The sequence below is a fragment of the Pseudoliparis swirei genome, chromosome 15 (assembly GCF_029220125.1).
Source record: "Pseudoliparis swirei isolate HS2019 ecotype Mariana Trench chromosome 15, NWPU_hadal_v1, whole genome shotgun sequence".
Taxonomy (NCBI): Eukaryota; Metazoa; Chordata; class Actinopteri; order Perciformes; family Liparidae; genus Pseudoliparis; species Pseudoliparis swirei.
Genome location: NC_079402.1, coordinates 20,551,845 through 20,606,321, shown reverse-complemented (window position 1 = coordinate 20,606,321; position 54,477 = coordinate 20,551,845). Strand labels below are relative to the sequence as shown.

General features: G+C 40.4%; 1 protein-coding gene across 3 annotated transcripts; it reads left to right on the top strand.

The window, feature by feature from the left end:
* The first annotated feature begins 8,758 nt into the window (after positions 1-8,758).
* On the top strand, positions 8,759-46,433 carry ccbe1 (collagen and calcium binding EGF domains 1). Of its 3 annotated transcripts, none has more exons than XM_056433103.1 (12): positions 8,759-8,852; positions 9,123-9,243; positions 9,329-9,409; positions 33,731-33,783; positions 33,972-34,106; positions 34,997-35,134; positions 36,947-37,053; positions 38,563-38,671; positions 39,733-39,872; positions 41,651-41,686; positions 44,789-44,824; positions 45,919-46,433. In XM_056433103.1, the coding sequence occupies exons 2-12, from the start codon at positions 9,140-9,142 to the stop codon at positions 46,189-46,191; spliced, it is 1,212 nt and encodes a 403-aa protein (XP_056289078.1). In that variant the 5' UTR covers positions 8,759-8,852; positions 9,123-9,139; the 3' UTR covers positions 46,192-46,433. The 3 variants fall into 3 exon arrangements, with proteins under 3 accessions (XP_056289078.1, XP_056289077.1, XP_056289079.1); XM_056433102.1 differs by having other exon boundaries at positions 36,944-37,053; XM_056433104.1 differs by lacking the exon at positions 34,997-35,134 and having other exon boundaries at positions 36,944-37,053.
* Positions 46,434-54,477: the final 8,044 nt, after the last annotated feature.

Genomic DNA, 54,477 nt, shown 5'->3' with positions numbered 1-54,477 from the left:
TACTACAGGAATAAAGGTAGTAGTATAAATCCTTCATAGAGATGAAAGTTGATGGAAGGATAAAAGCTCAAAGACGCTCAGACAACAAAAGTAAACGCAAGTAAGTAAGAACAAGATCAAGTGAAGCTGAGATGAAATTGTGGCCAAAGGGGAGAGAGCCAAGAGGACGGAGTAACAAAAGGATGAATGCAGTTAAGGCAACATCATGATCAACACATCCACATGGATATTAAAATCTCACAAATATAAACATCGGTTTTATGGACCAAACAGAATTCAGTGTTGAACATTCAATATAAACCTGGAATAGAGACCTGAAACTCGGTACAGAATCAAATCGAATTGGCTGTGTGGTGTTTTCAGGGTTATGTGAAATGGCTCCTTGTCACTTTTTAAAATGAGGGGTGAGGTGTAAGGATTATGATATAGAATGAGTCCTTCCTTAATTGCTACCACTAAGCTCCTAGATGTTGGAGGAGGAGTGGAGTGTGGTATTAATAGAAGTGGGAGAGTCATTTCAGAGTGGGAAAGTGATTTCATCAGCAGCTATGTTTCCAATATAAATATAAATCAATGTTATTATCTGATATTAAATTATTGATAACACATTTAGATGACACAGAGAGACCATTTTGTAGACATATTTGAGAGTAATTGTTTTTGTTGCACTGATATAATTGTTATGTTAAGAACCAATCTTAATACTTTTGCTTTATTTTGATTGATTTATTTGGGACTTGGGGTGATGGCCCTGAGTGAGTCTCTAAAGTCAAGACAGTAGGAGTTCTAAAGAAAAAACGAATTGGAGAAACTCGTTTCAGTTCAGACCTGCTCCTACAACCTTCCTGAGATTAAGTCTGTGGATAATTGATCTCGAGGTCATAGATTAAGTCGTCAGACTTCGGGACGGTCACGTCCCGTCCAAGAAATCTCAGATCAGGTTCATCAGATCAGGTCAGAAATCAGTCCAGGCCTTCCCAGTTTCATTCCCACATTATTCGCGAGTCACAGTTGAGGGTTGAAGCGAACAATGAAAGTACACATTCGCCATCAACAAATTCTGTCTGCAAATTTGGAGAAGGGTAAATAAAATTAGGGGTGTCCAGCAACTTCACCGTTTCACAGCACACATTACATTTATTGATTTGTGCTCCGCGCCATTACCTCCGCGTCAATCTGGGCGCGCTATCTGACAATCAAATCCTTATCCTTATCCAGCTATTTCCGCTATCTCAAGTGCCTGCGCCGCGGCCCACACACCCTTCGCCCCCACGACTTCTGTCCGTCACACGATCGACTATAGCTCTCTGCTCTCGATAACCCCGTGTGTAGGGTGCGGTGTGTCGCTGAGCAGGCAGGGAAACTGGTGTGTGAAGTGAGCAGCGAGGCGGCTTCTTGTCAGACTACTACTATTAGTTACGCGATGAACCATCCGATTTGCACGTTACCACCTGCAGCAGCTAGCTGCTGACTGTAGCCCGCTACCGTCACGGGAGAGGGCGGCTAACCAGCATAGTAGTCTGAGCCAGGATAGAGGCAGCCGTGCATCTAACCCACTTAGATGGGGCCTGGTACCACACACACACAATGTTGAAGTACATCCCATGTTCAAAACAAGAGTGAACTATAGGAGTATTTACATGCATGCATACAATGTTTTTCTTCTTGAACAGGTGTCTCCCTTTTGTGTGTTTTACAGGTTTTATTTATTTGTTTATTCACACAATACACACGAAGCTTCCTGAATTTAATCTTGAAGTAATGACTGCCGGAGTGGAAAACCGATGATGACTGTCACTGCTGCCAACCGTGTCACTGTCCTGTGACAGACCGGGAAAGGCAACAAATGGGTATGCTAATGACTTCCCGAGCTGAACAGATATGGCTCGGTGTACTGGTGCATGTTGCCACAACCAGGCCATAAATACGCTCATACCCGGGACCAATTCTGCATAATGCTTCAGAACTAATTTAAATGACGATGGGCCGTATTACCAGACCTGCGCTAGTCCTGATCACCACACGGCCGAGGAGCTGTTATCTTAAGAGAGGAAAAAGACGCCCACGAGAGAAGAGTGGAAGAGGTAAAGAAAGGGTGTACGTCCAGAGGATATGAGGAAGGAAGATTATTGGTTACCATCTTAAGTAAATGTTTTGCCCGGGGAACTGAAACTTTGCTGAGAAATACTCTATTTTTATTTATTTGGCTAAAATGCTAATGCATATTTTAGATCTATGAAATGCCCCCACAGCCTTTTAAAGATAAATAATCCCTCTTTTCTGCATGGGTCCAACTATCTTCTTCCTGGCTGTATATATATATATATATATGTGTGTGCATCCAGATCAAGAAATCTCCCTGGCTGTATATATATATATATATATATATATATGATATGATATGATATACCTTTATTCGTGCCACAGTGGGGAAATTTAAAATATATATATATATATATGTGTGAATCCAGATCAAGAAATGTGCAGCAGTCTCCACGTGTAAATAAATACATAAATCATTCGACAGTCTTGTCACGCAATTCAATCAGCAATTTCCACTTCACTCTTAACTCGTTTTATAACTTGTTTTTTTCTGCAGACACACACACACACACCTACACACACACACTTTGTCAAAGAGGGCGGTGGAAACAGACCCATGCATTCCGTTATCAATAAGTGTCTGGATCTGGGAGGAAGGATGACTTCAAGAAGGGACCGAGTGGGCTGCACGTGTGGGTGCGGGTGTATGTGTGTGTGTGTGTGTGTGTGTGTGTGCATATCAGGGCAGTAAAAATGAGCAAGAGATCCAAAGGAGGGGGAGAGACATAATGGCAGGGAGGGGCGGTGGAATGTGGCCGTCCCAAGGACACGGCACTGAGGTTGATTTATTGATCGCAGCATCGTGAGGGAACACATGCAGTGGCATGTACTGTCGGAGAAGTACATTACACTCTCACCATTAATGTTACAGTTTTCTTGTGTAATAATCAACATGGGGGAGGGGAGTCCTTTCAATCGGCTTTGTCCAAGCTTTTGATCGTTTCCACAGGGAATCTGTAGGGTTGAACTTTTAGCATTATAAGAAAAATAAAGAAATAAAACGCTATTTTGCTGTGCAACCACCCAGTTATTGAAGATGCTCTTTTGGCTAAAGTACAGTCATTTTTATTATACTCTTCCTTATATCCATGTATCTTTTCCCTCAGCGCTTGGTACGTGGGCATGTGTACAGCAGCTGAGGAAAGCAAGACTTCCTGACACATCACATTGCACCTTATGTGAGTCACCAGCAAGCCTTTGAGCAGCTGGTGCATGTGAAGAGAGGGATAGAGACACGGGGACGTGGTGGGGGAGCGCGCTCGCACTGAGATGACAGGAAGAAAACTCTGTTTTAACCTGCTGCCACAACAGTGGAGGAGTGGGAGCCACGGAGATGATGACTGTGCTCCACTTGCTCTGCTTTGCATTCCTGATTTGTTGCTTATATGGATGTGTATTGGAAACCCCCCAAAATAGACTCCAACGAGAACGGGCACTCGGTAGAGCGCATACCTTCGCATATCACAAGATTGGGCATTGAATTATGAACATGTTGGCATTAGTTGCATGCCAATTGGATACAAATTGACCGCGCTTTGGTAAAAAGAAGATGTTGACCTTTTCATGACCTTGACCTTTGACCCGATCGATTCAAAAATCTAATCAAATGGTCCCCGGATAATAACCAATCATCCCACAAAATGTCATGCGATTCAAGAAAATTTTGACCTTTTCATGACCTTGACCTTTGACCCGATCGATCCCAAAATCTAATCAAATGGTCCCCGGATAATAACCAATCATCCCACAAAATGTCATGCGATTCAAGAACATTTTGACCTTTTCATGACCTTGACCTTTGACCCGATCAATCCCAAAATCTAATCAAATGGTCCCCGGATAATAACCAATCATCCCACCAAATTTCATGCGATTCGGTTTAATACTTCTTGAGTTATGCGAGTAACACGCATACAAATAAATAAATACACGGCGTTCAAAACATTACCTTCCGCATTTTCAATGCGAAGGTAATAATGGACTCAAACAGCTTTTAATTTGGGCTTAATTGTAAATGGAAGTATCCTCCATCTTATTTTGAAATTGCATTGGAAGTATACCTCTTCATGGTCAGGATGGAGAGGAGGAACACGAACAGCAACCAACAACGTTCTTTGAGCTCGTGAATGTTGCTTTAGGATTGAAATATGCAAACGTACCCTTTAAGACCATAAGCAGACTTTATCTCCTTTGTTTGATGCCGCAAAAGAATCTTAAAAAGATTGATATTCCCTTGATTGTCCTGCACGAGCAACACATCCACACATCTCCTTTATTTATATGTTTCACCTTTTCACCATTTGAGCTCCTTCACTGTAATTTATTCCGCTCTTCACACATTTATGAAGTCTTTTGGTGAGTTGTGAATCACACCTTTGTATCCTGATTGCATCATTGGTCTATTTCTGAGTGAACAATGTTCTATTGCCATGCAAGAGAGGCAGAATAGAGTCTGACAAAGTTACTAAGCTACACGGTTTGAAAAGTGGCAATATTTATTCTTTTATAATTACTAATGGTTTAATGTACCTTGCTGCGGCTTTATTATAACTGGGGTGGACAAATTGTTTAAAAAATTATATATATATATATATATATATAATGGTTCAGTAGATACTTAGCAAAGATAGTTTGGAACTATAAAGATAGTTAAACAAAATAATTGGAGTAAAAATGAATTAATGTAAAGAACCAAACAGACATTATAAAGAGCTAGTGTGAGACTCATAAAGCTGCAGTGACTATCTAACAGTTTGCATAAAAAGCTTGTGGGAGGCAGAGTGACCTTGAGACAAAACACATCCATATAAAGAGAAAGTCGCAGGTTTGATTCTCGTGACGGCTAAACGTGTCCCTGTCGATGCCGATTAGCCTTTCAAAGTGTTGAGGGATTGCTTTACAGTCAAATGAGACTTGTGTTCACGATGCAAACCCAGCTTGCGGGTGAACGGGAACGTGTCTGTGATGCTGCCTGTTCATATTTCTCGTGAGCTCAAACTTGCTGTGGCTCTCTCCCAGTCTGGGCATGTGCAGAGAGGCACTGCAGTGCTGCACCGAGCAAAGAGAGAAAGCCCGAGAGGGGAGTTCTGACGGCGGGTCGGTCGCGCCCTGCAATATTGTCATCGCCATCCCATGTGTTGGGAGCATTTAGAGGATAAAACGTGTGTGTGTGTCGTCTGCTGATGAAGCATCCGTGAAGCATGAGCGCTTTAATGTGAATGTCAGTCAGTGCGTTTACATGATGGTATAATTCGAATCTTCCTTTAGTCGGACTCTGCTATCTTTTGGGGGATCTGCTATTATTCCAATATACATGGCAGTGAGTCATTCGAATCATTGGCCTTTGAAAGCATGTCATATCCGATACGATAAGTGGCGCTGTTTTCATTACAACTCGTGGTGATACAGCCATTTCCACTTGACCCCTTCACCACCACCAACAACAACCAACAACAACAACAACAACATTTGGAGAAAGATGGCGAACAGAGATCAAGGCCAAGCTACATCCCTCTACTATTCTTGCATGATGTTAATAGTGACATTAGCGTCTCTTTCGACTCTTTCGACTTCCGGGTCACGACATGGGAGGGAAGGGGGAGGAGGGCGGCGGGATCTCAAGCATGCGCAAAGAGGCAAAGTCCAGTTCCTAATCCAATGCACCGTTACATGCCGCGATAGTCGAATTATCAACCGGATCGGATGGAGTTATCCAGGGGTGTTAATCGGATCGTAGTCGGACCGCACATAGTCGAACAAAGGTGTTTACAGGAAACGGATAATTCGATTTCAGTCCGACTAAGCCAGTTATTCGAATGCATGTAAACACGGTCACTGTCAGTCATTTACAAGGCACTGAAGAGGTTTTCCCGGCACATCCTCTCATTGGACAGCTCCTCGGTGCACTGTAACTTCTTTCTTTTCCGATTGCGTCTTGCCAGGCAACCAAACCGAGTCCGTCTGGTGCTATGCGACCCTGAAACCATCACATTGGATTAGCAGTGTAGTTCTGCTCCACCTTCCTCCGGTTCAACTCAGGCCAAATCTCAAGGTCAGCTCCTTAATCAAGAGGAACAAGTCTCACCAAGGACACTTTCAGGTCCTTCCTGGCTTTTGTTTGGACCCACATCAACTTTTATAACTGTGTCCTTTCTCCCTGGATCACTTTTCTCGGCTCTGATTTAATTTCCGGTCCATTTGTTCTCTTTCTGATTTGGATTATTTTCCTGTTGAGGCAATAAGGCTAGAATAAGAGTTGTATCTATGTGGCACTGTTAAGTGGTGAAAAGAAAACAGTCCCAACAGTGCTCTAAATAATCCTTCCTGGTCAGGAGAATCCAGCTCGGACTAACACCAATGATGGTGTTTGGGTAAACAGTGAGAACAGGACATATACAGTATAGTGAGCTGATCTCAAAATGTAAGTTTGGAAAGTGACAACTAGAGGGCTGATTAAAGCCAGTCATACCAACAGACCAGCTTTAACTAAACTCAGAAAACAAGAGCACAAAATAAAAGTCATTTATTCTAAAGAGACAATAAAGGACATCAACAGACTGGGAGGGTAGAAAGGCTTCCTCTGTTGTCCTCTGGAAATTGATAACAGGGCAAAGGAATCACAGATAAGTATTTCATGTCTCTGAGGCAGAGGATGTTGCCAAACATTATAGTGAGGTTATTAGCCCCGTAGCTTTGATAAAGTATCAGGCTGCAACATGATGTGGCTACTCGTGATCGTTCTCTGCCTCTCGGGCTGCTGAGGCATCAAAACAGGTGGAACATAAATGGCACAGCGTGTGCACCTCAGAGTCGTGACGCACCCTGGTGTTTCTAAAAAAGCTGTCATCCATTTTGTGGGCAATGATGACGATAGTGGCGAAAGAGAGGTGGGGGTGGGATCTCTTGGTTGAAAGGGCCATCAAGTGGGCGAACGTTGAACTGCACCGTCAGGCGCTCGGTAAGCAGCCACAGACAGAGTCTGCTCTGGTGCAATGAAGCAGGTGGACCTTTGCTTTCCCTTCAACTAAAGTGGTTATATATGCTTGAGCGGGCCCTTTGAAGCAGGCTAGAGGTGCTATTACCTGCTCAATATTACTGGGAGACGATTCCCTTTCAATTGAACCAAACGAAACCCAATTGTAATGTGAAGTGTTGTATTATCTTCCACCTGAACATGTCATATTCTGAATAAAGTTAATTCATATCTGACTGACCTCACTGATTGAAAAGCTATTTTAGGGCATCAAGTGACACCGTTTCCTCTAGTTTCACTGGGATATATCTGGATTAAAACACAGATTTGCACTTCAGTGGCACTTAAATGGCTCTTATTATGGTACTTTTGTAGTTTGACTATGTTGAGGAAATGTTACTTTCTGTATTCTTGTTGTTCTGAGTTTGTACTCTAGGTTGATGCACTTATTGTAAGTCGCTGTGGATAAAAGCGTCTGCTAAATGACGTGTGATGTCATGTAATGGATATCCGTTACAGGCTCCTCAGTAGCCCCGCTATACAACTCCCCGTAACGCCACACTGCATTCCTGAGAAACGGAAGACCTCCTGGCTTCTTCAGATGCCAGTGAACAGGGCCAGCTGGTAGAGGTCACGCAGAGGTCAAGGTCGTTAGGAATGAAAGTGCCAGCGTATTAGTGTCATCAACTCCCTTTGAATCACCTGACCCAATGAATGAAGATATAGTGAGGGGTGCATGAAAGGTTGGTTGCTGCTGATGTCCATGGACATGCTTCATGTTACATAAGAGTGCTGATTGGAATCCAGTGGTGGACAGTATTGAGTAAATGCTTAAGCGCAATACTGAAGTGCTGTTACTTTACTTCCCTTTCGTATTTGAATTGCTTCTTCATGCTCAATTAATTCACAAACTCTCTTTCAACGAGCTGCTTTGTGATGATAGCTGATAATTTGCCATTTATGACGTGTTTGTTTAGCTGAGAAAAAAAGCATAGTATTGGTTTTTTTGCACATCACAAGCAAAAAACCTCATTAGTTGCTTTTAAAACTATATATTTTAAGTATTTAGTATTTAAAATGCATAATTCCAGTACATCTCAATACAATTACTAATGGGATGCTCCAGCATTGGGCATCGCACTCGCATGAAGTGTGCCGAACTTTTTAAATCGGTAACAACAGAGGCTCAGCTGTCCTGACTTCAACTCCTCACAAAGTTCCAGAAACATGTATTAGTCCTAAACATTTCATGAAGGATGATGACATAATCAGGGTTATCTTTTAAACTTCAGAAAGCTCCTTTCGGTGGCCACAGTAGAAATAAAACAACGTTTGCATTCTGTATTCCGCTGAATTTCAAGTGTGGCATGCCCCTTTTAATATTTTTATAACATTGTGTTCTCTCAATTAATGAATAATGTATGCTTACAAATATAGGTACAATAAATGAATTACTTGAAATATATGTGTGCTGATGTCTCTCATGCATTTTAAAGTGTTGGTTCTATCAGCATTCAATCAAGTGTTGAATTGAATATCATTATATCTAATTGATGTTCGACTTATTATTCCTTCTTGAGCAGTTATTTCACCAACAGCCACGCGGTGGTAGCAAAGGCGCAGACGTCATGACGCACGAGCGCGCTCCTGAAACGTACGCGTGCGTGTGTATGTGCGCGCGTCCTCAGGTGTTCATGCGCTCGCGCCTGTTTTCGGGGTGAGCGTTAAGAGCTCTGTGCATGTCAACTTACGCCGGAGAGAAACGGTTCAACAAAAGGTACGTGGCACGTGTGAAATAACTCCTTATAGCTTAAAGAAAATATATGTAATGTTGAAATAGTAAAAAAAAAAAAAAATTATAATAAATATTCCGGTTTCTTGACCTGTCAAAAGTAAGGGGAAGTTACCGTTGACCGTGCACTCCGCGAGCTTCCTAGCCACGGGGGGAGTGGGAGGGTCTGCCGTCGGGCTCCACCGCGGTAGTCCCAGTAGTTGTAGCAGGGAGGTGGAGGTAACCATTACGAGTGAGTATTACTGTCACCTGCAGGCGACTGGACCGATGCAATGATACTCACGCGCAGCAGGAGTCCTCTTCTGCTCGCCGTCACCTGCATGTACTTCTCGGGAGGTTTGCTTTGGTCCTACCAGGAGGAGGATGCCACTCTCGGGTAACCGCGGGACGTGTGTTCCAGCCACTTGCACGAGATGAAGGGGGAAATATTTGCTCAACTTTTCACGTGTTTCGTTTCGCAGAGAAGAGTGCTCCGAGAATAAGATCTCTACGACGAAGTACCCCTGCGTGAAGTCGAGCGGAGAAGTCGCGACGTGTTACAGGTAGGAGTGATTCACGTGGTTAGAGTTCACTTTATAATGGTGTGGAATTATCACGCTGCAGCCCCTTGGAAGGGAGTGCAACATGTAGCTCTAACTGATGTAAAATGTTCCTTTTTATTCATATTATTCACAGCAATAAGGTTGTTTAACCCTCCTGTTACCTTCGCATTTACTGACATATTTTACCCTCGGGGTCAATTTGACCCCAGCAATTAAAACCTCCAGAAGATTATTAGAATTAACATTGTTTCCCAAGTTTAAGTGTGAGGTACTTTATGTTTGTTTGTTGACTACCTAAATAGCCCTTTAAATATATAAAAAAGTTGATATTTCTTATATGTTTGACACAGTGAAAAACAGCCTGGGGTCAAATTGACCCCAAAGAACACCGACATTAAACATTGAATGGGGTCAAATTGACCCTAAAGGTAACAGGAGGGTTAAATAGGTGGAAACTCTGGACACAGTTGTGCCTTGAGAAGCATGGAAAGATAACACAAAACCACTCGAATGTGTTGCCTGAGGCATGTGATTTATTTATTTTCAATTAATCTAAATGTTTATATGAGTTGTAAAATGTCTGAATCCTGCAGTAAAACTTCATGAACCTTCAGATATTATATCATCATGTATCTGGAAATCAAGGAGAGACATGGGTAGATTTCTGTTGTCATCATCCTTTTGTGAATTTAAGGGAGCATATCAATCTGAGAATCCACAGGCCTCCATATTGGATTATTATAGTCTTGACACTGGTTTAAATTATTGCATTTCACAGACACTGTGGACACAGCGTCGCAGCGAGACTCCTCTCAGGCTACGGATTAAGTTGTTAGAACCTAATCTGTCTTCATTGCGAGGGGCCACCTCACAGGCATCATGAAAAAAACGGGGAAATGTTTTTGGTCAAAATTTAATTTAAATATTCCCTACGTTCTTCCCGAAGGCCAATTTAATAATTTAGGTATAGAATAGTTTACAGCAGAAAAGTTTGACAGACGTTTGTAATCTTTTTTGATTTATACAAGCTGAAAGTTGAATCATATATTAAAGGAGTTAAACTTGATATATGCTACTTTCCCATACCCCCCATGCGGCTTGCAGAGCTCCTTTGAGATGTATTTATTAAATGATTGACAAGCTGTTGAGATGGGTGTACTGTTAATTATTAAGGAAACGAAATTAAACAATTTATTTCGGAACTCATTTTCAAACATTTTGTCAATAATCTTGATTCATGGCAAATAAATTTAAAAATGTCTGTACGGCCTTATCTGGGAAAATGAATCGAGAACTAAAGTAATGTCAGATTGTTGAATATCTCCTTCAGAAAATCTTTCCAAATGCAGACTGTGAAAGGATATATATATATACACACTATATATATATATATATAATTGTTATATGTGTATATATATGTATATAATTATAATATATATAATTGTTATATGTGTATATAATTATTATATATATATATAATTGTTATATATATATATAATTATAATATATATATATAATTGTTATATGTATATAATTATAATATATATATTGCATCACCTGACAATCTGCTGGCCGTGGTACACGCACTCCGTGACATCCTGTTTGATCCTCAAATCCCAAACACATTCTGTACATAACTATGTTGGTTTATGGTTATTGGCTGGTGCCACAGTTGTTTCCCACAATGATATTGTAAGCAAAGAAAAATGTTCCAGCTCCGAGCCAAGACGATGTAACCCAGAGGGACATTTCAGTTCACCTGCCCGGTGTGAGTTGATGACTGGCCATCAGCCCTCCCATGGTTAGTAGAGAAGTCTTATTGTAGTGCCAAAGATTAAGATTAATGATCTTAGTTTGATAAGATGAATGTGGATGTTGCGTCATTTACCAGTACAATTGCGCCTTGGCATGACTGAGATGCAGTTCAAGGGGAAACAAGCGTGACTTAAATTGGCAAGACTGTTAAATTGGCAAGAAAATATGGCATTCATTAGGCTCTCTTGAGTATCGAGTGTGTCGGCACATCCCGGAACATTTAGTTACTGTTTATATATATTTTTTAAACTGTCATAACAATGTAAACGTGGTGGCTTGTACACACAGGTGGGCTATAGGTGCTTGATGGCCGAAAGGCCAAGGGACCAACAATGTTTTTGGGGGGTTTTGGGGGTTCAGTTTTTGTTTAATTTTGGTCTGTAGAACAGCAGATGTCAGATTAGCGTCAGTTTGCATACTACTGAAGCTTAATGGGGCAAATATTGAGGTTGGTTAGCTTCTAGAAAGGATGTTTAAATTATCACTAAACAGTTTATTGACTGATTTAGATTTAGCTTTGGTGAATTTGACCATGCAAATTTCACTAATTTGCAAAATAAATATAAATACTGTACAGTGTTACGGTGAATGCCAATCCCTCATCTATATGGAGTAGTTGCCAGGCTACCAGCAAAGACTCCATGAAGTCACTGTTTTCTGCCAAGAAATACACGTGACCCTCTGAAACAAGAATAATGTTGAACTTTGTATTTCATACACAAATTTACCATAATGAGTGAAAGAGCTGTTGTTTTAATAGTAGTGCAGTGGGGGGAAAACGACAACAACAATGCACAATACTGCCCAAATACAGCAACACAAACAACTTCAGGTCAGAATAAAAAAAATAAAAAGTTCTCATTTGGGGATAAATGTGAAGTAATCCTCTCTCCATAGGCAAATAAAGTCCCCCACATTTCTTCAGTCATTTTTGAAGAGCCTTTAAATGCAGAGCAGATCGTTAAAAGATCGAAGACAATTTAGTTTTTCACATTTAGTTTTTGGGACAAAATAAACAAACTAGATGTAAGCCGTCCACCCGTCAGCTTTAGAGATGGACTGTGTGGCTAGCTAGTTTCAAGTGTTCATGCTAAACTAAGATAATCAGAGGAGAAGACCGATGCCACTCTCAAATGTGTCTGTTCAATATACCGGCAGCTCACTCTCGGCAAGAAAGTGATCAAACGTATTCTAAAAATATCAAACATGTCAGAGGCATTGAAATCCAAGTCTTCTGTATAGGTCTAGTGGCGAGCTCAGGACCACATGAAGGACTTTTTAAACGGTCCTCCTCTGACGACGGCATTCCACTGTGTGCACAGTTAAACATTCATCCTCAGAGCATTCGTCTTATTGTGAAACGGCTTCATCGGAGACGGCGGAGACCCAGAGAGTATGTGTCCCAGAGAAGTACCAGGACCTCGGCTGACGTATGTCTCTGACAGTGCAGGCACATTTTCCTTCTCGCCGCCTTTCTGGGATGTTTTTTGTGGAGACTCTCGCATGTGGGTTCTGTTGAAGGATTCAGCATTTCCGGTCTTAAAAATAAATGCGTACATCTGTAGTTTTACAGGGTAAACTAGAACGGGCACTCGATAGAGTGCATACCTTCGCATATCACAAGATTGGGCATTGGATTATGAACATGTTGGCATTAGTTGCATGCCAATTGGATAACAATTGACCGCGCGATGGTAAAAAGAAGAGTTTGACCTTTTCATGACCTTGCCCTTGACCTTTGACCCGATCAATCCCAAAATCAAATCAAATGGTCCCCACATAATAACCAAACATCCCACCAAATTTCATGCGATTCGGTTTAATACTTTTTGAGTTATGCGAGTAACACGCATACAAATAAATAAATACACGGCGATCAAAACATAACCTTCTGCATTTTCAATGCAAAGGTAAATATAGGGTTCAATATGCTGGACTCAAAATAAGATGTGAGAGGTTGTGCAGAGTTTTTGTTCCAGAAATTGAACTTGAATTATGACTGCCTTTGATTGCACACAAATGTTCTCCTGAAAAGCCAAGTAAGTGTTAGATTGAAATGATTAGGTGTGTGCTGTTGGTTCCAATTTGGCAACAACTTTAGTGTTAAGCGCCGGTCATTCCTGTTGTTTGTTTTTAATGTACCTTTTAGAGATCCATTTCTCAACAGCATTGACGGTAGTAGTATTCAAATCTTTATTACGTTGTTATTTTTTTTTCCTGACATTGATATTATCATTGTTCATGTAAATCATTCTTTTTATCCTCAGTGTATTTTTTCACAACGGTTGCTGCTGTTGAAAACATAAAACGTTCACTTTCGGTTCCACACCGAGCAAGATTATTGACTTAGCTGGGAAAATGCACTGAATGTATCCCAGAGGAGGTTTTTTATTTGAATCCATGTTGCAGATTTGAGAGCCTTCCAGGTTTTACTCAGCAGTTATCCAGCTAACTTCATAATCCTGCTTTGTGAAAATAGCAACTTGTTCAGCTTTCACAAGCTCCTTTTTTAAGCTAAATCACTTTACCGCAGATAATTATTATATTTCTGAACGGTTACGTACTAAAGCTTGGTTGTTTTCATGCGGTTCAACTGAACACAGTGCATGTAGTGTAGCTCACTCTGAATGTCCACGTTGTTTCTGTTGCGGAGATAAAGTATCATCTGACGTCTCGAGATGAGAGCCAGATCCAGTGTGTTAACTATCAAAGGTTAGAGGCACATTAATACTCTTTGTTTATAACTTCTGTTGGGTGACAAGAGGGTACATGAAACGGGGATTACGTTGGCTTGATTTGTTACTTTAGCATTGAAAATGCGGAAGGTTATGTTTTGATCGCCGTGTATTTATTTATTTATTTGTTGCCGTGTTATTCGCATAACAAAAAAAGTTTTAAACCGAATCGCATGAAATTTAGTGGGATGATTGGTTATTATCTGGGGACCATTTGATTCGATTTTGGGATCAATCGGGCCAAAGGGCAAGGTCATGGAAAGGTCAAAATCTTCTTTTTACCATAGCACGGTCAATTTGTATCCAATTGGCATGCAACTCATGCCAAAATGTTCATAATTCAATGCCCAATCTTGTGATATGCGAAGGTATGCGCTCTACCGAGTGCCCGTTCTAGTTGTGTATGTGATGTCGGCCTTACCTGCCCTGTAAAGGAAATGCTTCTCTGGGAAATAAGCAGAAGGCAGTGAGAGTGAGTCTTTCCGCTCTGCAGCTGCAACAGTTATTTGAATTGATGTGTGGCATTTGTAATTGTGGCTTTTGTTGTTTTTCCAAATAATTTTGATGGAACTCAAGCATTTTGCTGCGTTCTCTCCCCCTTTGTCCTCGGCTCCCGTTTTCCGCTGCTCTGGAATTCTGGTTTACTGCGGATAACATTTCTTCAGCCCCCTTGTGAGACGTGATCGTCCCGATACTCCTGATGCACGGGTCCAAACGGCTTTGTTTGTGTGTGGGGAAATGGCCCCGTCAATTCATTCCAATGAAATGCATGGGAATGCGTTCAGAGGAAATTGTTGTATCTCTCAATTGTATTTACTCCAGTTCTGCATTGTATTATCCTGAATCCAGTGGCCCAGATGTTGGTAAAAAAAAAAAGTCTATATATATATATAAATGGGCCTTTTTGATATATTTATTCTCAGTAAATCTGATTGTTCAACTTGGCTACAAAAGCTAAAAGTATTTCTTGTTTCCTCAGTTTTCAAATCTGGTTCTCGCATCAAATTTACAATGTATTCTAAACCTTGGAGTAATCTTCTTCGTTGGACTTGTGTTCCTTCTCCCGATCCAAATAGCTTTCAACGCGAGATCAAGACGAGTGACTTTTCTGTTGCCATATTGACATCCCTCCAGTGACCGGAGCTAAAGGAGTTCAGCAGGCCCAGTCAGCCATGTTTCCTCCTTGTGGACTGCTACGTTTCTTATGCCACTATCATTAAAAAGTAGAATGAGTCTCGATTGTGTCGACACGATACACATATTGTGGCATATTTCAGAGAACATGTAACTCAGTTTAGCCCCAAATGTCATCTTACGAAATGATTGTCAACCTAGCCATGGGCACACATCCACTATTTTAATGAAGTTATTTGATAGTTTGGAGTCCCTTGCTCACATTGAGGTTCCTGATATAATTACACATAAGCTGATGCAGTGTGATTTAGTTACGAAGCACAAAGAATATTTCAGAATGAAAACCCTCATCTGGAAATCTGATGAGTGCACATGAGGGAGGCGGAAAATGTCCAGTAATTTAAAAATGACTCTTTTGCTCTCATTTCCAGGATTTAGATGTTTTTTTTTCTTTTTTCCTACAAATCCAATTATCAGCCGCCTTGTGCGCTGCTGGGTCTGCGTCTCAGAACCAGTTTCTCGACGTGATAAGTATACTTGTCTTGTTTGTACGGGAAAAAAAGAGCAGCAGTTAATGTCAAAAGATGTTGTCAGATAACTGTAAAGCAAAAGCGCGAGCCGATGACACAATTTCTGTTGTTCTGTTGTCAACGATGTTTTGGGGGTTTCTATTCGAGGGCTTCCAAACACACACAGGCTACGTGCTGAAGCAGGAATAGTTTTGGATTTATTGAAACCCCATCTGGAATAACTAACAAAACATTTGACTGAGGATTGTAGCTCAGTGGGGTAAGAGGGCCGTCCTGCAACCCCAAGGTTGTAGGTTCGATCCCCGCTCTCCCCATTAGTTGCAAGTCGAAGTGTCCTTGAGCAAGGCACTGAACCCCCAGTTTCTTCCCGGGCGCATCACTGCAGCCCACTGCTCCTTAATAACTAAGGATGGGTTAAATGCAGAGAACTAATTTCCCCTTGGGGATTAATAAAAGTGTATATTATTAATGTTAGGAATGACAACATGATAAACTATTGCCGTTTTGAAGACAAAAATGCATCATGAAAATGTAAATAAGGTTTCCGAGGAAGGAGCATGGAATAAGTCCAATCTGTTTCTCAACAGTTTACTGGAATTAAACTCGGTAGATGCCGAGTGAGATAAGGCCGATGAGATCATGCCAATCACAAATGCCTGAAATGATATTCAGCACCTGGCGCTGGTCCCCAGCATGTTGATACTCTCGCGTAATCAGAGAAAAGGTGAGTGCAAACTGTATGAATTCCATAATTATATTACACCATATAGTATACGATCTCTTGCTGGTCACAAATCTCGCTGAATCGTTGTGCTCTAAAACCGACACGACCATAAGATATGACTGATGTATCCCAAATCCCTGAAATGATACGTAATATCCTGTCAAAGAAAATACATCGACATCTGTTTTCTATCGATATTCAGAAATAGAACGTGTAGCCTGTCAACTGCAGGCTGCTGTGTTACAGACGGAGGCTGCACTGCGGATCCAAAGAGCTGACGTAAGCATTCATTACTGCTCTTTGGCTCCTGCACAGTGGATTGTTAAAATAAATCTAAATGGCACACGGGAGAAGGTCAACTGTCAGATTAGGCGGATGAGCCCAGTCCGTCTGCTGTGGAATACAAAAACGCATGCATTAAATACTTTGAATTTGAATTCTTATTAAGGTGCGTTCACACCAAAAGCGAAACTATTTTTTCGCTATTTTTTTTAAATATATATATATGATATTAATGTCATGAACCCAAACACGAGGGCGTTAGTGTGTGGGACGTCCACAACAAGTATAAAGCAGAACTAGTGGGTAGTTATTCCGTGGTGGATGAAGGAGATGATAACGGTCTTTACGCAGACGAGACACAGAGTTAAGCCCCGCCCCTCGCGGAGCGTCTCGACGCTTATGGTGAGAACACAGTGAACAGTCGAGCGAGTAAACTCGTTTTGGGCGACGCGAAAAATCGCTAGATATATCACTGACTTTACCGTGACTATAAATTGGAATAAATTGAGTTGAGAGTCCGTGGGGAAAATGTTGACTTCAACAGGTCCCCAAAATTAACTTTTAAAAACCTGATGCTGCTAGGTTGGGTTTGGTAGAAATGAACACGACTTGATTGGCGTTGGAGCAACAGCATGGTTTAGTTAAAATGTCTACATTGTTAAGTTTGGGGCCAGTCGTCAAAGTCAAGGAATGGCCATTGTTGTTGTTGTTAAAAACGAATGACATTTACTGTCTGTAGGAAATGGGAAACGAACTGTGGTCTCCTGGAGCAACGTGTTTTGTTGGGCACGACTCGTAACCGATACTCTTTCGGTTTTGGGACAACTTCTGAAATAACTGAAACTGTGGTCTTTCTTAAGAAGACGGTGTCCCCTTTTCCAGCGTGTTACTTTCTCAGTAGGTCAGAAACCAGAATACAAGAACGAGTGGATGATCCTGTGAGTTTAGATCTGTCTTTTTACTAAAGCCCTTTAGTTGGAGCACCGAAGGCCCAAGTTCAGAGTTTATGTGCTTATAAAACGTCTTTAAAAGCCACTAGTTATGTTTTCAATTATTTTAATTATCATGCTCCACACAGGAAATAACTTTAATTTTTCCAGTTGTTACCTCAAGGGGACATCGTAACAACAGGGTATTTGAGTCCATTACTTGATTATTTAGTTATTATTTCTTATTCACACTTGATGTATTATGTGCCTGTGTGTGCATGTCCCACTTTACCCTGCACAGGTGATATTTTTTGTGCATTTCTGAGCAGAAAGACCTCATTTTAAACTCGTCGTTACTCAGATACACGCCTTGCTTTTTTTATTATTGTTCTCCTTCTTTAAACCGAAAAACATGGTGCAGTTCAAATGTTGTTCTGACATCATCACACGAGTATCTGTCATGCGTCAAAGAGAAACCCCCCCAAGGTAATTTACAATGAAAAATAAAAACGCAACGCCTCAAAACATCGTTCTTTCCTAAATATACCAGAAAAACATTTGAAATGTTCTTCTTTCAACAGAAGTGGAAAGTATTGTTTTTGTCCTTCAACTTTATTTACGAGTATCACTTGTTTTTTCCAAATGCTTTAACCCGATAACCTTTCCCATAGAAACATTATTGCTGTTGATAATGATAATTCACAGCACATACACCTTGGAGCCAGACATCACCGTCCGTCACTTTATGGTGTCGCACTTTGCACCTTATTATGAACAATATTGTTGAGTAATCTGTCTTTAATATACGAGTGTGCTGCTGGAGGTTGAACTGTGTTGTGAGGGGGAGGCAGGTTTCTTCAAGACGGATATACAGCCGTCATTCATCGTTGCTCCCGTAGGGGGTGATGTTTTGCAAAACATTAAAAGCATATCTTTACCGTTTTATTTGACATGAGATGTGAAAGTGCAGTTTTAAGTGGCGATATTCCCTATAAGGGAAAGGACGAATTCGTAACGGCACTCGGGGAAGATGCAGCAGAGGGTCAGTTATCACCGTGAGAGCCGGGGAGGACATGTTAGTGTTGAGGAGAATTCCTGAGTGACGCATGAACAGCACAAGCAGCAGCAAACATCCTCTCTCCTCTCTTATGCCTCTGCTGCATTGCACTTAATGAAGTAAAGTGATGTGATATACATATTCATTAGGTATTCATTAATCTGTTATAAAATCACCAGGACAACCAATATAATCCCACATCATTCAATTTCCCATTTACAAAAAACTAATGTCTTTGCCTTTCTTTTTTCATATCTTTGTGTAATTTTTCTTTCTTTGATTAATTAGAAACGCACTTTTATTTTCCAATTCTAATCAAACGCATCATTTAAACATTTTCAGTATTCGTGACGGTCATTTTATTTGGTTCCTTTGCACTTTGCCATCTCTTTTCCCTTTTTGAAAGAAGAACCGAATATGAAACATGCGTTTACTGGAAAGACCATGACTTTGAGAGTTCTTTCTTCATAATGTCTCCTAACGAGTTGTTTAATTCGAGTAGTTTGACAACTGTGCTTTAGACGATTTTGATCTGTTGCCCAGAGTGCACATTCTCCAGCACTGAACAGTAGTGAGCCAGCATTGAGGAGGACAGGCTGCAAATGGAGATGGATGATCTCCCTCTGTCTTCAAGGGCATGTTCAGGGTGTGGGATGAGCTGAAAACCTACGGTCAAAGGAAATGAGGACTTTAAATGGGAAAATAAATCAATTTCAAATGTAGAACTACCGGGCATTCATCTGGCCTCCTTGCACCTAATAGTGTATTCATAAGTCATTCAAATCACATTTCATTTGGCAACAGTAAAAACCAAAAGATATGTATGAAATTAGCATCTGTGTTTTATGAATGACTGCTGGTGTTTACGAAACCAAATTAATTACAAGATCGTAGTGGTTGAGCTTTGAGTCCGTGTGTGTGTGGTCCGTTTCGCGTTTAAACTTAACATTTTCAGATCGCATACATTTTTTTTCTCCCCTCTTTAACCCGTGTATCGACTATTTTGTTCAGATATTTCGGTTTCTTAAAATCACACTCTTGTTTCCTTTGGCCGTTGCTCGTGCTCCCATCTGTTTCTTTCCATGGAGGACTGTAGTGTGGTCACGCTGTGGCTTTGCAACAGTGAAGAGATGTGGTGATATGTAAGACACAGGCTGTGCTTCTCCGCCTCCAACTCTCCAGACTCGAGACCGCTCTAGTTGTATTCAAGATGTTATTACATTCAACCCAGACAAATGTATATTCAAATAACATTATTGCGTCACCCTGCGTACAAACGGTATTTGTGTACCCCCTGCTGTGAAACGGGATCTTCTCGACAAGTTCATCAGCTAATTGAACGCAATTGGGTGTGTGGTGTAAACGTGATGTGCATTTTCTTTTTATTCAAGTTGTTGGGCCATTTGAAGCCTTAATTTATTCCCCCTTAAGTGAAAGTAATAAACTGCTAATTTATCAGCCCTGAAGGACAGCAGCTAGCCAAAGAAAATGTCCTCCGGCACCAGTGAACACATACCCCGTCCAGCCATGTGAAATTGTAAACAGCTGCACCATTCAATGTTAATAGAACATTTTGGGGAAAAGGCTTCATGTTTGGAGGCTTTTGGCCGTGCAGATGTGGCCCCTTCCCTTGAGCAGGTAGAGACATGCTGATTGAATTACACGGATATGTATCTTCCCTCTTGATGTGCCCTCCTCTTTACATTCGAGAGGCTGGATGGGTTTAATTCTAAAGGAAACATGGACATTGATAAATGTTGTTTTAAAATTGTTATCCGAGTTGGTTAATGCCGGCTAATTCAATCCCTCGACAGAATATTCAATTTCACGACATGCAAGTATTAAAATGACATGAATCAATAAAGCCTTAAGTGGGGTTACACAGGTTGCATACCACAAAACTTCATGTCATAAGTCCATATGGACCAGTGTAAAGGAGAAATATACTCGGTGATAAGCTCACATAATGATATAATAATCTCCAGCCATGACACGGCTACATGGAAAAAATACTGTTAACCAACTGAATTACTTCAAATTGAAACACTCAAATATTATTATTTTTTACATTTTTGCAGAATACAATTGCTTTTATAAAGTTTAGTTGACAAAAACTATTCTCATTTGAGTCCTTTTTTAAATTCATGTTTAAAAAGACCTTGTTCACTCTATAGGACTCTAAGGCTTATACGAAATATCCAACATTTAAATTTTCATGGAAATCCATCGAGGTACACTTCGAGTAAATCCGTAAGATATCTGTACAAAATGCTGTCCCAGTTCATTGAATATCTGTTGAGATATTTCTCAGGGAAAGGGGACGTGTCCACCTGCTGAGTGCACTAATAGAAAAGTCAGGAAGTGTCTCTTGGATCCATCCGACAAATGTCTGGACACGATTGCAATGCAACCCATCCAATAGATATTTCAGTCTAAGTGGTGGACCGACGGCAACGGTAAAAAAAAAAGTGGAGAAGAAACGGGAATCCAGCACACAATCGCTCAAACACACGTGACAGTAACTGTTAATGTGAGCTAGAGAGATCAACATTCATTGCATCTGGTCTTCTGGACAGCAAGCATAGCTTTCTAAAACTTAATGTAAGCTCTCAAGTGTGATTGTTGTTAAGCCTTTTCTAGGTCCAAGGTAAATAACTGTCAGGGTTCGTACGGTCATGGAAAACCTGGAAAAGTCATGGAATTTTTAAATGGTTATTTCCAAGCCTGGAAAAGTCATGGAAAAAACGTAAGTCATAACAGTTTTGGAAAAGTCATGGAAATGTGTTATATTCACATGTTCATTTACGCCGAGTTTGAAATAATTAATATGTTTTTTTTAAAGAAAGACGCTCAAAATATAAGCCGGCGTACGCTCTCGATACGCAACATGTTCTAAATTGTTCATGTTTATACCGAGATTTCAGTTTGGCCATGGACATTTGGTTTAAAGTCATGGAAATCCATCGGTCAAAATGTGTAAGAACCCTGACTGTATTGATTTATCTCTCCCGTATGTGGCTTAAATGGATTGTGTATTGATTGTTGTTTTTTTTTAGAGCTCTTTTGGAAATTGTACTATATTTCTTGTTAAATCATTAGGAGGAGGTGGTGACACAATAAACCAACTGCAACTACTTAAAGGTTTTAGCTGAGGGGGGAAAAAAGAACATCTGCTTTTTACATCTTAATCATTTTTAATACGGTTGGAGTGAACATTACATTTCTACATTGTGATGAAATATATGACTTTTTTTAAATGCCAAATAACCTCATAAAATACTGTTGATTTTAGTTCACCTTTCAGGAGGCCAGTACTTCAGGGATCAGTTTTCCTCAAGTCATTTGAACCATTTACATAGTGTCACCATTAATTTTGCGGCCAGTGCATCTTTTTTTAGCAGCTTTTTTTTTTTCCCACTCTGGAAATGTAAAGACCTGTTAAATCGGTTTATAATAACAAATGAATTACATGACGAATAATCCCGTCACGATTCTTTTGACATTTCCCTGAAGCGTAGGTTGCACGCTTTCACAGTAACATTATTTTCTGAAGGGGATTGGTGATATCTGGCTTGTTTCCAGAAGAATAGTTGAAGATAGAAACACATGGAAAGTCTGATGGCGGTTAACAGACACACATGCTATGTATAATTACCTTTGCATTGAAAATGTGGAAGGTTATGTTTTGATCGCCGTGTATTTATTTGTGTGCTTGTTATTCGCATAACTCAAAAAGTATTAAACCGAATCGCATGAAATTTGGTGGGATGATTGGTTATTATCCGGGGACCATTTGATTAGATTTTGGGATCGATCGGGTCAAAAGTCAAGGTTAAGATCATGAAACGTTTAAAATCTTATTTTTACCATAGCGCGGTCAATTTTTATCCAATTGGCATGCAACTAATGCCAAAATGTTCATGATTCAATGCCCAATCTTGTGATATGCGAAGGTATGCGCTCTACCAAGTGCCCGCTCTAGTTTCCTAAAGTGTCAATATCATTAACATCAGACACACCTGCAGCTTTTTCAGCAAAAGTTAATATCAATTAAATTCACATCAAAAACATGATAAAAGAAGCCCGATTTCATTCTGGATTACACTACGCCTTTTTATAGCGTGTGGTCCGAGTCAAATCTCTTTGCTTGAGCCTGGAACACCGCTGAGGAAACTCAGCAAAGAAAGGCAGTTGCCCGGGCTGCCAGCGTTCTCGCTGACTGGTTGTGTTTTGGATCCAGCTGTCCACCAAAGCCGAGCCAAGCTGAAGTGCTTTTGCAGTAAATCGCATTGGAGAAGAAAAAAACCCCGCCCGTTTTGTTGGATTATGTTGCAGATGCCGGCGCAGCAGGAGTGCAGCGCGTGGCCAGAGTGTCTGTTTACGGCAGATGGATTGCAGAGTTCACACGGAGAAAGGTCCCCGTTCCAAGCGACCCCTTTCTGCCACACAAAAAGTAACCGTGATTTAGTTGCCATGTATCATCACAATAATGCATTTCTGGCTGCATATTGGTCAGACGCTTTGTTTCCTGTTTTTGATTTGGGGCGTGCATGTGGGCTCACTGTGAGCCGCACATCCACGCCAAGCTGCCACAGCCGCTGTGGCTCTGTTTGCCAGAACACTGATTCATATGATTTACATTTGTTTTTAATGAATAGTCGTTTCTTTTTTGGGAAACACACTTTCTTTACTGCCAAGAGTAAGATGAGATTGATACCACTTTGATGAATATGACATATGAAGCTGGAGTAGCTTGTTGTTTATACACTTTGTAATTCCATTCGTGATGTTAATTACTCGTGAGCTTTCAGGGGGACAGGGAGACGTATTGTGTTACCGTTGACGGTTGTTTCCCTCTGTTTTCTATCTTTATGCTGAGCTAAGCTAACCGGCAGCTGTAGCTTCATATTAAACATACGGATATAAAAATGCATATTTTTGGAAATTTTCTCAATTTTAGGTTCCAAATGGGTAACATTCTGTGTTGTTTTAAAGGAAAATGTAAGTTGCACCTCGGTGTGCTTATGATACACTGCAGAGCGGTATTTTTTTTAACTTATGCAATCTCATCATTGAGAAAACAAACTTGTGTATTTCTCAAAATATGAACTATTCCTTTTTGATATACTGTAATGACATACTGTTCTATAACGAGCAGCAACAGTGACTTTATAGTGTCGCTACATGCTCTGACGACATGTTTTCCAACTTTAAAAAAAACTTTTACCAGGCCTTCCCATTTGTGTTGTGTCCCAAAAGAGAACAATTAAAATAAAAGGGCGAGAATTAAAAGCAGAGTTTTGAATTGGTGACATTAAATTGAGCAATCCTTTTGGACAATGTAACCAGACTGCTTGCTTGTTTTCCAATGAGGGGCCTTACTGAGGGGTATTGTACCGAAGCCATGGGCTGTGCACACTGAGTTCAAACAGTCATTAACCAATAGTTTATGTTAATGTACCATGTCAGTGATCAAATGGGGCGCCATTATTTCTCTGGGCAGACATATGCGCTCACCCGCTCTACACAGAAGAAACGGCAATTCATTTTAAATGTTGGGGGGGGGGGATTTTATTTAAGAAGATATTTGTCATGTGAAAGGCCAAATAAATTGTGGCACAATATATCACTTCTTCTGCAAAATGTAAACAATGTAGTCTATCTAGTTTTACATATATATTTTTTTATACCTCTTATCATGCCTCTGTAGCGTGGCTTCCTTATTATATTTAAATTATTGTGTTATTCGCATAAGTCAGAAAGTATTCAACCGAATCGCATGCAATTTAGTGGGATGATTGGTTATTATCCGGGGACCATTTGATTAGATTTTGGGATCGATCGGGTCAAAGGTCATGGTCAAGGTCATGAAAAAGTCAAAATCTTCTTTTTACCATAGCACGGTCAATTTTTATCCAATTGGCATGCAACTAATGCCAAAATGTTCATAATTCAATGCCCAATCTTGTGATATGCGAAAGTATGCGCTCTACTGAGTGCCCGTTCTAGTTAGTATATACATTTGCATTGGGATTACTTTTCGTGTGCTATCCTAACAATTGGATACATTTCTGTTGACTTAACATTATTTCATATGTAATACTTTGTTGGTGAGGACTGCAGCATAGTTGGACCATCCAGTCAGTATTCATGACGGGGTCCACACTCTTGTCATGTGTTTTGCATATAGTCGCTCTATTGAGTCATTTACTCTTTTAGCCTCATTAAACTCCCAGTTTGTGTTTTATGGATTCCAATCGGCTGATGCCGCTGTGTGCCTGCTGGATGTTGTTGAAGTCGGTTGTTTTCTAACATTAACCAGTTGTATAATGTAATAATAAGTCAGGCCTGTGTGTCTGGCAGCTTATTTTGGAGTTCTTCTGCCCATTATTATCTAGAAATGTCTTAATTAAACTTGTCAAATATATTGAATTAAGTTTTTTTCAAAGTGAATCCTCAAATAGCAACTGGTGGAAAAACTCGGTGCATGTGATTAGTTATACTATATGTATGTAGGTATAATATTCTCTGCAATAATCGCCTTTGCACAATTACCAGTGCTTATCACATTATATCTTGTGTTTTCTCAGTACAACACCAGATACTGTTGTATATTAAACTTGTTGAAGTATTGAGCCAGTAACAGCTGGCTCCATTTCATCCTCCTTATAAAGTTCAGAGTTTGCATGAAGCTCTTAAACAGCTGAGTTATTGTTGGACCCTTCAGTCTGTGAAATGTCCCTTTAGTCTTGACACTGAGTTCCACTGCAAAGTGCTCTGGGGTTATAACTCGACAGCCGGTGTCTGTAATGGCCTGCTTCCGAAAGACGGATATCGGCTTGTGGAAAAACATATTTCTCCAACATTGTTTACCTTTTATGGCATCTCCAAACAATTGGTCTGTAATTACATTATAATTACTGCTAATAATGGGACATAATATCTGAAGTAACGCATTTAAAAGAGGAATGTTGGTGCATTAAGAATCATGACAAAGTCTGCCCGATGTCGGATTCCTTCCTCTTCTGAGTATTATTTTTAGCCGAATGCATGACCTTTCCAAGAGACGTTTTTGGAAAACACAAAGGTATCCACGGAGCCTGAGAATGAACTCTCTGTCCTTTTTTGTTTTTTTATTGTGTCCATATAAACTTGTTCTCCGTGGGGGTCGTTCTTTTGGCTCCAGCACTGGCAGAATCTAACTGTCTCTCTTAATATACTGTGTTTGGTTTATTATGGAATTGCTAATGTGTTGCTTAACTTTATCTCTGTTGTCATGACCACCAGTGTGTGCTTACAGAAAAAGAACGCATTTTGACATGCTGGAGTTTTATTTCCAAATGACATAATGTAAATCGTGCGTGCGTGGAGAGGGTTCATGTACAAGTAACAGTTAAACTGGTTTATTCAAGATGACTTATTATTTGGTCATAGTGTCGTGTTTTTACTGCAGAGTGAGTTGTGATGAGTGTAAAGTGACGTATGTAGGTAGTTCTTGATAACGAGTGAGCCTGCTGTGTAGAGTCGAGTGAGTTGACCCGTCTAGTGGTCAGCACACAAGACTAAGTAGGCAGTATATCTGTAAAATACCTGAAAGATGAACAGCTGTCTTGTGCATTAATCAAGGTTCAAGGTTTTTTATTTGCCATCTGTGCCTAGACCAGCAGTCCAGACACATCGGGATTATTTTTGCAGGGTTCTCCGAGTCAGAGGTACAAAACAAACACACTATAATAATAATAGTAACCGTAATAATAAAATTAATATACACTCTAGAATGCCAGTGCTCAAGTTTGACGTGAAATTAGCAGCTAAAAAGAGAGGCAGAATCCCTTCTACCTCTGGATGAACTGGAGGCTGGAGGGAGCCACTGCTTTCTTTGAGTTATTGTTGATGAGGAAATGGCTGATATGGACACCCTTCCCCCCATATGTGGGGCTAGAGGCATAATTAGGGGATAATTAGAACATAGTTTTGAGCTAATATCATAATGCTGCAGAATGTTCACATATTGCGCTCCATCAGTGAGAAGTTTAAACCTTTCAACTGCATCATTTCAAAGAGATGATCATCCTAAAAGTGCTTCTTTTTTGTGGGGCAAAACTAAACTTTTTCAATTTTGCTGTGTGCCATCTTCATTTCCTTTGTAACCTGTAACATGTCGACTGATCACACGTGTGGCCTTTATTATCACACCAAATGTATTCAGTTAGCCCTTGTGGTTAAAGATAATCCCTTTTTAGTTTGGGTATGCCATTTTTGAGCTGAGGCCTAAAGATGCATTGTTACCTTCGCATTGAAAATGCGGAAGTTTATGTTTTGATCGCCATTTATTTATTTATTTATTTGTATGCGTGTTACTCTCATAACTCAAAAAGTATTAAACCGAATCGCATGAAATTTGGTGGGATGATTGGTTATTATCCGGGGACCATTTGATTAGATTTTGGGATCGATCAGGTCAAAGGTCAAGTTCAAGGTCATGAAAAGGTACCAAAAAAGTGTCTGCGGCGAAGGTATGCGCTCTACCGAGTGCCCGTTCTAGTTTCCAGACGGTTTTGTGCAAAAGGCTGATAAGGTTGTGATTTTTTTTTTCAATTTTGCAAAATGCTTGACTGTATAAACACGAGCCACCGTGTCCTGACGGCAAATCCTCAAATCTTTACAAAATAAGTGAATTATGAATTGATTTGCGTTTCCTTGATGTCGCTCTTAATCCACACGTTTTAGTGTCTGAGTTGTGTCCTCTCCACTCCGACAAACATCTCCTTTTGAGCGGAATGCAGACGTGTTATTGTATCTCACTGCTAGACAAATAAGCCTCCACTGAGCAGACTGCGCGTGTTGTCAAACAGCTGTGTGTATTTGTGTGCGATACCCTTTATTTTTTGTGATTGCTATCCCTGTAAGAAAGAAGAGCATGCTGGGATGTGACGAAGAGGGCCTCTCATGCGAAGGTGCGTGGACACTTCCTGTGGGGGCCACATAACTTTTCCCTTCTCTGATGGGGGCCGGGGTCAGTGTGTAACAGAAAAAGTGACGATCGCAGGGGTGCCTAAATGTAAACATGTATTCAGAAAAAGCCACATAACCAAATATTAATAACCTTTCCGGGATCTTCACACATTCTATTTGTCAGCGGCTAGTCTAGGATCTGCGTGGCCAGACTGGAAAAAAAATCATAATGCGTCTGGTGTTGTTCAGGGGGCCGGGCCAAATGTGGAGGCGGGCCTTAGTTTGGGGACCACTGGACTAGAGCGTTATCCTTGTGCGAGTTTTGCTTCTGCTATAGTTACTTCCACTTGAATCCACGTACGTCAGTGTGAATAAGTGTGTTTCATCACAAGACGAAGCCGGGTCGGTCCACCGTGTCGGTTCAGGGGAGGTCCGCTGTTCATAAGGTAATTAGAGTGCTTGTGGTTCAACCCGGGTAACTGAGGTCAGACTAATCTAGGTCTAGATTTCAGGGAGGCCCCCTGTAAAATGATATGCATCACTGGTCAAATCTAATAACCTTTTCTTTGGGCAAAAAAAAGGCACAGGTGGCAAAACAATCCGATTGTCTGTGATGTGTGTATTCTGAACAAGTGCAGGTCTCGGGCTTCTGAATGACATGTCAGTCAAAAAGCAGGAAGTGTGCGTGTGCGGGCACGTGACTCTGGAAGCTCATTGAAATTCTTGTCAAAGTGTCATGTGTGCTTTTTAGAAAGCTTCCACCCCCCTTGTTCCCTCACTCATGAATATGAATGAAATCCGCACGTGTTCTGAATTTGGTTGCCGATTTGAATAAAGTACACGAGCGCCTAACAAGCTTGCCCAGCGTTGTTTTCGGAGCCGTTGTGAGAAGTGCTGAGGCTCTGTGCATAATGACTCGGCGTGGGCTCGGCGTGCGCCGAATATTAAAAAGAGCTTCATCTCTAATTACCCGCGAGTAATCTTTTGGAGAGGATTGTTTCTGGTGGATGCCAAAACATCAAAGGCACATTAATCTCGTGCTCTTTGACTGTCCCCTAGTGTGTCACGGTGGACAGTGATTTTAGACGGGAGCTGTTTTTCCGCCGGTCGAACACGGTGAGACGAGCGGAGCCGGACTATTAGAGCCTTCTTGTTGAGAGGTGCATATTTACAGTAGATCTTGCATATCAGGTGTACGTATTGTACCTTTACTATACTACTACATCTCAGAGGTACATATAGACTTTTTACTATACTACTACATCTCAGAGGTACATAGACTTTTTACTATACTACTACATCTCAGAGGTACATATAGACTTTTTACGATACTACTACATCTCAGAGGTACATATTTACAGTAGATCTTACATATCAGGTGTACGTATTGTACTTTTACCGTACTACTACATCTCAGAGGTACATATTGTACCTTTACCGTACTACTATATCTCAGAGGTACATATTGCATTTTTACTGTACTGCATCTCAGAGGTACGTATCGACTTTTTACTATTACGACTACATCTCAGAGGTACATATTCAATTTAGCACTTATCACAGGTTCATGTTGTAGTTTTACCGTAGTACATATCAGGGTTACATAATGTACTTTTACTGTACCACACCTCAGAGGTACATACTGTACTTGTTATGCTATTAATTCTTAGGATATATATCCAATACTAGTCCCGCAGTGGGGACATTTAAAAGATTACAACAGTAAACCGGGTAAAATAAACACAAGAAACATAGTGAAAATAAAATGAGAAGTAATATAAACCATAATAATTCAATAAAAAATCAATGCCGGATATGGACTCAGCCAGTCGTGTCAATATAAACAAAGCTGTTTGGAGAAAACAATGTCCCTTTTGATTTAGTATTGCTGTAGCAAAGGTAAGAGTTAAATTCACTCTCTTCACAAAGACTACATGTATGTGTTTCTTCATAAAGAGTCAAGTTGGCTGTTATTATGGGGAAAGCGTTACAGTTTTACATCAAGCTACTGAAACACTTTTGTAAAGGTGTATTTGGACTGTGTACTAATTGCAGACTCGACCATTGACGCATCATTTTACTAAGAATTTCCCAAGTAGCCAACCGTTTAACTGAAGTGAGAATAACACCTAAACACAAATGTTAGGCCCATTTCAGCGCTGATAGCTATACGTCTGGTGTGTGATGATACAGTGAATTATATGTATCGTCAGTTTATCCGTGAGACCTGTCAGATTTTCTACCCCCAGACTATAAATCAAGTAGTTAGTTTGAGGTTATTTTATTGCTTTAGTGCATTGACCTTCAGCCTATATCTATCACCCAGTGTTTACTCGGCGTGTTGTTTTAACCTGCAGACGGGTCACATCATCACTATTTTGGTTTTGCGTGTCCGCCTCTCCCCTGGACTGCCTGTTCTCATGTCCAAGTGTCAAAACAGAAAAGGTTATCAAAGGGACAACATGCAAATCAAACTATTTTAAATGATTATTTCTGAAAGGACAATTCCAGATAATACTGTAATTTGGGTTTGAACCGCAAAGGAACCACATATCACTTGGATTCGTTTAGTTATTGACATGAGATAAACTAGATACGGTAGAGTATTGGTTTAAGCGAATGAGCATTTCCATGAATGATAATTTAATAAAGATACAGTTCAGTAGAAAATGAACTTTAACACTGATATGAACCCAGTGTCCATGGCACGCTGCCTTTCTCATGATAGTCTGGAGACGGCGTAGAAGTTTGTTTTCACATGATTGGACATGGTTGATTTGCTAATTTGTTTATTTGCTATAAATTCCTTCTGTCTTCATGGGGATGTTATTGGGACATGAAATATTGGGCCTCGCATCAAACCATCCTCGGATTAGTGCTCTCTCTCTCTCACATCCACAAACATCAAAACATCCCACAGTTTGACATGCACTGGCACATTTACGTACGTCCATGCCTAATGAACATCCTACGTGCATAAAACTAATTTAGGGCTTTCCGGTAACTCGCTTTAACAAACTACCAGACAGTTCATGATCGACAAACATACTAAAGACTCAAATGTAACTACACATTGGCAACCACTGCACGATATACAGGGTTCGTACGGTCATGGAAAACCTGGAAAAGTCCTGACATTTTTAAATGGTCATTTCCAGTCCTGGAAAAGTCATGGAAAAAACTGAAATCATAAAAGTTTTGGAAAAGTCCTGGAAATTTGTTATAATCCCATGTTCTTTTACGGCGAGTTTGAAATAATTAATATGTTTTTTAAAGAAAGACGCTCAAAATATAACCCGGCGTACTCTCAATACGCACAATTTTCAAAAATGTTCATGTTTATACCAAGATTTCAGTTTGATAATGGACATTTAGTTTAAAGTCATGGGAAAGTCCTGGAAAAGTCATGGAAATCCATTGGTCAAAATGGGTAAGAACCCTGTATATAGTATTAATATGAGGCCGTAAATCACCAACTGACGTCAATTTGATAATCTGATTAAATATCTCTTCAATTCAGGATTCCCTCATACCTCCCGTCCTGTGTAGAATCACAGAATTACCTCATAGAGGCCTCCATGAGTTACAAGTGTTACACTCTGGAAGTAGTAAATATTAAATTGTGAGTGAAATAAGTACTTGGCGGCTCTGTTTCCTGTACCCATGAACGTGACTGTAAAAGCACTCGACTGTAGACGCCATTGGATTGCAGAGCAGAGTCTGTGATTTACCTTCCCAGGGTTATTATTTCTGTTATATTATTACAAAAAGTATGACCTTTTTTCTTATTCATGCATCATTTGATTGCAGTCAGCAAATGGAAAATCAAACTTCAAAAAGATTTTTAAAAAGAAATTAAGAGATTCCGTGATTCACCCTCCTTCTGTTCCTTCGTCTCTAACGGGCCATTTTAGGACATCTCGTAAATCCAGTCAGTTTAACTGTCTTCACATAACACAATCTGCTTTTCTTACTCTCACAACATTCACATGTTTCCTCATGTATAATGTGGATTTCCTCAATAGCTCCTGTAGCGTTCCGCAGCAGGAATTTCAAGTTTCAAGGCGCATTAGCAGGGTGGCGTTGGGATGACGCTGTCTGTCGTCAGTCCCCCACTCTGGTGCAGACTGAAATATGAACAACCGTTGACTGGTTGATGCAGAGATTAATGGTCACCAGAGGGAATCCTACTCACTGCGTTGATCTCGTTATTTTTATTTTGACACTTGTGGATTTGAATGACATTTTCCGTCAACTTCAGGATATATTTTCACAAGCAAAATGAAACTTACGTACATTTGTGTTCTCCTCGGGATGAATCCATACATTTGGCGATCCTATAACTAAACCTTTCGCGCTATCATCAGGTCAAACATGTTGTCCAAAACTAAAGAATGAGATTCATTCAGCACTAACTAGAAAATGTTGGCACGCTCATGTGTTAGCATGCAGACAGCTGTAGGAGAGTTACTGTATGTTGTCCTCATTGAGCACAGAGTAAACATGTTATGTAAAGTAAATGTGACAATACACTTCATCAAATGTTTTGAAATGCTGGTGAGAAGCGGAGAAGGAAGAACATTTATTCTGGGAAATTACCAGACGGGTCCATAAGTATGCCCCATCATCCTAACAGCTGCTGAATGGAAGCAGTAAAGCATTAGTGTCATCATTTCTCAGTGCCGTTATCTAAGTGAGTGTGACTGCACTATCGCCATGACTTCATGGTGGAATTGGATTTTTTTTTAATTATCCCCTCCTGTTTGAAGGTAACACCTGCAGTACCTTTCCTTAGCGCTGCGTGTGATTCAGGGATGAGTATTACCTCATGAGGATGTGAATCGTGCTGAGAGAATAGTGCAACTATACGCTCTCATGGAGATGGTATTGTTATGACTTAACACAGATGAGGAGATGATGCAACATAAAAGACGTTAAAGAAAAGCTTATTGGGTTGTTGCTTCACCTTAAAAGTAGTTGTTTTTTCCCTTCAGACAAACTGTTTGGATAAAGAGTAATTCATCTCTTTATTCAACATGGCCTTTATGAAATTCCATTAATGCATCTTCAAGTAAAATTGAAGGGATGAGAGTAAATTCTGAAAATTATTCTAAAGAAGTACAAGTGAGCAAATGAGACGGAAACTGAGAATAGATGAAGAATGCAGTTCAGTATGTGTCAATAAGGGAAATAAGAAACGCCACCAAGTCTGCATAGTCACCCTGCAGATGTGAGTGTGTGTGGGGGTGTGCATTTGTGTCGGGGTTCGTACGGTCATGGAAAACCTGGAAAAGTCATGGAATTTTAAAATGGTCATTTCCAGGCCTGGAAAAGTCATGGAAAAAACTTAAATCACAAAAGTTTTGGAAAAGTCATGGAAATTTGTTATATTCACATGTTCATTTACGTCGAGTTTAAAATAATTCATATGTTTTTGAAAGGAAGACTCCAATTATAAGCCGGCATAGGCCAAGTCCAAACAGATTTGCACATGAAGGATAATAGTTTGATTAAAAGAATAAACATTTCTATAAGTGTTTCTAAGAATAAACATGTATAGTAATGTTTATTCTATTAAACTATTGTCTCATTCATTTGTTTCATTTAAGGTATATTGTACAGGACTGTCTCAGAAAATTAGAATATTGTGATAAAGTTCTTTATTTTTTATTCTTTAACTCTAAAATCCTATCTCATAAAATTTTCCTCAGACCAAAGATTTATAACAGCAGGAAACCCTTGCAGGTGTTATTTGTTTATATTCTAATATTTAGAGAAGCTGTAAGCCATAATCAGCAATAAGAGACAGTCCTGTATGCTTTCTAATTCTCATTGTTTGAATACAACATTTTCGAAAAGTTTTCATGTACACACCGAGATTTCAGTTTGGTCATGGAAATTTGGTTTAAAGTCCTGGAATTCCATTGGTCAACATGTACGAGCCCTGTTGTGTGTCCACATCATTTTGTAGGAAGATGTTTCCCACATGAACAAACAAACGTAAACAGACAATCCCTGGATCACCAGATATTTAGCAGATCTCTATTAATGTTACTTGTCCAACCTTATGCCCGTCATGTGGCAATGTGATCCCTGTTATGTGATTGGTTGAAGAATTTAGATTTGCTGCTGATATGCGTGTCCATTTGATGTTTTACAGGAGGAAATGTTGCAAGGGCTTCAAGTTCGTGTTGGGCCAGTGCATTCCTGAAGGTAGGGGACACATCTTGGTGTGATTTTTTTTTTTTAAAGTATCGAGTCCTGTAATGTTTGATGTTCACTTTACTTTTTCGCGATTTCTAACCTCATTGAATGTTTACCGACCCATGACGGGCAAATGAGAGATCCCCCTTGTGTGTGTGTGTGTGTGTGTGTTCTAAATTCCTCGTTTATTTCTGTAGACTATGACGTGTGTGCTGACGCCCCCTGTGAGCAACAGTGTACTGACCATTTTGGTCGAGTGGTGTGCACCTGTTACCCTGGATACCGCTACGACCGCGAGCGTCACCGCAACCGAGAGAAACCGTACTGTCTGGGTGAGCCCGAGTTCAGCACCTCATCATTAGGATTTCTCTTTAAAAACTAGAACGGGCACTCGGTAGAGCGCATACCTTCGCATATCACAAGATTGGGCATTGAATTATGAACATTTTGGCATTAGTTGCATGCCAATTGGATAAAAATTGACCGCTATGGTAAAAAGAAGATTTTGACCTTTTCATGATCTTAACCTTGATCTTTGACCCGATCGATCCCAAAATCTAATCAAATGATCCCCTGATAATAACCAATCATCCCACCAAATTTCATGCGATCCGGTTTAATACTTTTTGAGTTATGCGAGTAACACGCACACAAATAAATAAATAAATACACGGCGATTACAACATAACCTTCCGTATTTTCAATGCGAATGTAACGAGGACATGCCTTACATACTCATGTGTAACTAACATGAAGGTGCGTAGATGGCCTGTCAGTTAGCACAAACTTGCACAATTCTACACATATTTAATAGAAATCTTTAAGTACAAGAAGTCAAACTATCTCACACAATCTATAGATTGTGTTGTTCTGGTCAGTCCCAATTTCAACTGAGCTGGGCCACTTGTGTGAAAGACGACAGCAGAGTGTAACGCTGCATAACATGTTTTTGTTTGCTGGTTTTCAAATATGATTTAAGTGCTCCATTGACTATACAAACATAATTACATAATTACAATCTCTCCCCAATTAAATTGTGTTTGGTTTCATTTGGCTTTCAACCCACGATCACATGCAATTCATTACTGTTGAAATGTCATTTGTCTTCCATGAAGAATGGATACATTCGTCTGTACCATATTACACATGCTCAACGCGGTATGTAAAACATGCATGTTCTTTGTCTCTCTCCATTTTCTCCGTCGGTCACTAAAACATATAGACGTCAACGAATGTGCAGACGAAAACATGACCGTGTGCTCTCAGATCTGCGTCAATTCTGTGGGGACGTACAGGTGTGAGTGTGCGACGGGCTATTTCCTGGAAGGAGATGGGAAAACATGCACCAAGGGGGAGAGAGGTGAGAATGGTATTTTTACTCTGACGTTTTTATTCGACTGCGATGTGGAGCTGACCACACATTGTTATTTAGTGGGAGAAAATGAGATTGTGGAGGGGAGGGGGGGTGAGGGGGAGGGGTGCTCTGGTACTGCAAACATAGGCACCTGGTAATCATTACACATCCTGGCTCCATGTGCATGTCAGAACATTTCTGGCTCCCGAACATACCGCTGCCCCCGTGACTCCTGGTTTTCGGATTTGCGGGATGCCTTTTTAAGGAAAACATCGCAGAAGGTCAGGGCGGTAATAAAGTCTTATTTGCCCCACATTCAGTTGCAAATGAAGCGTTCAATGGCTGCAGATGTGCTACTTCCTCCCATGAGTTTATCTTCCATTACCTACTATAAAGTGGTAGACATAACACAGATGAGGAGATGATGCAACATAAAAGACGTTAAAGAAAAGCTTATTTGGGTTGTTGCTTCACCTTAAGAGTAGTTTTTTTTCTCTCGCCTTCAGACAAACCGTTTGGATAAAGAGTTATTCATCTCTTCATTCAACTTTATGAAATTCCATTAATGCATTTTCAAGTAAAATTGAAGGGATGAGAGTAAATTCTGAAAAGTATTCTAAAGAAAAGAAGTCCAAGTGAGCAAATGAGACGGAAACCGAGAATAGATGAAGAATGCAGTTCAGTATGTGTCGATAAGGGAAATAAGAAACGCCACCAAGTCTGCATAGTCCACCCTGCAGATGTGAGTGTGTGTGTGTGGGTGTTTCTGTCAGGGTTCGTACGGTCATGGAAAACCTGGAAAAGTCATGGAATTTTAAAATGGTCATTTCCAGGCCTGGAAAAGTCATGGAAAAAACTAAAATCACAAAAGTTTGGGAAAAGTCATATTCACATGTTCATTTACGCCGAGTTTAAAATAATTCATATGTTTTTGAAAGGAAGACTCAAATTATAAACTGGCATAGGCCAAGTCCACCAAGTCTGCATAGACCACCCTGCAGATGTGTGTGTGTGTGTGTGTGTGGGGGGTGTACTTACTCCCATGAGTTTATCTTCCATTACCTACTATAACGTTTAAGGAGAAGCTAAAGAGTAATAAACGGTGGCTCGTATCGTCTTGTTCCTGCTTCATAACGTAGTGTCCAGACATTTCCACTTTTCCATAGAATAGCAGCATTTGTAGAGATGAAGCCGTTTCCCTACCGGCCAGAGAAAACCACGCGACATATATTTCATTTTTCATTTCATTTATTTATTTATTTCTACAGGGACCGCACACATGAATCAACCCATGGGTAAATGTGTTGACGTTAGCTAAGGTTGTGGTCCCTGTGGCCCGATGTTACAGCCTTCCTAAAGGAGAAAGAGGTTAACACAGTAACATAGCTCCGTACATCCTATGTTGTCATTTTTTCCTACAGCATTGTGTTCTGAATGAAGAGTTCTTGCTTGTAGAACATTTTGTAAAATGTTAAAACAGGCAAACATGTCATTTTAATGCATCGTTTCCAGGAGTCAGACATTAGTTCAGCTCTCGTCTGCTAAGCGGCTCTGATGGATACACCCTCTTCCCGACGAGGACGAGGATCTTAAGGGAACCGCTTAGTGTTCCAGAGACCTGGTACTGTGTTGTGTTTGTGGTTCTTCTAATTGGATTGCTTTCACACAATTTAAAGACATACTTGCTCAAATCCGAGTATATTCTTCCATATATTTAGTCAACAAAGTGGTGTTTTTTCCTGATTTTCTGAAAGAATTATTTTCTGCCAACTTTTGTTTGTTTTATTTTATTTTGTTTATTTTATTTATTTCCAGCAGTGCATCTCTATGAGAAGTCTGACAACGTGATGAACGCTGGAACTTGCTCAGCCACGTGTGACGATTTCCTCCAGATCCGGATGTCTGTCTTCCAGCTTAAACAGAAGGTAAGAGTCGGAAAACAAATGGAAAAGTATCCATCCATCCATTATCCAAACCGCGTATACTTTTTTTAGGGGCGTGGGGCGCTGGAGCCGATCCCAGCTCACATTGGGCGAAATTGAAAAATATGCATCTTGCAAATATTCAATTTAGTCCATGCAGTTTACGAGTAATGCTTCACCCTTTTCATCCTAAATAAAACCCCAGTGAGCATCGAACTCGTCTTCTTTATTCAGCCGACTGTAAATATCTGTGGAGCTGCTCTGTTTCTTTATCACCACCTGAAGATCTGGCTTTCTTTCTAAAGACTACATATCTGCCAGTATTTCAGAAGCAGCACCAGGCAGATTTGTACAGCTCCCTTAAGATTTATTAGAGCACTTAAAAAGCAATCAATAAATGTCCTGACAAACCTTCCTCAATGTAGCTTGTAGATGTGTTCCTTAACCCTCCTGTTACCTTTAGGGTCAATTTGACCCCATTCAATGTTTAACCCTCCTGTTACCTTTATATTTACTGACATGTTTTACCCTCGGGGTCAATTTGACTCCAGCTATTAAAACCTCCAGAAAATTATTAGAATTAATATTGTTTCCCAAGTTTAAGTGTGAGGTACTTTATGTTTGTTAACTACCTAAATAGCCCTTTAAATATATAAAAAAGTTGATATTTCTTATATGTTTGACACAGTGAAAAGCAGCCTGGGGTCAAATTGACCCCAAAGAACACCGACATTAAACATTGAATGGGGTCAAATTGACCCTAAAGGTAACAGGATTGTTAAGTGTGACTTAGTGGGCGGTTTGGTGAACAGTGGGGTTGCATTTCTCTGTTCGTAAACAAGGCAGCTATATACAGTATATATGCCTCTTTTATTCTTCTTTATATTAATCCATTGAGAACTAAACTAAAACACTATATTATTGCACATGGGGAAGTGTATTGCCATTTACTCGTTTCATTGTAAGGTTAGAAGGTTAAAGAATGAATTCACAATCACACCGAGGTTCAACCCCCCGTGCCCAAGGTCACTGTGTGTGTGTGTGTGTGTGCACTTGCCACATAGCGAGGTCTTTCGAATGTGTCCCTGTGGGACTGCCATATCCACGTGATGTTACGCTGAGATCAAAGATGACTTTTCCCGAGGATGTCGCTTAGCATACAGAGCAGGAACTGAATAATGCAGCGGGGTTACCTGGCCCTGCGTCGGTCCGAGTTGCAGCGCGTAGCAGATGGAGGATCAGCTTTCATCTACGGCTGGCTGTCACTTTAATGTAATTTTACTTGACGTTGGCCCTTCAGTGTGTAATTTCCTTCCTGTTTGGACTTTGTAAAACATATTGAGAAATGACAACCGACTGAATGTTTCACATTTGGATGTTTGACATCGCGTTCAGATTACGGAAACAAAGACGTGAATATGTATTTTAGTTTATTTGATTTATCATTCATACAGTTGTTTGTAGTTGACTTGTCATTGACCTGTTCATTAAGTCATTGTTCTCGTATTCTAGATGGCCATGCTGTCGAACAGTGCCGACATCCGCGAGCAGATGACCAGCCACAAAATCCTGACGTCGCCCGTATTTCTACCGGGGCCTCCAGGTCTCCCGGGTCCTCCAGGTAAACCCATAAAGTTAAAAATAATAAAACTATGTCAGATGTGCGTAAGGAAACTGGCTTGAATCCAGCAGGGATAGTTCAGTCTGAAGCGAGACTCTGAGTCGACGGCCATGACGGGCACAGCTGGACTTTAAGAAATATGCTCACATCAGCATGCTGACAGTGACCACGCTTATATATATATGTATATATATATGTGTGTGTGTATGTATGCTAATAACAACTAAAAACAGACTATTAACTGGAGCAGATGGCAATGCCATTAATTTGTATTGGAGAGTTTGGTTATGAACTAAAGTACTGGACAAATGTAATGTGTGACCTGCTGATGGCGATCAAAGAACCGTGACTAACATTTATCACGAGGGGGATGGCGTATCTTTATCAAGTGTCACAGTAATCTATCCATTAATTGTGATTTCAATCGGAACCACAAATGTCAACCTCATGGTGGTCCTCGAGGAAAAGTCTTACAATCCCCTTTAGTATTCATAATCTGATGAGTGTCTGTCCCAAAGTGTGTGTCCATGTATCCAGTCGATATTTATTACCTTCGCATTGAAAATGCGGAAGGTAATGTTTTGATCGCCGTGTATTTATTTATTTATTTGTATGCGTGTTACTCAAGCATAACTCAAAAAGTATAAAACCGAATCGCATGAAATTTGGTGGGATGATTGGTTATTATCCGGGGACCATTTGATTTGATTTTGGGATCGATCGGGTCAAAGGTCATGGTCAAGGTCATGAAAAGGTCAAAATCTTCTTTTTACCATTTATCCAATTGGCATGCAACTAATGCCAAAATGTTCATAATTCAATGCCCAATCTTGTGATATGCGAAGGTATGCGCTCTACCGAGTGCCCATTCTAGTTGTAGATGTTTCACCAAATACATTCAAACCTAACCCTGGACGGCGGTGGCACTCGAGGAATAGACAATGGACAGACCACCTGACCATCCTTTCTAGAACCCTCGCCTGCCTCCAAAAATTGTTTTGATTGACCTTTTTTGTGTGTAGTTGTCTTTAGTTCACTAATATGAGTCTGCATTGTTTTAGGGGATTCTGGCTCAGAGGGCCCTCCAGGACTTGCAGGGCTGTTGGGGCCCCCTGGGTCTCCCGGTCCCAGAGGCTTGATGGGACCCATTGGACCCACACCAGACCTGTCTCATATCAAACGGGGTTCCAGAGGACCTGTGGTCAGTTACCAAACTTTTTTTTCTTATTTATTCTCAATAATTGTGTTTAACCAAACTCTACCACACATTGGATTATCCCCGATACACAATAGATGTTCAGTCTGAGTTGGTGTGTGACGGTGACCTTTCCTGACTCTTCCATTGTCCTTATGTTCTGTTGCTTCAGTTCCTCACTGCACAATTAAACTGGATGACAAGAATAAATGCAATAAAACCGTGAAACGCTTTTTTTTCTAATTAAATGTATGTTGCAGATCTAAATTCAATATAAAAATCATCCAGGTAATTTGTTCTTATTCTGCAACGTGATACACGCCTCAGGAGAGCTGATTGATTCGTCTTTTAAAAAGAGAGCATGAGTAGAGTGCAGTCAAGTATCTATTGTGTTTCAGCTGACGCATTTCAGGAAAGAGCCATCCCATTACTCTCACTCTTTATGAAACCTAAACTTCCACACGGGGAACAGGGATGAAACACTTAACGGCAGTAATAACAAAGAAGTCTGAATCCATTTACAGCTTTACTTGTTTTCTTTGGCTCGCTGTGTTCTTCTGCTCGGTCTTGCCTGAAAGTGTGAACCCCTCGGTGTTGAAGTGTGGGATCGAATTCAAGAATGTGCAGGAAGTGGCCATAAATACATTGTTCTACTTTTTAAAGCCCGAGTATATATGCTATCCCATTATTCATAAATCAGACCATCAACACTTGCAATTAGTTATATCACGAGCTGCATGAGGCCAAGTGTGTGTGTGTGTACATTGTATAGGGAGTGTGTGTGTGTACATTGTTTAGGGAGTGTGTGTGTGTACATTGTATAGGGAGTGTGTGTGTGTGTGTACATTGTATAGGGAGTGTGTGTGTGTGTACATTGTATAGGGAGTGTGTGTATAGGGTGTGTGTGTGTGTAAATTGTTTAGGGAGTGTGTGTACATTGTAGAGGGAGTGTGTGTGTGTGTGTACATTGTATAGGGAGTGTGTGTGTGTGTGTACATTGTATAGGGAGTGTGTGTACATTGTATAGGGAGTGTGTGTGTACATTGTATAGGGCGTGTGTGTGTACATTGTATAGGGAGTGTGTGTGTGTACATTGTATAGGGAGTGTGTGTGTACATTGTTTAGGGAGTGTGTACATTGTATAGGGAGTGTGTGTGTGTACATTGTATAGGGTGTGTGTGTACACATTGTATAGGGAGTGTGTGTGTGTAAAAGAAGTGTGAACACATTGTGTGTGTTCCGTGACACGCTAATCCATTTAATCGGTGCACATGCTGCTGAGGTCTGAATGAAATAGAGTTGTTCTTCTCTCCACAAAAAACCCACTAGATTCTGAACACCGTGGTTTGGACTCCAGCTCACACACGTCAGTGTTTTTAGAGATGATGATGGTGTGACTCACCGGCTTGGTACTCATCTGAATATTGTCTGTACTCCCTATACAATGTGTTCACACGTCTTTTAATGCTGAATATTTCAGGGAAGAGATCAAAGCGCTCTTCTATCGAGCTGAAGTCACTTAAAAATGGCCTGGAGGCGGGCTCAGAGCTAATCCTGGATAATCAACGTTGGTGGAGCACGACGAAGATGTCGGATTAGAATAAATTGGTTTTCTGTGGAAATATTGAAGTGAACATTAACACGTTTCCGAGTGCAAGGGTGGGAAACCCGATCAGATAGAGAGTCGCATGCAAATTCCCCTCACAAAATCCAGTTGTATGTCTTTGGAGAGTGAAAGGAAACCGATATGAAAAGCATTTTTTTTTCTTTCCTACATTTAACAGGGCCCTCCAGGAGCGGCGGGAAAAGACGGCCCAAAGGTGAGGTCAGATGATATGTTGTCAACTAATCTGTGTAACATGACTTTGCATAACTAATCTAGATGAGTCTCTTTTTGTTGTTGTTGTTGCACATTGGAGAACAGGAGTCTAGCGTGGTGCCGTTCAGGCAGAGGACTCATTCGTGTTGGCAGCAGAATTTTACTCTTGGCCCGTCTCAAAGAAAAGATGAGAGAGTTGCAAAAAGATTCCCAAATACCAACTTGATATATTTACCTCATCTGCCAATTTATCCGTCAAAAGATATTTCTCAATAGCCAAAACGTCTCTCAACATCCAAATGCGAAAGCAGAAGGCGAGTAGGTGCCAGGGTTCTCACAAATCATCAGCTCCGTGCTTCACAGGCGGCGCGCGTCCCTTAGAGGATAAGATCACTACAAGCTGCTACAGGAGGAGGAGGAGGAGGAGGAAATATTTTGCCTGACATGAGAGCTCCTTGGCCCAAACTTGTGGCTGATTTGCAGATGCCCAATCAGATCTGAGATTACAGATTATGTCAAAGCATTAATATTTGTTCGGAGCAGGAAAAAGACCGGGTCGAGACCCGCAGGTCGGCGTAGGAGATCTTTTTAGGGTCCGCTAATAAATGTGCAGAATTTCTACCCGTCTATTTTTTTTATTTTTTTTATTATGGTTTATTTAGTAAGGGACAGTGCACATTGATAAAAACATTTCAGTAAATGTGCCAGTTAGCCAAGAGGCTATTTTTCATCTGTATTTTTTATTTCAATTTTTTATTTGCAGCACACTTTTAAACCACGTGAAGGAGCCTCAATGTTGGTTTTTATTTGGATAATTGTTGCCTACTTGGCTTACATTCAGTTTGTTTCACTGATCAATGTAAAAGAATGAGATGTTAGCTCTGCCTGAAGGCTTTTATTTTGTCTTATTTATGAAGTATTTAACAAGTGTATATGTTTTCAATTACAAATCCATAAAAAAAAAGTTAGGATTTCTCAAACATACTGTTTATCTTTTTTCTTTTTTCAAAGCTGGTTTACCTGCCCAACATAATGAGGTGATGTCAGGAACATTCATTTACCCACAAATGTGCTCTGCGTGATTAATAGATGAAGCCTGTTTGAGTCACAATGGTTTGGTCATTTTTAAAAAGTGGCCCCCAGAGACAAAAAACAATGTTTTGCATACAAGTTCCTCAGTAAGAATTGATGAACAGGAAGTCTGTTCAAGTGGCAACCCGGAACTTCCTCCTGAGGCTATTGCGGTTGTCTGGAATATCACATGGATTTGGTGAACAGCTGAGAGAGGTAGTGAGCTCTCAAAAGGATAACTGGGATGTTTTTATTGTTGTTGTTGCTTCGCATCCCCACGAAGCCTCAGCAAAGTGTTTTTCAAAGGCTCCAGCAGATGGTTAAGCATTAGATTAAAGCGGCACGATGAAGTTTCCACCCTGGTTACGGTGAGATTTGTCTTTGCATTTTTCCCATTTAAATCTGATTTGCTTGTGCCTTCTTTCTCATGTTGTGATATTCCTCTGAAAGACGATCAACGAGCAGCTGCAGTCAGAAACACAAGATCGTGTTACAAAGTTGAAGTTAAAACGTCCTGTAAACCTGTGTTGGTGGATTGGTGGTGCAGTGACAGTGGTAGGGTCTCCCTCCGTGTCACGGGAAAGTTGACTAGAATGGGGAGATGGGTCTCTGTGACCCAGAGCAGCCAGTTGAGGTAGACCTCAGGCCGAAGAGTCATTATAGTCAGACAGGAATCTGGGTTTGACGCTATAAAAAAAACCAGAATTGAAATCATATTTCTTAGGCGAGTCATCCATGTCACTGAGCGAGGGAAGTACGAGGTATAAACGGGGTTCGTACGGTCATAGGAAACCTGGAAGTCATGGATTTTTAAAATGGTAAAGTCATGGAAAAAACTTAAATCATCAAAGTTTTGGAAAAGTCATGGAAATTTGTTATAATCACGTGTTCATTTATGCCGAGTTTGAAATAATTAATATATTTTTTAAAGAAAGACGCTCAAAATATAAGCTGGTGTACGCTTTCGATACGCAACATTTTCTAAATTGTTCATGTTTATACCGAGATTTCAGTTTGGTCATGGACATTTGTTTTAAAGTCATGGAAATGTCCTGGAAATCCATCGGTCACAATGTGTGAACCCTGTATAAAGGTGTTCCGGGTAGAACGAGATCCAAGAGGCGATGTTTGCTTGGCTTGGGGATCACGGATGGAACAACTTGGGTGCATCTGCTTTCTTGACTTAGTTCCTCTGTCTTCTCCCACCACAGCCGGGATGTTTGTGTGGATAGATTGGAGGTTGATAGTAATCTGTCTCTCTGAGGAACAAATCCAAACCATCTGCCAAAACACTGCCAGCCCCGGTGTGACCCTGAGCCCGGCTAACAACCACCGGGGTCCGGCCTGTGTGTGTGTGTGTGTGTGTGTGTGTGTGCGTGTGTGGGTCAACAGGCGGCCATGATACTTGTCGAGCCTCATGTATGTTTATGTCGTATGAACGGGGCCCAGTTTCAGGACAAGTTCTAGAATTTGGGAAATGCATTAACATTATTATGAGTTGGATAAGATGGATAAGGCACCACTCTGATGTCATAAAGCCATAAAGTAGGAATCCAATTAGCGTAGCTTCACTAATTAACATGTTTTGTTTGCGTTTGTTTAAGCTGTACACCAAATAATGGCCAAATGTGTTTTTACATGTCCGGTTGGTTCATGGATCAAATGAAGGAGATGTAATGCGTGAATTAGTGAGTTTTAGAGGTGACGGGTGCTGTCTGCGACTTTAGAGAGCCAGGCTACCTGCTCCCAGTCTTTATGCTAAGCTAACGTAATCACCTCCCAGGTCCAGTGCCATTCGTAACATACAGACATGAGTGTTGTCAATGGTGTTGTTGTTGTTGTGTCAAACCATTTCACAGTTATTGAATCATTAATGTCCTTAAAGGGACATGCGTGCTTATAGTTAGTCTCATCCTGATCTCACGTTTCCCTCCTTTCCTCTAGCTCTTAAAAACTAAACTATAGGAATTATTTGTGTGCTTCTCTCACAACTGTAATTCCTATAAGATGTATATTTGTTTTGTTTCCCCAGGGGGAGAGAGGAGCTTCTGGGCCTGTCGGACCACCAGTAAGATTCTAGTCATCTATTTTGATGCCACACTAATGAGATATAGATAGATGGATAGATGGAGATACTTTATTTATCCCGCAAGGGGACATTGTTGTACTTGTTACTATTATCCAGAACAATAGAGTTTGTAAAGTAGTTCTGAAACTGGGCACTTCGCAAATGATGGAAAACAGGCTTCCGGACGCGCATGGATTAAGTTATCAACATTTAATGGCAGGAAGTGTAAAACAAACATTCGAGGCTCACGACCGCGCTCTTCTTCGGCTCCTCCCCCTCCTTCCGGCGTCGAGGATACCTGTGGAAGAGACCCGATTTCTCTAATCCACGGAGTTTTATACTCAATGTCCCTGGCCCCGGTCAAAACGTCACTTCAGGTCAAGTCGCTAAACAAGTATTTTCACAATAAGAGTCCCGTCTTGTTATTGTCTGCATTAAAGTCACTTTCACAATAAAAGTCCCTTGTTATTGTAAGTCACTTGACGGAATTCAACCGGCCTCGTCAATCTATAATACGAACATACAGTCACTCTCATGCAACATACATTACTTCTTGCCATTTACATTTGCATAGAGTAAACATTACCCCTATGCTTCATAACACATTAATAACAATATCAATATTCTCCCTAATATTTTCTATTATAATATCTTTCTATATGTATTAATTTAAAACATAAGACCTCTGCAGATGTTATCAAAATAAACTATTACAACCTAACAAGTTCCTCTAAAGCTTGCATGAGAACCAGACCACTGGGGACTCTGGACACCAGACAACGCAGTTAATGAAAGTGTCCAACTCGAGCTAAATAGTGTGCAGCCCAGCGTAAGCATCGTCCTCTTGGATAAACACTGATGCTGCTCGTGTTTATCGAATCCTGAGAAACGTCGACCAGTCGCAGACGGTCCATTGATCAGCTGGATTTCTGTTGTGACAATCTGAGATTTATTAATACATATAGAGACGCAGAAGAAATGTAATCGTCCCGTGTAAAAAGTAGAGTAACTACATGATATCTCCAGAAAACATTTTTAAGATAATAAACTGGGTATTTAATGAATAATAACCGTGTGTTTCCCTCGACCGGCAGGGCCCTCCAGGCTCCTTCGACTTCCTGCTTCTGCTGATGGCCGACATCCGTAACGACATCGCCGACCTGCAGAGCAAGGTGTACGGGCGGCCCTCGCTCTCTCCGGGGGACCTCGCCGTGGAGCCCGACAGCTGGCGGGACAACCAGGACGGTCTGGATACGGGCTCAGGTGAGGACCATAAGGACCCTCCACCTCCACCAGGCCGAGCATCCAAGAGGAACAGGAAGAGGAAACCAGCGCGAGAGAGGACAGACTTTGACTGGAATATTTAAGGGGGTGGGTTTAAATACTTGGTGTCGGGTGTACATGTTGAAGGGGTTTGCATTTTTTATTTAAACATAATGAGCTGTATGCCTGTCGATCACAGATGTATATTTTTGTATGATATATGAGTTTGTGTGAATATTTTTTAACTAAATGAGTACTGTGCAAATGCATGTTTTTTTAATTATATATTTTCAGAAACGTATGGTTCATTAAACAAGTCTCTCATGAGAGCAGCTTTTAAACTCTACTTTATGACGGTGTATTATTCTGTTTCTCACGCATTGCATCAGAGAGGGAGCCCACCCGAAACCCAACGGATGAATCGATCACAAATAAATTCACAAGAGGGGTTAAAACGGCACAAATGTTGGACTGTGAATCAAATGCCATTATTCTTCATTTGTAAAACACCTCACTGTAGTTTTTAGTTGCTATGGCAGCAAAGTAAAAATAATTAGAAGATGGAAAAGAATACCTGCATTTATTTTTGTCGAAAGTTCATTTTAATATCAAAATCAGCTTTGTTGCCCATCTGTACCCATATAAGGAATTAGTTGTTTTTTTGTTGCTGTAAATGTACTTCCACAGAAATAGTATGCAAGACAAAAGGTAAACAAATAGGTAAACATAAACAGTGGACTCTTCTGTACATACTCGACTGTGGGTCATGGTTATCTGATAGTTCTCCACCAGAGGGCGACACTCTCAAAGCCCCTCAGTCGCTCAGGATAAAGACTTACGTCATAACTGGAGGTGTTTATGCAGCAGCCGAAATATCTGCGGTTTCTTTTGTCCAGGAACAAGTGCATCTCTGGTGTTTCTATTAAAAAGCTCACATGGTGTTTGACCTTAAAGTCCCCCGTTGTTGTATTTATGATCAGTATCACATTTAATTTAATAAGCGTATTTGTGTACTTAGAAAAGAATATACTATAGAAGTCTGAATTATTATTATTAATTGATGGATTTTAGAACACAATGTATTTATAAGCAAATATAAGGACGATTGTTTGGCAACAAACAATCTTTACTTACCTTTATAGATGTTCATGACTATTGACCTTTTGAAATATATTTAACTTTGAATATGTCAATATTTGACAACCCCAATAGGATTAGACGATGTAACTTTGCAGCTGGAACTTGTTGAGCCTCTGGAGTGAGAATGAGGTTTTAGAAGAAAGACGAGCATGTCCTGTAGCTCCAGACAACAAGGTGATGTCACGTATTACATGTTCAAAACACACTGCCTTGCTCAACAGCGCTGGTCTGAGGCTGTTATGGTGCTTGTTTTCCTTCATAAAAGATATCAAGTTATTTACTACATCTGTCAAGTGAGTATTTTATCCTTTTTATTTTACACATTTTTAAGATGAAACATGTTGACCTTTAAAGCTCATTCACTATTGATTATCATTGTTTTATGTAGGTGTTTTATACATCTTATCTCTGCATCATAATCATTTCTTCTTCTTTTTTGCATTGCCAACTTAACCACTACACTGCTGATACAACATTAACTTATGCAAGGAATGTAAACTTGATTTTTTTGAGGGGGTGAAAAATCTAAATACTTTTCTTCTCTTTTTCTACCACTAATAATATGTTTGGCTAAATATCAATAGAGCATCCAGTGTGGCATCCTCTGCTCCCGAGACTCTCGTGAGGAGGCTGTCCGGGTTTCCCAGGAAGCTTGAGGTATGTTGTCATTTTGAACCGTTTGAGCTCCACTCATTCTATCAATAGAGTTTGGGTTGTATCTGGTGGATATGCAACCTAAGTTTAGATATAAATGTACACCAGATGTTTCAATGGAAAATGACTCGTGTGTGACAGACAAAACATGCCTCAACAATATTAACAAGTTTTGGGCTTTTTCATTATTAATTCCCCATAAAATGTGATTCCGCCCAATCATCTTTTCATATAATCCCCTTTGCAGCATCTCATCCTTCAGTATGATGTCAGTGTGACGGGTTATGATCAAATGGATTGTTATTCCTGATGAATTGCTCATTAATAGTGAACTGGTGTATTACCTTTTGTGTAATTTAACTAAATTTACTAACATAATTAAGTACAATGTTGAGGTACCTTTCTTGAGAATATTTCTTCCTGATTTGTTTTGCTTTTACTCCCCATTTATAACAGCTACCAGATTAACATTTGGAAATTAAATGAAAAAAACACAAACGTATGATGATCTCATAAAATACAATTAATTGTTAGAGAAAAAACAGGCTTCAAATAACATGTAGGGGCCAAACTGCAAGAGTGCTTTTACTTTTGATACTTTTACAGAAGTAAATAATCTTCTTCCATCACTGCCCAGTACCCCTCTCCGTCCGCCAGGTGGCGGTCTTTTCTAAGTCATCCACAGTCCGGTCCCCTGTGTGATCGAGGCAGAGCACTCAGTGGTCAGAGCACTCATTCAACTGCAGTGGAGTTCACGGAGAAGCACAGAAAGCTAATCAAATCACAATTATGAATAAAGCTTTGTGGAGATGTTCACTGAGCATAAGTAATGTGGGTTGTCTTGTTTATTTTTGGACTCGAGGCCTGAAATTAGATGTTATGCAACACTATTTGACATCTTTCCTCTCATAGATTGACAACACTGTGGGCAGCCACGAGTGAAAACCTGGAAGAGACCAATTGGATCAACTTGGCCTGAGTAGTTGCCGTCACCATGTTGAGAAAACCTGTTGCATTGTGTTCCTGCAAGCAACGCATTACATTAGAAAGTGACCACCTTACAACATCACTGCCGTTTGTTGTCACCATAATTATTAATAGTATTCCAATCATCATCATGTCATCAATATCCCAAACAAAAACACATTTGTTAATTTCTCTCAGTGCAGGCTAAGGAATCCTTCCAAACATTCAGATACACCTTCATTAAAAGCTGCCTTATTGTTGACATGTGTATTTGTTTCGCAATAAGACTTTTTTTAAATTTTTATTGACTGTTCTTTTTTTTAGAACGGTACATCTCATGATTCAGATTTGATTAGAGGAGCCGAAAAGAACGTCCTGTGGGGGGGGGGGGGGGGACTTGGCAATATATTTGTCCAAAATCCCTTCTGGAAGTAATTAATCACCATCATACAAGGGCAGGCCTTAAAAAGATTTCAAATATTTGCTGAAGTGCCCTCTTGTTCCTAATTATATCTCCCTGCTCGTCCCCCCTCATTATTTAGAACTACCCACAAAAAGATTCAACACTGAATGGGAACACCCTCAGTCCCCTTTCCAAAGAAAATGTTCGATAACGAATGAATGAGTGAGTTACTGTGCTGCGATAAAGGCTTTAATGAGGTAATTTTATAAGCAGCGGCTGCCCAGAACTGTTCCAAACCAACAGAGGAAACAAACAGAGGGGCAGCATAGAGAAAATTAGTGCTACCCAATTCATTCAGTAATGCATTAGTGTGGGCAGCAAATTAACTGCCCCAAAAATCCCCCATTCAGTGAAGATTATGATGAGAAAAACACATTGTTGCCCTCCGACGTAATTACAAGACAGTGCAAATTCAATTCTAATGAGGTGAAAGGCACCCCCTTCACATCCCCTATGTCCCCCTGTAAAAGGGCTTGCTCTTGTTGGGGCCGAAGTTTAAGGAAGTATTGAGAGTGAAGGAGACAATAATGAGAGATCGGCCAGGCCTTAAGTGCTTTATGTGCTCCAGGCAGGGAGAGGATTGAATGGCTCTCCTTCTGGGACTCCTGGGGGGCCTGTCTTCCCAGCACAACAACACTTGGCCCAGAGAAAGGGGTCCGCTGAGGAGCCTGCAGAGTGAATGGACCTGTGCTGCAGCGGGTCAAACTGAATGGCCACAAGTTCTTCAATGATTACAAACTATGTTGTGCCGGCCCGGACTACACACACACGTGCACGAACACGCACAGAAACACACGTAGACGGCCCCCTCGCCCTTCCACCTCTCCCGCTCGTTGAGTTATCTCTACTCTGGCTTTGTCTCCCCTAATTGGAGCTGATGAGAGACTAATTGGTAGCTTTTTTTTTTTTTTTACAACACCCAGTACTCGAGCAACAGCCAGCCGAGGGAGGCGGCGTGAGCAGAGTTAATGAGAGGCTTTGCACAAATAAAAAGCTTTAAAATGGGCCCGTTTAACAGAATGGGAGAAAGGGAAAGTTGAGAATATCTTTTGTGTCCTCCACATCTTTCACGTCTGTGCAGGTATATCTGAAAAGAAGAGGGAGCGGTGGAGGGCACGCGGTGGTTTGCTGAAACGTTGAGCACTTGTGCGCATAAAGGGATCTGTCCGGGATTGTTTGGGGTCCATCGTTTAGTGTGTCTGTTAATAATGAGAAAGGGCTGCTCTTCAAATGAATGTGCTAAAGTCCTCAGTGGACAATGAGTGCCCTCTCTCGGCTGGACCACGCTGGACCGTGTTGAATCTGAAATATAAAGGTTCAGCCTGTCTGCATTGTCCGACTATGCGGTCTGTGTGCGCACAGAATTGAGCCAGCAAATAAAAACCGCGGAGAGCCGGTTCTGTGTTGCGAGTTAGTATCCTCATCGAACTCTGGTTTCATCTTTAATAAATGAGGCCTTGTGTCTCCTGTCTGACGCACACGTGCAACATGGATACGCCGAATGAAAATCAAACTCGAGCAGATGGTAATTCAAACGTAAACATCGTGATCTCCCGGTCCTCACGTATAGTCGGCTAAAGATTTGCAAAACCTTAGGAGCACAGCGGGTTCGACCGCGGGACGTTTCCTTAACACGCTGTCGTCTCAGCCGGCGTGTTGTCCGTGTGATAATTGGCTGCTTTGTGCTTTTCAGGTATGAATAAACACCATGAGGCAGCAGGCTTCATTGAACTAAGCTGTGGTGTCACTGCAGGAGGTGACGAGCCACTCTCCCTTTCCCCCTAATGTGACATGGGTAACACAAACATCTTCAGATCCTCCAGGAACAAGCAGCCCCATGAAGCACGACTGTTTATTTGTTTTATCTGATTAGGCCAGTTTCGGATGTCCTCATTATGACCCAACAAAACGATGGCTTAACATACACATAAGCAAGTGGAGGTAAGAACATGTTCGGACAAGGGAATATTTTATTAATCGTCACAGTAGCACCAATAATAAACGAATAAAATATAAAATATAAAAAACAGGGATGAAAGATATAGATGTATACAAAGTAAAATATAAAATACAAAATAAAATATATATGTATACAACATATATGCATACACAATACAAGACTAATGACTGCAGTGTAAAAATTAAATTAAATATAAAAATAAAAATATTAAATATAGACAGAGTGCAGAATGCAAAGTGTGTGTATGTGTGTAGCGTAAATGAAAATGAAATGTGTGTAGTGTAAATAAATGAAATGTGTGAAGTGCAGATCAACATAGTGTTGTAGGATATGAGCTACTGTGGTCAAAATGAAATAAAATAAAAATAACCCACTTGAAATTACAAGTATTGCGGCTATGGATTGATCAAATGCCGATTCAGTATATATTTCAAATATAAATAAAATATTATTAGTTCCTAAACCAACATTCGTTTCTGACAGCATCCTATAATTCACTGGCCAAATATTTGTGCTGACTCATGTGATAGGCTATTCACAGTCTCCGTGACCCATTAACATCCGACAGGTTTCCATTGTCCACTCATAATGGAACCATTAGCATTGCTATTGTTATTTAAATCCCACATTTCCTTCCAAAGAGTGCGGTTTAACTCTCCAATTAGGACTTCCTCGGACAAAGCACAGAGGCCTCTATTTTCTCTGCTCTCTAAATCTCCTGAAAAACTGTTACTTTTCATAATTTTTGAATTTTACCTGAGAGTAATCATCTTATTTATGATTTTATGTACTCCACTTGAGGGCTTTTTGTATTTTCCTATACATGCTGTCATTATAAACTGCATCTTAATTCATATCATCTCAGAGAGATAATTGAAGGGTCATCTTTTTCTCATATATTACTTTTCAGAGTTGCATACCTCAAAGTTTCTCTGATACATATGTCGAGAAAGTTCCTGTATGCTTAACTATTCACTTTAAAACATGGAAACAGCTTGAAAAGAAGCCGTGATTAAACATCCTTGTCATGCAATGATTTTTAATATTCCACTTCTCTCTAATGAAGTTTAAAAAACTCCTTCAAGGGGAAATGTTATTGCCATATTTAGGTTATTCATTAGTTAGGCCAACACATTGATGACTATTATATAAATGTAAGTTCTATTATAGCAAAGACACAAACCAAGAACAAGACAACTTTCTTCTGGACCTCCATCCTGTGAGTTGTGTCCAAGACCAAATAGATCATAGTATTTAAGATCGGCACTATCTCTGTAAAAATAATTTGGTTTGGAAACCACACATTTGTCATCTTGTGACATTCGTGGTTTTAAAAAAGGTGAAGAAATTATTCAATGGTGAACTCGTAAAAAGCAAAGAATTAAAAACCCATCCGTGAGTTGCATGACTATAAATGAAACGTATCCTTTGCGTGTCATTCAAGCAGCATAAATAAAACCTGCTGCCATTTACTGATCATTTGCCAGAATAGTCCAACTCTGTAGATTAGTGTCGCCACAAAGGCCTGTTCTGTTGTGGGCTTCGTTGCTGAACCCGTAATCACAGAAAGTGATGCTGCGCCTCCAGAAGCAATAGGAAGAAGCGGGCTGAAAGTACATAGAGAGCGAGTGACACGTAATTGTGTCATCTCCCACTGAGGCTTTCACACAACAATGAAAGCTCCAGCAGCAGCCAGCATGGCCAGGTCACTTGACCTCTCAGTGACCTCATGCGGGCTGACGAGCCTCCGGCAGCTGAAAGGACTAAAACCTCTTTTAGGAACCCGACATAACGGAGAGGTGTGTTGCTTGTTACAATGTGGCCCTTTGATTGCTAATTTGCGGATCCTATAATACATTTTTAAATACTAGCTAAACATACTTCAATGTAAATCACATTGTTTGAAAAAAACACGTGTGGATACTAAATGTATCTTTTATAAAGCAGCCTACAGACTGTATACTTGTGTGCATATGGGGTGACATTTATATAAACTATTATCTTTATTTAAAAGGGACCATGTATACAGTTAAAACATAAATGTCACCATGTGATGCTCTGTTCCAGATTGTAGCTACAGCTAATGTGCATCTGTAGTCCCTTGACAGACCATAACAAACATAAAACTAGAACGGGCACTCGGGAGAGCGCATCTTCGCATATCACAAGATTGGGCATTGAATTATGAACATTTTGGCATTAGTTGCATGCCAATTGGATAGAAATTGACTGCGCTATATTTCGACCTTTTCACGACATTGACTTTGACCCGATCGATCCCAAAATCTAATCAAATGGTCCCCGGATAATAACCAATCATCCCACCAAATTTCATGTGATTCGGTTTAATACTTTTTGAGTTATGCGAGTAACACGCATACAAATAAATAAATAAATACACGGCGATCAAAACATTACCTTCCACATTTTCAATGCGAAGGTAACAATAACAAACAGTACAGGATAAGACACACAGTATATGGGGTTTGAAGAACACACAACACACAATGCAAAGTGTATACTATACAGCTAGATTAATTTGCTGCCGCCTGGCCCATTGGTGTTTCACGTGTACACTTGTTTATTTTGCATTGAACAGAACTTTATTCAAGAATATGCAATATGTGATTACAATATAAACTAAAGCGATTAAACTCTTAAAAATGTATAAGACATGTTGGCCCCCTATAAGCCGGGACGATAGCACTATGGACAGCCAACATATATTTAATTTTTTTTTATTCTATCCATTATCCAAACCGCTTATTGTTTTTTTGGGGGGTCGCGTTGGAGCCGATGTCAGCTGACGTTGGGCGAAGGCAGGGTTGACCCCGGACATGTCGCCAGTCCATCTCAGGGCACAGAGACAGACAGCCATGCATGCTCACATTCACACCTACCGGCAATTATACATATATTTTTACTTTAGTGCTGCAAAATTCTCAAACTAATTTCACAAGAGACATTTTCCATTGTCATTGTAATAAAAGCGTCTCTATTCTTTATCTTCAGTCACGTAAAAGAAAAAATGTATTGGTATCACCTTGGGCTTTGAGAAATTGCGATGAGCCTTTTTTACTCATGTTAGTGTTAGCATTACTATCAGTAGTAGTAAAGTATTAGGGTTGCAAAGGCATTTCTATGAGTATCACGGTATTGTTGTATTCCTGTTTGTAATAGTGTATTACAAGGCAGCAAGTATAGCAT

Coding starts and splice junctions, on each gene's coding strand:
- ccbe1 (XM_056433102.1), top strand. CDS start 9,140: ATGATACTCACGCGCAGCAGGAGTCCTCTTCTGCTCGCCGTCACCTGC. Junction 9,410..33,730: donor GAAGTCGCGACGTGTTACAG/GTAGGAGTGATT, acceptor GATGTTTTACAG/GAGGAAATGTTGCAAGGGCT. Junction 37,054..38,562: donor TCTTCCAGCTTAAACAGAAG/GTAAGAGTCGGA, acceptor CTCGTATTCTAG/ATGGCCATGCTGTCGAACAG.